Source organism: Notamacropus eugenii, chromosome 6, assembly GCF_028372415.1.
Source record: "Notamacropus eugenii isolate mMacEug1 chromosome 6, mMacEug1.pri_v2, whole genome shotgun sequence".
NCBI lineage: Eukaryota > Metazoa > Chordata > Mammalia > Diprotodontia > Macropodidae > Notamacropus > Notamacropus eugenii.
Window position 1 is genome coordinate 115,537,522 of NC_092877.1, and position 72,089 is coordinate 115,609,610.

At 34.7% G+C, this 72,089-nt stretch overlaps 1 pseudogene; it reads right to left on the minus strand.

Annotated features, from left to right (window-relative positions):
- Positions 1–22,391: 22,391 nt before the first annotated feature.
- LOC140512108 (eukaryotic translation initiation factor 1 pseudogene) lies at positions 22,392–51,826 on the minus strand (annotated as a pseudogene).
- Positions 51,827–72,089: the final 20,263 nt, after the last annotated feature.

The window sequence follows — 72,089 nt, forward strand, 5'->3', positions numbered from 1 at the left end:
TATATCTTGTTTGTTCCTAAATTCTTACCTTGAAATATATCTAACAAGTAAATCAGTCCATGTGTTCCAACGTTATTTATGTTATCACCCTTAAGGCCTAAATCATATACCACTTTTGATGTATACCTTTTGTATATGATGTGAGATGTAGGTTTATACTCATTTTCTACCACACTCCTTTCCAATTTTCAGAAAAGATTTTGTCAAATAATGTGTTTTTGTCCCAAAATCTTTGAACTTTGGGATTATCAAACATTAGATTACTGTGGTCATTTATTACTATATATTGTGTACCTAATCTATTCTTCTGATCTGCCACTCTATATCTTAGCCAGTACCAGATTCTTTTAAAAGCTGCCATTTTATAATGTAGTTTAAGATCTGGTTCAGCTAGGGCACCTTCTTTCACATTTCTTTTCCATTGATTTCACTGATATTCTTTTTTTTTTATTTTCTTTTTTTTCTTTTTTTAATTTATTTATTTAACTTGTAGCATTCATTTTCACAAAATTTTGGTTCCACATTTTCTCCCCATTTGTCCCCTCCTCCCACCCCAAAACACCAAGCATTCTAATTGCCGCTATCACCAATCTGCCCTCTCTTCTATCAACCCTCCCTTCCCTTGTCCCCATCTTCGCTTTTGTCCTGTAGGGCCGGATAACTTTCTATACCCCATTGCCTATATTTCTTATTTCCTAGTAGCAAGAACAGTACTCAACAGCTGTGCCTAAAACTTTGAGTTCCAACTTCTCTTCATCACTCCCTCCCCATCCATTCCCTTTGGAAGGCAAGCAATTCAATATAGGCTATATCTGTGTAGTTTTGCAAATGACTTCCATAATAGTCGTGCTGCATAAGACTAACTATATTTCCCTCCATCCTATCCTGCCCCCCATTGCTTCTATTCTCTCTTTGGATCCTCTCCCTCCTCAAGAGTGTTGACTTCAAATTGCTCCCTCCTCCCATTGCCCTCCCTTCCATCTCCCCCCCCCCCACACACAAACAGTGCTTATCCCCTTGTCCCCCACTTTCCTGTATTGTCAGATAGGTTTTCATACCCAAATTAGTGTGCATTTTTTTCCTTCCTTTAGTGGAATGTGATGAGTGTAAGCTTCATGTTTTTTCTCTTACCTCCCCCCTTTTTCCCTCCACTGAAAAGTCTTTTACTTGCCTCTTTTATGAGATAATTTGTCCATTCCATTTCTCCCTTTCTCCTCCCAATATATTTCTTTCTCACCCCTTAATTTCATTTTTTTGAGATATGATCCCATCCTATTCAATTCACTCTTTGCTCTTTGTCTCTGTATGTGCATGTGCATGTGAGTGTGCGTGTGCATGTGCACGCGCCCGTGTGTGTGTGTGTGTGTGTGTGTGTATGTGTGTGTGTGTAATCCCACCCAGTACCCAGATACCGAAAAGTTTCAAGAGTTACAAATATTGTCTTTCCATGTAGGAATGTCAACAGTTCAACTTTAGTAAGTCCCTTATGACTTCTCTTTGCTATTTACCATTTCATGCTTCTCTTCATTTTTGTGTTTGAAAGTCAAATTTTCTTTTCAGCTCTGGTCTTTTCATCAAGAATGCATGAAAATCCCCAATTACATTGAAAGACCATTTTTTCCCCTGAAGTATTATACTCAGTTTTGCTGGGTAGGTGATTCTTGGTTTTAGTCCTAGTTCCTTTGACTTCTGGAATGATACTCCATGCCCTTCGATCTCTTAATGTAGAAGCTGATAGATCTTGTGTTATCCTGATTGTATTTCCACAATACTTGAATTGTTTCTTTCTACCTGATTGCAATATTTTCTCCTTGGCCAGGGAACTCTGGAATTTAGCAATAATGTTCCTAGAAGTTTCTCTTTTTGGATCTCTTTCAGGTGGTGATCAGTGGATTCCTTGAATACTTATTTTGCTCTCTGGTTCTAGAATCTCAGGGCAATTTTCCTTGATAATTTCATGAAAGATGATGTGTAGGCTCTTTTTGTGATCATGGCTTTCAGGTAGGCCCATAATTTTTAAATTGTCTCTCCTGGATCTATTTTCCAGGTCAGTTGTTTTTCCAATGAGATATTTCTCATTATCTTCCATTTTTTCATTCTTTTGGTTTTGTTTGGTGATTTCTTGGTTTCTCATAGTCATTAGCCTCCATCTGTTCCATTCTAATTTTGAAAGAATTGTTTTCTTCAGTGAGCTTTTGAATCTCCTTTTCCATTTGGCTAATTCTGCTTTTTAAAGCATTCTTCTCCTCATTGGCTTTTTGAACTTTTTTTTGCCAATTGAGTTAGCCTATTTTTCAAGGTGTTATTTTCTTCAGCATTTTTGGTGTCTCCTTTAGCAAGGTGTTGACCTGCTTTTCATGCTTTTTTTGCATCTGTCTCATTTCTCTTCCCAGTTTTTCCTCCACCTCTCTAACTTGATTTTCAAAATCCTTTTTGAGCTCTTCCATGGCCTGAGCCCCTTTGAACATTTATTCTGGATGTTTGGGATACAGAAGCCTTGACTTCTGTGTCTTTCCCTGATGGTAAGCCTTATTCTTCCTCATCCAAAAGGAAGGGAGGAGATATCTGTTCACCAAGAAAGTAACCTTCTATGGTCTTATTTTTTTTCCCCTTTTCTGGGCATTTTCCCAGCCAGTGACTTGACTTCTGAGTGTCCTCTCCACACCCACCTGGCCTCCAGATCACTCAGCCAGCACTTGGGGTCTGAGATTCAAATGCTGCTTCCCAGCTTCAGGGCTTTTGGCAGGGGCGGGGCTGCTATTCAGTATGAGATTAAGTTCAAGTGCTCAGGTGGGGGCAGGGCTGCCTCACGGGGCTCAGTTTCCTCAGTGGATTTATGTGGAGACCTTCAACAATGGATCTGGGCTCCTGCATGCTTGGGGAGTCGCTGTCTGCTGCTGACTCCACTGCTGCCTCATGACGGGGCCCGAGCCATGGAAACACCCTGCTCCCCTCCCAGCGAGCCAAAAAGACTCTCACTCACCCTCGGCACCTGTGGGTGGAGCAATCTGTGCGGCTGCTGGATATTTTGTCCCTGAAGCCAGGTCGGATCTGCTCCTCTCATTGCCACACGACCAAGGCAGGGCTGGGCTCCACTCTAGGTCTGGTGTGCTACGGAACTTTGGTGTCTGTTTTCAGGGCTCTCTGGAACAGAAATCTCCTCTACCCTGTTGTTGTGTGGCTTCTGCTGCTCCAAAATTTGTTGGGGAGTTCTTCTTTACTGATATTTTATGGGCTGTGGGTTTGGAGTGAGAATATGTGTATCTTTCTACTCCACCATCTTGGTTCCTCCCCCGTTCACTGATGTTCTTGACCTTTTGTTCACACACACACATGCACACACACACACACATTTGTAAAACTAACAATGTCTAGCAGCAAAAAGAATAAAGGGAAAATACTTTTAAAATAACTGTATAAAATATAAAATATTTGGGAGTTAACCTGCCAAGACCAACGTAGCGACTATATATACCTAATTTCCAAACGTTTCTCACACAAATAAAGACAGATCTAAATAATAAGAAAATAATAGCAATTCCTCATGGGTAGGTTGAGCCAATATAATAAAAATGACAGTTCTATCTAAATTAATCTACTTCTTTATTGCAATATCAAACTACCAGTAATTATTTTATAGAGCTGGGAAAAAATGACAAAATATGCCTAGAAAAAAAAGGTAAAAAATATCAAGGGAATCACTGGAAAACAAACATGAAGGAAGGTGACATAGCTGTATCAGACCTCAAAATATAAACTAGTAATCATCAAAACAACCTAGTACTGGCTAAGAGATAGAGCGGTAGGTCAGTGGAATAGATAAGTTACACAATACATAGATAGATACATATACACACAAATAAATAAACACATACATATATGCATATATATATACATACATACAAATGTATATTTTTGTTGGCTTTATGTCTTGCAACTTTGCTGAAGTTGTTAATTATTTCAACTAGATTTTTTTTTGTTGATTCTCTAAAACACAAAGTTACTCCCAAGTGCTGCTTGGGAGTGACTTTGTGTTTTAGCATTAAGATTCTAAATCTTTTTTGATGTCTGGGGGAGAGCTTATTACTTATAAGTGGGATTCTAGTAGAATGCTTCTTTTATTTTCAAATTGGCATTCATATATAAAAGCTAGAAAAATTTCAGTGAATGAAGAGAGAGAACAAAGATGCAAGAGTAAGAGACTGCAAGAAATACTTAATAGAATGAAAAAAATTCATATAGAGGAGTAAGATATTGTGAAACTAGATATTTAGCATGCTGCCATATAGTGAAGAACATTAGATGTCAAGTAGGAATCTGAACTTGGTTTAAGAGAAAAAAAAAAAAAAAGAAGAGATGGTGGTTAAGAATTAGGATGGGGAACAGGAGGCCTTTCCTGTTTATTTTTCTTCTGGTGTTAATTCTGAGCTTCTCTGCGTGTATTTTGTTAATGACTACTTATTTACATGCTGACTGTCCCACTAGAATGAGAACTTCTTAAGGATCAAAATGCTTTTGTTTATTATTGTTGCCATCATCATCATCATCATCATCATCATCATCATCATCATCATCATCATCATTCCTTCTCTTGAATACTCAGAATTTAGCACAGTATGTGGACCATAGCAATTAGTTGGTAAATACTTTCTGATTGATTTATTGATACAAAAAATTAGGAGAAGAGAAGGGAGGAGAAGACCATAGGGGGAATAAGAAGGAATATGGAAGCTAAGGAGATGGAAGAAGAGCAGAGAGGAAATAGAAAAAGAAAGTGTGAAAGAAAAGAAAATAAACATCTGAATCACAAAATATGCTTTCTGTTTGTAATGTTTGCCAAAACTGAAACGGGTGAACAAAACATTTTTCTACTACAAAATAACTATTGAGCCTGACTTCCATTTACACGCCTGTATGTATTTGTTGTGAAAGAAAAAATACAATACTCTTTTGTTGGCTTTTTTGTAGGCAGCAATGTATGTTGGAAATTTTGTAGAAGAGATTTTTATTCTTGTGTGGGTTAAAGTAAATGGTCTCTGGAGACCTTTTCAATTCTGATTTTTTTTTATTCTTTGAAACACAGACACCTCGCATGTCACTTTTAGCTGTTTAATTTAGTTCCTTATAAAGGAGCTGATAGCAAACTGAAGATGATGAATATATTTATGAGAGAATCTAGTTAACCTTATTTTGTGTGCAACAAAATAGACAGCACCCTAATCTCAACTAATCCTTACCTAGACTTGGAATCCACCATTTTTCTCTAAAGGAATAGTGAAAGAGTAATGTTATTTAGTCATACCTGACCCTTCATGACTCCATTTGAGCTTTCTTGGCAAAGACAGATTTCCTTCTCTAACTCATTTGACAGATGAGGAAACTGAAGCAAACAGGGGTAAATGACTTGCCCATGGTCAAATAGCTAACAAATGTCTGAGATCAAGAAGTTGAGTCTTCTTGACTCCAGTCCTGGAATTCTTACCCACTGTGCCACCTAGTTCCCCATCAAATAGGTGGATTGATAAGATCAATTAAGTATTTGGATCTTATTCATTTCAGCTGGTGAGCAGTGGATTAAGCTTTTGAATTGTTTTTAAGGGCATCATGCATGAGAAACTTTGTGTAACTCAGAGTACTGGGCAATGATTTTGAAAGATCTTGGTACAAATGTGACCCCTTAATTTAACTAGCATTATAAACTCAACCAAGTCACTTGGTCTCTCTATCTCAGTTTCTTCTTTAAAAAGGAAATACTTAAAGGATATACATCATAAGATTTTTGTGAGGATGAGAAGATACAGGTAGAGCAATATACAAACTTTTTACCTATTACCATTGTTTATTCATATAAAGAAAGATACATTATGAAGCACTACACAGATTCAAGATTAAGACTTTCTCCACAATATCTCATCAAGTTATACTCTGAGATAATCTAGTTAGAATGTTGTCTAATAATTTTCCAAATAATAATTATTAATAGAATGTAAAATTTTTTTAAAAAGTTGCAAAGTGTTATTGGGCAGAATGGGACCAATTCATAGTTTTAAACTGTTTTGACTGAAATTTAAATTTAAATCTTTTGAAATAAAGCAGGAAATATTTAATTGAAATGTATTAATAAACAGAATTAAAATGAATGAAATCTTTATTGATAAATTGATTCAGAGAGGCACAGCATTCTCTGGCAGTAGTATGAGTTGAGGTTTATAAATACCCAAAGAGCTACGAATTAACAACATAAATGATGATCTTAAATGATAATTGGTGACAGGGAGAATTTTTAATAACATTTCAACCTAATTTTAGGAAGATTGCTGCTATAGTCAAAAATTTTTCAAAGTATGTGAAAGCTTTTGGATTTTTTTTTTTTGCTTTATATTATAATAGGCTAGCAAGAAGACACCACGATTGTAATGTAAGTGTCCCTTACATTAAATCTTATGTATGTATACTTGGGAAATTATATGTATAGTAGAGTGACATATTAATTAGGTTTGGTGATGAATTTGTTAGATTTGGTGTGTTCAAAAATATTTTTCTTGTACTATCTTTTATACAAAGAGGTTCAGAACTAGAGGAAAAAATCATCTTAATCAGAAAGTTATATTTAGCAAATTGTAAGATGCTAAAAATTACTGATAAATCTCACTCAGTCATCTTCCTTATTAATGTTTCACACATGACCTTGTATTTTAAATTAGCGTAGTCCTGGGCTGCTGTTAGTCTCTTCTTAGGAAGGAGATGGCAACCGTTTTGGGAATATCTTCTGGGCTATTTCAGTCTCCTCCTTTTGATAGTACATTTATGTTTTTCAAACCCATCTAAAAAGCAGAGGTAGGCCTAATGTCTTGACATTCATCTGTTTGTCATTATTGAAAATCAACAGCTATACACATAAGTCACTTTGAAACCATTGTAGTTGTACAAAACATCTTCCTATATTATTTAGCCTTTTAAAAATAATTTGGTACTGAATTGGAACTTTGCTCTGATTATATTCTCCATTACATTCCTTAGTTCCGCCAAACTTCTTATCTTAGTTGCCTATATCATCTTTTACATTATTCATATTTTTCCTAAGAAAATTTAAGCTCTTTTGAGATACTTCATTTTCTCCATTAAACATTTCCAAATCCTACTCCCGTGTAGAAGGAAGGTGTGATCATTCCAACACTATGTTACTCTACAGGTAGCCTTCTTACTCTGTAGATGCCTTTAACCAGTGACCTCTTGTAACTGGTGATTTTCTGGCTAAACCAGTTCACTCCTGCCTTTACAGTTTCCAGATTTCATTTTCTCAAAAGTAGCATTCTTCTCTCTTATCCCCTAACCTATGCTCTTTAAAAGCAAGAATCCCTGCATAGACAGGACTATCTGCTAAAGGTTCTTAAAGCTTTTCTTTTACTTTTCATCTTTTTAAAATTTATTTATTTAGTTTTAGATTATGACATTCATTTCCACAAAATTGTGAGTTCCAATTTTTCTCCCCATCTCTTCCCTCCCCCCACCCCATAATACCTTGTATTCTGAGTTCCCCTTCCCTCCATGTGCCCTCCCTTCTATCAGTCCCCACCCTTCCTTTATCCTCATCTTCTCTCTTTTCTTTTAAGGCAAGATAGATTTCTATATCCCATTATCTGTATTTCTTATTTCCCAGTTATATGCAATAAGAATTCTCAACATTTGTTTCTAATACTTTGAATTATAAATTCTCTCCCTCCCTCCATCCCCACCCATCCCTTCTGAGAAGGCAAGCAATTCAGTACGGATTATATACGCGCTGTTTTGCAAAAGACTTCCATAATACTTATGTTGTGTAAGACCAACTGTATTTCCCTCCATCCTACTCAGTCCCCCCTTTTTTCTATTCTTTCATTTGACCATGCCCCTTCACAAAAATGTTTACTTCTAGTTCCTCCCTTCTCCCATTTACCCTTCCTTCTATCATCCCACTTGGCCCCTTCTCCCCTACTTTTCTGTAGTGTAAGATAGATTTTCATACCAAATTTAGTGAGCATGTTATTCTTTCCTTAAGCCTTATGTGAAGAGATTAAGCTTTACTTTTCGCTTCTCACTTCCTCCTTTTTCTCTTGCATTGAAGAAGATTTTTCTTATCTCTTTTATGAGTGATAATTTGCCCTATTCCATTTCTCCCTCTCTCCTCTCAATATATTCCTCTCTCACCCCTTAATTTTAATTTTCATAAATATCATCCCTTTTGCTTCAACTCAACTTGTGCTCTCTGTCTATATGTGTGCATGTGTGTGTGTGTGTGTGTGTGTGTGTGTGTGTGTGTGTGTGTATAATCCCTCCATCTACCCAAATAATGAGAAAAGTCTCAAGAGTTACAAATATTAGCTTTCCATGTAGGAATGTAAACAGTTCAGCTTTAGGAAGTCCTTTAAGATTTCTCTTTTCTGTTTACCTTTTCATGACTTTCTTGATTCTTGTGTTTGAAAGTCAAATTTTCTCTTCAGTTCTAGTCTTTTCATCAAGAATGCCTCACAGTCCTCTATCTCATTGAATGACCATTTTTTCCCTTGAAACATTATTCTCGGGGGGGTTTACAAGATGGCGGAGTGAAAGCAACGACTCACCTAAGCTCCTGGAAAAACTCCTCTGGATATCTCCGGAGGGAGAGTCTGAGCAGACTTTGGAGGTGTAGAATCCAGTGGGTGACGGACTTTGATGGATTCGGAGCCCAGGCTGGACCAGAGGGTCCATGGGAGGGATCTGTTCTGCAGGGGTAAGACGTCAGCGCACAGCGCAACGCGGTCGGCGCGGGGGGCGGAGGGGACTAGAGGAGCCCGAGAGTGGCGGGCAAAACCAGCGGAGCAGGAGATAAGCCAGGCCGAGCCGGTGAGAGCCGCTGAGTGCCAGACATCAGCGTAGCAGCCCTTGAAATCTTCAGCCTGAAGACGGACTTCGGTGGGTCACTACTTGAACTTCCAGGAACTGGGATGGCAGAGTGATCAGTAAGTGCTCTCTCCTCCCCGCTGATGACCGTGAGAGAACCATAAAATTCTTCCCCAGATTAATCCTGAATCAGCAGGAAAAGCAGAAGGGGGCGGGTGGTCTCATAACACCAGAGGCTGGAAAAGTGGCAAAGGGGGATTCTTCCTACGGTAGCGGAGACGGCTGGAGGGACAGACGACCCAGGGCAGAGAAAATTCGCACTGAGACCCAGGCAAGCCTCAGAGCCGGGAGACGAGCCCCCGGAGGGGCGGGAACACGTGTTAGCTTCTAGGCGTGCCCCCGCCCTCCAGGGGAAAAGGGAAGACAATAGGGAAGATGGGATCACCATCCCCTGACCTTGCCTTTGCCTCAAGTCAGCTGAGGAGATATCCTGAGGACAGACCACCCCTCCTACATACCTAACAAGCTAACCCCAGGGTTGATCGGGGAAACAAAAAACAAAAGCCTGCTTTTAAACTAGACACACATCAGCTCAACTTAAAGATCTGTACCTTCTGACTGAAAGAACCAGAAGCTACAACACTCAGCCAACATCATGAATCGGAAAAAGCAGACGAAAAGTGAAAAAACCATAGAATCTTTCTATGGGGATAAGGACCAAAACACAAGCACCAAAGAGGTTAGAGCTGAGACTGTACTTCCATCTGAAACCTCAGATGGGACTATGAATTTCTCTCAAGCACAACTAGATTATCTGGAACATCTGAAGAAGGATATAAAAGAAAAGCTGGCCAATGATTTTAAAACTATAAAAAAAGAATTCACTGATGAGAACATCACCCTGAAAAAGAAAATTGAACAAATGGAAAAGGAAGTTCAAAAATTAACTGGAGAGAATAATTCCCTAAAAGGAAGAGCTAATCAAATGGAAAAGGAAACCCAAAACCTAATTGGGAAAGTTGATCAGATGGAAAAGGAAACCCAAAACCTAACTGGGAAAATTGGTCGAATGGAAAAAGAAGTGCAAAAATTAAATGGAGAAAATAGCTCCTTAAAGGGAAAAATTGGTCAGATGGAAAAGGAGATGGAAAAGCTAACTGAAGAAAACACTACGATGAAGATTAGAATTGGGCAAGTAGAAACTAATGACTCAATGAGGCAACAAGAATCAGTCAAACAAAATCTAAAGCATGAAAAGATAGAAGAAAATGTAAAATATTTAATTGGAAAAACAACTGACCTGGAAAATAGATCCAGGAGAGAAAATTTAAGAATTATTGGACTCCCAGAAACCCATGATGAAGAAAAGAGTCTGGACAATATCTTCCAGGAAATCATCAAGGAAAACTGTCCAGAAGTACTAGACTCAGAGGGCAAAACAGTCATCGAAAGAATCCACCGTTCCCCTCCCGAAAGGGATCCCAAACTCAAAACTCCAAGAAATATCGTTGCCAAATTCCAGAGCTATCAATTGAAGGAGAAAATACTACAAGCAGCCAGAAAGAAACAATTCAAATATCAAGGACACACAGTCAGGATCACACAGGACCTTGCTGCTTCTACATTAAAAGATCGAAAGAATTGGAACCCAATATTCCATAAGGCAAAGGAGTTGGGACTCCAACCAAGAATCAACTACCCAGCAAAGTTCAGCATAACATTTCAGGCAAGGACAAAGTCATTCAACGAAATAAGGGATATCCAGAGCTTCCTGACCAAAACACCAGAACTCAATAGACAATTTGATCTTCAAATGCAGGTCTCCAGAGAATCATAAAAAGGTAAACAGAGGGGAAAAAACAAAAACAAAAACTTGCTACTCAATTAGAGCAAACTGTTTACCTCCCTATAAGGGAAGATGATACCTGTTAATCTTGAGAACTGTGCAGCTATTATGATAAAAGGGATATATGTAGAGGGAACAGGCATAAAGTAAATGATGTCATATCAAAAATATGATTTAAGTATGAGAAGGGAATGTAATAGGAGGTGTGGAAAGGGGGAAGTAGAAAATGGCAAATTATATCACAGGAAGAAGTACAAAACTATAGTAGAGGGAAGGAGGGGAGGGAGATGAGCATTGTCTGAGAGGTACTCTCATCTGATTTGTTCAAAGGAGGGAACAATAATCTTAAGTAGATAAGCCTAACTAGCTCTATAGGTAGTAGGAGGGGAAGGGGGAAGAAAGGGGAGGGTGGCTAAAAGGGAGGAAAGAAGCAATAAGAGTAAAGGGGACTAAAAGGGAGGGAGGTCAAAAGAAGGAGGGGAAGGCTGCAGGAGGAGGGGGAGAAAAGTGAATACTATTGAGGAGGGGAAGGGAGACGGGAGAGCTAAAAACACAAATGGTGGGAAAGAGGTTGGAGGGAAATACACAGATTGTAATCATAACTGTGAATGTGAATGGAATGAACTCTCCCATAAAACGGAGACGGATAGCAGAATGGATTAAAAGCCATAATCCAACAATATGCTGCTTACAAGAAACACATTTGAAATGGGGGGATACACATAGGATAAAGGTCAAAGGATGGAGCAGAATATATTGTGCTTCCGCTCATGTAAGAAAGGCAGGAGTAGCAATCCTAATCTCAGACAAAGCAAAAGCAGAAATAGATCTAATCAAAAGGGATAGGGATGGAAACTATATCCTGCTAAAAGGCACCATAGACAATGAAGCAATATCATTACTAAACATGTATGCTCCAAGTGGTTTAGCATCCAGATTCTTAGAAGAGAGGTTGGGGGAGTTGAAGGAAGAAATACACAGCAAAACTATACTAGTGGGGGACCTCAATCTCCCCCTCTCTGAACTCGATAAATCCAACCTCAAAATAAACAAGAAAGAGGTTAAGGAGGTAAATAAAACTCTGGATAAGGTAGATATGATAGATCTTTGGAGAAAATTAAATGGGAATAGAAAGGAATATACTTTTTTCTCAGCGGTACATGGAACATTTACAAAAATTGACCATGTACTAGGACATAAACCTCACAATCCAGTGCAGAAAGGTAGAGATAATCATTGCATCCTTTTCAGATCATAATGCATTAAAAATTACATGTAATAAAAGGCCATGGAAAGAGAAACCTAAAATCAATTGGAAACTAAATAATCTAATTCTAAAGAAGGGTTGGGTTAAAGAAGAAATCATAGAAACAATCAACAATTTCATTCGAGAGAATGACAATAGTGAGACAACATACCAAAATATATGGGATACTGCAAAAGCAGTTATTAGGGGAAGTTTTATATCTCTGAATGCTTACATAAATAAAATAGAGAAAGAGGAGATCAATGACTTGGGCTTGCAGTTGAAAAAACTAGAAAAAGAACAAATTGAAAATCCCCAAGTAAATACCAAATTAGAAATACTGAAAACCAAAGGAGAGATTAATAAAATTGAAATTAAGAAAACTATTGAATTGATAAATAAAACCAATAGTTGGTTTTATGAAAAAACTAATAAAATTGATAAACCTTTGGTCAATCTGGTTAAAAAAAAGAAAGAAGAAAACCAAATTACTAATATTAAAAATGAAAGGGGTGAACTCACCTCCAATGAGGAGGAAATTAAAACAATAATTAGAAACTACTTTGCCCAACTTTATGCCCACAAATTCGATAATCTAAATGAGATGGATGAATATTTTAAAAAATACAAATTGCACAGATTAACAGAAGAGGAAGGTGAACACTTAAACAACCCCATCTCAGAAAAAGAAATTGAACAAGGCATCAATGAACTCCCTAGGAAAAAATCTCCAGGGCCAGATGGATTCACAAGTGAATTCTATCAAACATTTAAAGAACAGTTAATTCCAATACTACATACACTATTTTTGAAAATTGGGGAAGAAGGTGTCATCCCAAATTCTTTCTATGATACAAATATGGTTTTGATACCCAAACCAGGAAGAGAAAAAACAGAGAAAGAAAATTATAGACCAATTTCCCTAATGAATATAGATGCAAAAATTTTAAATAAGATTCCAGCAAAACGAATACAGCATCTTATCACGAGATTAATACATTATGATCAGGTAGGATTCATACCAGGACTACAGGGCTGGTTCAATATTAGGAAAACTATTAGCATTATCGATCACATCAACAACAAAGCTAAGAAAAACCACATGATTATCTCAATAGATGCAGAAAAAGCTTTTGACAAAATACAACAACATCCATTCCTACTAAAAACATTGGAGAATGTAGGAATAAAGGGAACTTTCCATAAAATAATAAGCAGTATCTATCTAAAACCTTCAGCAAGCATTATATGCAATGGGGATAAGCTAGATGCATTCCCAATAAGATCAGGGGTGAAACAAGGTTTTCCTTTATCACCACTATTATTTAATATGGTACTAGAAATGTTAGCTGTAGCAATTAGACAAGATAAAGAAATCCAAGGAATTAAAATAGCCAAAGAAGAAACTAAGTTATCACTCTTTGCAGATGATAGGATGATTTACCTAGAGAATCCCAGAGATTCAAGTAAAAAATTACTTGAATTAATAAACAACTTTGGTAAAGTTGCAGGGTACAAAATAAACCCACACAAATCTTCTGCATTCCTATATATTAGCAACAAAGTCCAACAGCAAGAGATAGAAAGAGAAATCCCATTGAAAGTTAGGGTAGACAGTATAAAATACTTAGGAGTCTACCTGCCAAAAAAAACCCAGGGATTATATGAACACAATTACAAGACACTTTTTGCACAAATAAAGTCAGATTTAAGTAAGTGGAAAAACATTAGTTGCTCATGGATAGGCCGTGCTAATATAATAAAAATGACAATTCTACCCAAATTAATATACTTATTTAGTGCCATACCAATTAAACTATCAGACAATTACTTTCTAGAGCTGGACAAAATAATATCAAAATTCATTTGGAAAAACAAAAGGTCCAGAATATCAAAGGTACTAATGAAAAGAAATGCTTGGGAAGGTGGCCTAGCGCTACCAGACCTCAAATTGTACTATAAAGCAGCAATTATCAAAACCACTTGGTATTGGCTAAGAAACAGAGAGGTAGACAAGTGGAATAGACTTGGCACTCAAGATGCAGTAGGCAAGGAATATAACAACCTTCTGTTTGATAAACCCAAGGACCCCAGCTTCTGGGATAAGAACCAATTGTTTGACAAAAATTGCTGGGAAAACTGGATAATAGTGTGGTGGAAATTAGGCATAGACCCATACCTGACACCGTACACAAGAATAAAGTCCAAATGGATACATGATTTAGGTATAAAGATTGATACCATGAATAAACTGTAGAAGCAAGGAATAGTGTATTTATCAGATCTATGGAGAAGGGAAGAATTCTTTACTAAAGGAGAGATAGAATGCATTATGAAATGCAAAATGGATAACTTTGATTACATTAAACTGAGAAGTTTTTGCACAACCAAACCCAATGCAACCAAAATCCGGAGGGATGTAGTAAATTGGGAAAGAATTTTTACAGCTAAGCTCGGGGATAAAGGCCTCATTTCTAGAATATATAGAGAACTGATCCAAATGTATAATCATAAAAGTCATTCCCCAATTGATAAATGGTCAAAGGATATGAACAGGCAATTTTCAGAGGAAGAGGTTAAGGCTGTCTATAATCATATGAAAAAATGCTCTAAATCACTATTGGTTAGAGAGATGCAAATCAAAACACCTCTGAGGTACCACATCACACCTATAAGATTGGCAAACATGACAGAACAAGAAAATGATAAATACTGGAGAGGATGTGGGAAATTTGGAACACTAATTCATTGTTGGTGGAGCTGCGAGCGCATCCAACCATTCTGGAGAGCAATTTGGAACTATGCCCAGAGGGCTACAAAAATGTGCATACCCTTTGACCCAGCAATATCGCTACTAGGACTATATCCCCAAGAGATCATAAAAATGGGAAAGGGTCCCACATGTACAAAAATATTTATAGCAGCACTCTATGTAGTTGCCAAAAACTGGAAGTCAAGGGGATGTCCATCAATTGGGGAATGGCTGAATAAATTATGGTATATGAATGTAATGGAGTACTATTGTGCCATAAGAAATGATGAACAAGAAGACTTCAGAGAGGCCTGGAAGGATTTCTATGACCTGATGCTGAGTGAAAGGAGCAGAACCAGGAGAACTTTATGCACAGCAACAACCACAGTGTGTGAGAGTTTTTTCTGGTAGACTTAGATTTTTGTAATAACACAAGAACTTCTTACCAAAAAAAAAAAAAAATCCCAATGGAGGATCTCAAGGCAAAATGCCTTCCACACTCAGAGAGAGAAATATGGAAGTCACTCACATATTGTAGCAGATCATGTTTGTGTATGTGTATGTGTTTGTGTATCATGTTCTGATTTGTTATACGATTTCTTTCATTTATCTTAGTCTGACTACATAGCATGAGTATAGTGAAAATATACTCAATAGGAAAGTATATGTAGAATCTATACAGAATTGTATGCAGTCGTGGGTAGGGAGGGGGGGATTGGGGGTAGGTGGGAGGGATAAAATCACAACTGTATGGCAGTGAATGTTAAACATAACAAAATAAAAAAAAAATGCCTGCCACACTCAGAGAGAGAAATATGGAAGTAACTCACATATTGTAGCAGATCATGTCTGTGTATGTGTATGTGTTTGTGTATCATGTTCTGATTTGTTATACGATTTCTTTCATTTATCTTAGTCTGACTACATAGCATGAGTATAGTGAAAATATACTCAATAGGAAAGTATATGTAGAATCTATACAGAATTGTATGCAGTCGTGGGTAGGGAGGGGGGGATTGGGGGTAGGTGGGAGGGATAAAATCACAACTGTATGGCAGTGAATGTTAAACATAACAAAATAAAAAAAAAAATGCCTGCCACACTCAGAGAGAGAAATATGGAAGTAACTCACATATTGTAGCAGATCATGTCTGTGTATGTGTATGTGTTTGTGTATCATGTTCTGATTTGTTATACGATTTCTTTCATTTATCTTAGTCTGACTACATAGCATGACTATAGTGAAAATATACTCAATAGGAAAGTATATGTAGAATCTATAGAGAATTGTATGCAGTCGTGGGGAGAGAGGGGGGTAGTGGGGGGTAGGTGGGGGGGATAAAATCACAGTTGTATGGCAGTGATTGTTAAACATTACAAAATAAAAAAAAAAAAAGAAACATTATTCTCAGTTTTGCTGGGTAGGTGATTCTTGGTTTTAATACCAGTTACTTTGACTTCTTGAATATCCTATTTCAAGCCCTTTAATTCCTTAACATAGATGCTGCCAGATCCTGTGTTATTCTGATTACACTTCCACAATACTTGAATTGTTTTTTTCTAGCTGCTTGAAATATTTTCTCCTTGACCTGGGAACTTTGGAATTTGGCCACAGTATTTCTAGGAGTTTCTCTTTTTGGGTCTCTTTCAGGAGGTGATGTGTGGATTCTTTCAATATTTATTTTGCCCTCTGGTTCTAGAATATCATGGCAGTTTTCCTTGATATATGTCTAGAATCATTTTTTGATCATAGCTTTCAGGTAGTCCCACAATTTTTAGATTGTCTCCCCTGGATCTATTTTCCAGATCAGTTGTTTTTCCAATGAGATATTTCACATTACCTTCTATTTTTTCATTCTTTTGGTTTTATTTTGTAATTTCTTGGTTTATCATATATAGTCATTAGTTTTCCTCAGTTCCACTATCACTTTAAAAAGAAAACTATTTTCTTCAGTGAGCTTTTGAACCACCTTTTCCATTTGACTGATTCTACTTTTTAAAGCCTTCTTCTCCTCATTGACTTTTAAGACCTCTTTTTTCAATTGAGTTATCCTACTTTTAAAGGTGTTATTCAGCATTTTTTAAAGTCTCCTTTAGCAAAATGTTGATTCGTTTTTCAAGCTGTTCCATGGCCTGGGGCCATTGCATATTCATTTTGGAGGTACTGGTTGCAGAACCCTTGACTTGCTTTGACAGTATCCATTGTTCTTCCTCACCAGAAAGTATGGAAGGAAATACTTGTTGACCCAGAAAGTAACCTTTTATGGTCTTATTTTTTCCCCTTTTTTGTGGCATTTTCCCAGACAGTTTCTTGACTTCTGAATCCTTTGTCAAGAGGAGGGTCCTAGTGCTCCTCTTCACCCCAGGGCTGTGCTCATGGCTGAAGATCAGATCAACTGCTCATTTTCCCCAGGTGCTTTAGGCAGAGTGTTTCACCACTGCTGCTGCCACCTGCAGCCTGTGCTGGGGGCAGGGGAAACCTGCTCCCCTCTACCCAGGTGGGAAAGCCCTCCCACTGATCTTTGAAGCTTTCTTTAGTGTTTGTGGTTTGAGGGATCTGAGACCCTCCTTGATGGGGATTCTGCCCCAGAGGCTTGTTCCAGTACTATTCTTCCTGGTGGCTCCCAGCCAGGGCTGGGCTCTGCTCCTCTAAGGGTTCATTGGGATAGACCTTTCCTATAAGCCTTCCAGGTTACCTTTGGCTGGAAATCTCTTTCATTCTGTTGTTCTGTGGCTTCTTTTGCTCTAGAATTTCTTGAGAATCATTTTTTTACAGGTATTTTATGGGCTGTGGTGGAAGAGCTAGTGTATTTCCATCATTCTACTCCACTATCTTGGCTCCACCCCCTTAAATCTGCTTTTCTAAAATGAAAATAACTTTTGAGGGGTCAACAATCACTTTAATCAAGTACATATATCATTCACTTAGTTCAGAGGGAAAAGTCAGCACCCTGAAGTTCAGAGAAAATACAAACAGAAAATAAAGATCAACAGACAGGGCTTCCAACTGTCTAATCATAAACAATGCATACATCACAAATGAACAAATATATCCAATGTCTGACCATACATACATAGTTACCAGAGAAAGTTTTCAAAGTCAGTGATCTCCGTAGTGCCTACATAGAGTCTCATCTGGTCACACAGATACTTCCAAGGAGTAAAACCCAAAACAAAACCTCACTTCAGGGTACATATGCAGTTTTCATAGCCAAAGGACATCATGATCCTTGAGAATCAGTGCCTGTTTAGAAATTAACAAAATGTGTAGGCCTACCTACAAAACAAATCTCCTCCAATCAAACTACCTTCAATGGGTAGGCCCATTAAGGGATAGGGAAGATTTTCAACTATCATTAACATTATATACTCTATCTCTTTTTTTTTTTCATTCACAGTTTTCTGTCTCATTTTTGTGTTATCTTTCCTCCATTAAAATGTAAGCATCGTGAGGATAGGGGCTGTCATTTTTACTCTTATTTGTAACCCTAAACCTTCTCACAGTATCTGGTCCATCATAACTGCTGCTTTAAATATCTGTATATATTTTTTCCAGACCAAATTTATTTTTGTGTGTCCTTGTTTTTGTATTGACTCTCCCTTCACCTCATCATTCTTCATCTGTCTTCAATTTATGTTTTATCTTATTACTTCTTTCATTTTGCCAATGATGTTTTATGTTACCCTTTTGGAATCAAATCTCTTACTTCTTTTATTAATTTCTTCAAAGAAATCTGATGACAAATTCTTCCTATTTTGTTCAAACTTCTTATATCTTTTGATTTTAATTTATATTCAAGATGTCATAATGAATCTTTTTCTCTCTTTCAGTAATGTATCTCTTTGAGATCATTGACCAGTAATTTCACCCTTTGATCTCATAACTTTTCTCTTATTGAGAAGAAATCAGCATATATCTGGATCAGATTTAAAATTAAGACTTTTTTCATAACTATTTTCCTCCAAATCCTTTTTTTTACCTAGAAGAAAAAGCAGTTCAAAATATTACTAGGCTTAATAAAAAATTCAGGGGATAAGAAAAGCAATCCTGATTGTGGTTGGGCACAATCTAATATGCCAGAAGGAATAACCAATTATAGAATAAGGTGTGTAAGGCAGCTAACAGATACAGAAACTCTGTCCACAACAATGTTTAATTAGAACAGAGCTAGCAGGTAAACATAATACTTTGCTCCACTAAGAGAAAGAAGTTATGTGATATATCCATTGTCCTTCGTAATTAATATTTTCATTTGGACAAAAATAGTTACATTCACTACATTTTGATCTTCAAACTGTATCTCAATTGTTTAAACAAGGGAAAAGCATCATATTTTGTAAAGTAGGCAGACTTAACATTATCAGTGCTCTGTCTTGACAGTTTCCAAACATGGAAGTAAAGCATTCTAGGAGGTAGAAATGACTCAAAAGTGAGTCTTGCTGGTTACATGCATTTCAGTAATGACAAAACAAGATATTGAATGATCTATTGTGCTTAAATAAAGAAAAAGAAAATGCAAACAGAAATTGTATAAATAAAAAAAAGGTAAATTGAAGGGAAATTAGCACAAAGACTACTGTATAAAAATAAGTTTTGCAACATTAAAAAAAAAACCAACCTAGGCAACGTCAATTGGCAAGCAATAGTTTTAAAACAACAAGTAACTAGATATTCTTTGTGCATCTGTGAAGTAATTTTAGTAAGAGGTTTAATGACATTTTGAAAAGAATAGTAAATCAGACAGCCTTAGTCAAAATATTTGAAGACTAATTAGCAACTAAATGAGAAGGGGTGAAAAAGCCTGGACTTTTCAACCAAAGAGATCTTTTACAAAACCATCAACTGAAAATCTGTGTTTTAGTTTTGTGCTTGATTGAGTTCAATAGATTATAATTCCCAGAAATTTTGATTATATATGGCTAAAATTATCAGCATTTAAAAAGTGTAAACCCCTCTGTTAATTCCAAGAGAAGCTTCACTTACAAAAACAGCAGAATAAATAGAATAAAAACCACAATATTTGCAAAATTGGGTCCATGGGAGTCATTTATTACATTTGTTATTTCAACTAAACTACATTTCTGCCTTGAAAGTATTTCATGAGTCTCCAGTGGATGAAGAACATTTGTAATTCTTTTTAGCATCAGAATATTCTAGAATAATGGGCTTTTAGTGGAGTGCTGCCATTGTGAGCTAAGTTTTAATAGATATTATGAAGTGACTTTTGTGGCAATGGAAAGATGCTTGGGATGCATATTATATTAGAATGTTCTGATACTTAACTGCAATATTACAATTGCCAGCCAAGAAAGAATCCTTGTAGGGTACTGTATCGACAGCAGAGGAGTGATTTCTGTCATTTAATTCCAAATCTATTGCACTGCTATTAAGCTGTGACATTGTACATGAGTGACATTTCCAAGAATAGCATGATTAAGTTTTTTAAATGGCTCATCTCAAAAGCCTTGAATAAATTTTCGTTGCTGGAGTGAAATAAGTGATAAAGCCCAAGCAAAATCCATTAGCCATACACTCCTAGGAACAGCTGTGAACACAAGGAAAATGTGGCATTTGGGATAACCCATTGAATGGAAGAAAGATACTGTGTTCTTCATTTATGGATATCTGTGTATGTCAAGTATGTGTGTGTATGTATGTGAAAGGAAGAGAAATAGAAAATAAAGTAAACTAGACTTTATTAAGCTCTATTTTGTATGCACTAGGCTGAGTCTTAGGAATTTAAAGAAGGCAGAAACATGACTACAGCCCTGAAGTAACTAATGGCAAAGGCAGCATGCAAATAGTTGTGCACATACAAATAAGCTGGCTATTTACACCAGTATTGTTCTCTTGTTAAAACCATGTTGAAATAAGAAACATTTCAGGAAATAGACAAATATTCTGCTGTTTTTGTAAGTGAAGATTGCATGGTTCTTACATTTTTAAATGGTGATAATTTTAGCCATATATGATCAAAATACAATATTTTTTGAGAATATTTTAAAAAGAGATATCTTCAACAGCATATGTGACTGAAAATTACATGGGAGCTGGTCATTTAGAGAGAATGTGCTGTAATACTGAGAGCTTTTGTGTTACATTCATATTCCTGTGGTCCCTATGGTGGTGGGGGTGGGGGTGGTCTTGAGATTATAAATGTGAAAGGAGACAGGGGAACAAAACTAACCAATTTTGGTGGTTATATCACTACAAGAACTTCTATAGAAAACTTATGGAAACAAATGAAAAAGTATAATATAGAAAAAAGAAATGGAGGAGATGTCAATTGTACCACTGTATGAACATCCTCTCACATGAGATCATAAATTAATCTAGTCTCTAAGTAACTCCTACCTCAGATAGCCTTTAATTAATATTGATAGCGAGCATCCATATAGTACTTCTCAATTTGCAGGATAATTTATATACATTATCTCATTTGAGACTCAGAATACCATTGTAAGATAAGAGTTATAGTTACTATTGTTTCATTTTTATTGATGAGGAAACTGAGGATCAGAGAGATTAAGTAATTTAGCATTTGTCACACTGATAACAAGTGAGAAAGAGTAGATTTTTAAACTAGATCTCTCTGCTTTTTAAACCTAGTACAAAATGTACTACTTCATTCTATATCTCGGTGTTATTGAATTATTGTGCACAAAGTTGCTGTATGTATGTCTGTGTAATTTGTTGCAAACTCAGTTCTTTATCTATTAAGAATAAAATTAAAATAAATGCAAGTTGATTGTTATTCAATAAACAAAATAATTTTGTATTTAAAACAGTTTTTCCTCCCCAATTCCTGTTTCAGAAATATAATAACACAAAGGAAGTTTCCAGTAGAATGTCCACCCACACAGAAAAGTGCATTAAAAAATTCCTTCATTATCATTATTTTGTTCTTGAGTGATGTGTAGAAGATTATACAATATTGATTCAGTTTTTTCATTTATTCATCCAACAAGTATCTCTGCTAGACTATACAGATTATTTAAAAGAAAAAAATTGCCATAACTCTTGCTGCATTAAACTTAGAGTCTTGTTAGGAGATAAAATATATGCACTGGAAATAGTTTAGCTACCATACAAGTTTATATATAGCTAAGTATCAAAATGTGAGCATAACCTGGACTGGAACTGTGATGAGGACTCACAGAGAATTCAATTATTCTGGACTTTATGTGTCTCAAAGAAGTCCTTGGTAGTTTAGGTTTAATACTGGAACAATATGAGATGCTCATAGGACTTTCAATGGTTACTACAATGAGATTTACTGAGGAGAAAAATATTAAACAAGGATAAGCAATGATCAGTTCAACGTGATTCAGTTGAGCAATGGTCTCTTGTCTAAGTTTATGTTCATGTGCTCTGCCAAGTATCAGAGAGAATAGAGGGAGTGCCTTATGGTTGTTTTATATTCAGGTGATAAAGAGACGTTGTCAACACTCTTTTCCTCCAGTTTCTTGGGCCAATGAAGTCTGGAGGATAACCTCAGTAACTTTTTTTTTTATGACTCTTTTTAGTTTATTACATTGATGAGTTACACTAGTCCAAGTAAAATGGTAGATCTTAAATAGTTACATCATACAAGCTGTGAGGTTTTACACTTGGACAACAGACAGAAGGGATATTTTCTGTTCATTGCAAGGAAATACTCATTTCAGCTTCAGTGGGCCACAAGCACTTAAAACCCATGAATTTTCAGCTGGTCATCCTTAACCAGTCAAGTCTCTAATAGGAACTGGCATGTGTTCTTTTGCTAGTCACTCTGTAGCTGAATCACTTCTCCACATTGTGGATTCTCAATTACAGTACCATTTCAGATGAATTTCTTCTTGAATGCCTTCAACAGTTTCTTTTTATTTTGATCATCAGCGATCCCTGAACAGTAGTGAAGATGTTCTTGCCATTTCTCCGTTGAAATCTTATATGGATATATTCCTCAGTCCCAGAAGGAAGCAAATCATCAAGGGGTTAAAAGAGTGGAGGTTCTGGATAGTGAATACACAATCTGATTATTTTTCCTCTGTGGAAATGACCTGCAGAAGATGGTGGCAGGAGAAGGAAGGGACTGGTATGGATTGTTGGGAACGAATGTGTAGAGGAAGAGGTTTCAGTGGTGGCTCAGCAACATCTGCCTCAGTAACTTTTAAGGAAAAATGAGATAAAGCTCTAACAACTTCCATTAGGGCAAGCATTACAAACATATTACCCTAGGTCCTAAAGCTTGGTATTAAATTAGATGGCTGGATAAAAATATGTTCAGGAAGGAAGGACATCCCACGTGGACTGACAAGTGTAAGAAAAGATTGGGATTTTAAAAGAAGCACAGGATAGTATATTCAGTTCAGAACAGTGATGACCAAAAATAAAATAATAAAAGTAACATTTATAAAAAATGATTGAGTTAGGGGCAAGTACAAGTTATATTATCATGCCCAAAATAACTTCCTATTTTAATCAGTTTTTTTAAAATTAGTAGCTAAATTAAGACATTTCTCCCTGTTGAAGGAGTATATGCATTAAATTTTTGCACTCTGAGTTTAAATATACTGGGTCAAAATCCCACTAGCATCAACATTATTATTAATCTGATTCACTGAACATTGAATAGACTATGTAGCCAGCGAAAAATTTGTATTGAGGAGCAATGGGAGAGGAAGTGGGATAAATAATGGTGGAGAGGTGAAGAGCAGAAAAGAGATGTAGAAAAAAAGAAAGCTGTGAATTTTAAGAACACAAGTTTGAAATTTACTTTGTAAGGAAAAATAAGCAACTTTACTGTTTTGTTTTGAAGAGAGAAATTACATGGTGATGGGGGTGAAGTGGTATGATGAAATCACATAAATTTGAGATACTTTCTGAAGTCTGTGAGAAATGCAGCAACAATTTAGGTAAACATTACTGCAAAGAGTATCACACTACAAATTTAATTTCTTGAGAAGAAAAATTGTGACCTTATTCAACCTAAAGAATTTTTTTTCATTTTAAAAATGGAGAAACTGAGATCGAATTGTTACATGGTTTCCCAAAGACCACATAACTGATAATTACTCTTGATATTGAGCTACAAGGGGATTCCTAGAAATTAAACCTCTTCTTTAATTCAGAGGTTTCTTTAATCCTTTCCTCTGTTCCTTCCCCTCTCTGAAGAAACACACTCCCTTCTCCCTTCCTTTCACCTTTCCAATGTCTTTCCTACTTCTCTCCAGAATATATCGGTCTTAAAGAGTTTTAAGACTTTTATGAGAAACCACAAACATTAGATGAAAAATTAAATAGCATTATTAAGCACTCTGTGAACACTCAGAAAAAGATTAATTTGGGAAGAAGATTGCTAGCCTGAGTTTCTGTCCATCAAAAAGAAAATAAATTGAGATACTCTTATGAAAGCTGTTATGAAAAAGTAATAGGACTACACATAAATAAGTTACAAGACAGGAACGTTATTTTTGTTTTTAATAGTGCTTATTTTTCCCAATTACATGTCAAGAAAATATTTAACCTTCACTTTTAGAAGATTTTGAGTTCCAAATTTTAATTCCTCCCTGTCTCCCATCTGTTCTTACAAAAATGGTAGACAATTTGATATAAACTATACATATCCTATCATGTAAAACATATTTCAATATTAGTCATAGCAGTGAAAGAGCAAACAGATATAAAGGCAAAACATGAAAAAAGCATAAAGAAATTAAAATATACTTTAATCTGCATTCAGAGTCCATCAGTTTTGTTGTTGAGTTGCTGTTATTGTTGTTGCTTTTAATCTGGATGTGGATAGTATTTTCTTTCTTGACTCCTGTGTAATTGTGTTGGATCATAGTGTTGCTGAGAAGAGTTGAAGCATTCATAGCTGATCATCAAACAATGTTGCTCATACTATGTACAATGTTTTCCATGTTCTCATGATTTTGCTTTGTATCAGTACTTACAAATATTTCATTTTTTTCTGAAAAATACCTGTCCATATTTTTTTATTACATAATAGTGTTCCATTAACATGCATATGCCACAATTTGTTCAGCCAATCCTCAACTAATGGGCATCCCCTCCATTTCCAATATTTTACTTCCATTAAAATGGCTGCAATAAATATTTTCACACATAGGGTGGAGACAAGATGGTAGAGTAGAAAGATGGACCTTTAGAAGCTCCCCAACATACTCCGTAAAACACCTGTGACAATGACTGTAAACAAATTCTAGAGCAGCAGAAAGCATGAAATGACAGAGGAAAAGAGAATTCCAGGCCAAGACAGCCTGAAAGGGTAAGAGGAAAGATATATCACATGGGGCAAAGAGAAGAGCACAGCCAAGAATGTAATTCCTTGGTTTCTCATAAAGTCATTAGCCTCCATCTGTACCATTCTAATTTTGAAAGAACTATTTTCTTCAGTGAGCTTTTGAACCTCTTTTTCCATTTGGCTAATTCCTCTTTTGAAAGCATTCTTCTCCTCATTGGCTTTTTGACCCTCTTTTGCCAATTGAGTTAGCCTATTTTTCAAGGTGTTATTTTCTTCAGCATTTTTTTGGGTCTCCTTTAGCAAGGTGTTGACCTGCTTTTCATGCTTTTCTTTCATCTCTCTCATTTCTCTTCCCAGTTTTTCCTCTACCTCTCTAACTTGATTTTCAAAATCCTTTTTGAGCTCTTCCATGGCGTGAGCCCATTGAATATTTAATCTGGATGTTTGGGATACAGAAGCCTTGACTTCTGTGTCTTTCCCTGATGGTAAGTCTTGTTCTTCCTCATCCAAAAGGAAGGGAGGAGATATCTGTTCCCCAAGAAAGTAACCTTCTATGGTCTCATTTTTTTTCCCCTTTTCTGGGCATTTTCCCTGCCAGTAACTTGACTTCTGAGTGTCCTCTCCACCCCCACCTTGTCTCCAGATCCACCCAGCCAGCACTTGGGGCCTGAGATTCAAATGCTGCTTCCCAGCCTCAGGGCTTTGGGGGGGGGGGGGCTGCTATTCAGTGTGAGATTAAGTTCAGGTGCTCAGGTGGGGGCAGGGCTGCCACACTGGACCTCAGTTCCCTGAGGGTGTTTATGCAGAGACCTTCAACAATGGCTCCAAGCTCCTGCCTGCTTTGGGGAGCCCCTGTCTGCTGCTGCCTCTACTGCTGCCTCACGAGGGGGCCCGAGCCATGGAGACACCCCGCTCCCTTCCCAGAGAGCCAAAAAAACTCTCTCACTCACCCCTGGTGCCTGTTGGTGGAAGGACCTGTTCTGTGGCTGGAGATTCTGTCCCTGGAGCCTGGTGGGATCTACTCCTCTCAGTGCCACATGGCCAAGGCAGGGCTGGGCTCCACTCTGGGTCTGGTGCACAATGGACCTTTGGTGTCTGTTTTTCAGGGCTCTCTGGAATAGAAATCTCCCCCACTCCGTTGCTCTGTGGCTTCCCTGCTCCATAATTTGTTGGGAGCTCCTCTTTACAGATATTTTATGGGCTGTGGGTTCGGAGCTATCATATGTGTATCTTTCTACTCCACCATCTTGACTCCCCCCCTGGAAATAGTTCTTTAAAAATTAGAATGGAGCAGATGGAAGCTAATAACTTTATGAGAAACCAAGATACTACAAAACAGGAAAAGTAAATAATGAAAAAAAATAGAAGATAATGTGAAATATCTCTTTGGAAAAATAACTGATCTGGAAAATAGATCCATGAGAGACAATTTAAAAATTGTGGGACTACATGAAATCCATGATCAAAAAAAGAGTCTAGACATCATCTTTCATGAAACTATGATGTTGGTTTTCTCTATCCTTTTCCAGTTCATTTTACAGATGAAGCAAATGGGATTAAATGACTTGTCCAGAATCATACATTTGATAAATTTCTGAGACCAAGTTTGAACTCAGGAAGTTGAGTCTTCCTAACCTCAGATCTGCTATTCCATCCACTGTGCCACCAAGCTGCCTCACCTTCTTCCTAGTATTTTTCCCTTTAAATTTCTTAAATAATGTGAGAATGGAAAAAGACACAACCTATACTAAACTCTCTTTGTGTAGCATTTTCTCTATGGGAGATTAGGTATTTCTTTTCAAAGGAATAGAAATTCCACAGGAAGTTTTTAAGGCAAATGGTTATCATTCATTGAGTTAGATAAAGACAATACTCGTGTAGATTTTATTTTATTAATAATTATAATAATAGGCCTACATTTAATAATTCTTACATAAATGTTCTCATAAAAGTGTATCACTTTTATTCCACTAATTTCTTCTTTGTTCATCATTCTTCTTCAATTAAAGGCTATTAATATGAGATCCTATTAAATGAATGTCACTCTTGTCAATTAAATTGGATGGAATTAGTAATAGAATCTCTAGGATTTTGTTTGAAAACAGATGGAACAACAATTGAAACCTATTAAACATAATGCAGAAGTAGAATATGTTAGCCACTCACCTATATGGGAAAGAATTACACAACATGGCCTTAAAAAATCAATAACTTTTAAAATTGTTGCTTGTCTCATAAAAATAATGTGTACAGTCATAAACAAATTAAACTGGCAAATTTCATATAATATCTGCCCTGGGGACACATTAGATGAAAACTTTTTAAGTTTTTGCTCCAGGTCCTACATTATGAAAAGTGATAGTAGAATTCCATACTCAATCATTATTATATAAGCTGAGTGAAACTAAGGGTGAGTAGACTGTCATGTATATTTCAAAATTCTTGGAGCTCTCATATTTCGGAAGCATGCAAGTTTTGCATTTTGGGTGGATATTTCATAATCTCTTTGAGACAAACTCTCACAAATAAAATATTCTACAGAACCTTATTAAAACCCTTACCTGCCCCTACAATACTTTTAAAGTTGGAAATCAAAAAAATAAATTTTAAGCCAATTGCCTTTAAGTAAAGCTATACATTCAATCAATTAGAGTTAAATGCGTGATTGATTGATGAAGACTCTACCAGATCTGATACCAGATAGAAGACTCTACCAGATCTTATAATATGTCTCTTTCTGAATTCCAAGAGTTTCTAGTTGAAATCACCTGTGTATAAGTAAAATAAACCTATGATTTCACCAGGAAGAAAAAAAAATTCTTTATATCACTTAGAACAATGGAGAAACTCTAAGATGTCCTGTTTCATTCTTCACTCATATATTTACTTTAAAGTTATTTGTAGAAAAAAGTGAATTGCACTTTTCAGTTTTTTAAAACAAAAACTACAATTTCACCATCATTCCCTTTTGAAAAAAAATTAGACAAATTTCCTATGACATCTCTATTTTTCACAAAATTGATATTTATTTCAAGATTTGACTGAGGTGCTACATTTTACAGAATCTCTTGTCCATTACTTTTGTATTTCTATATTGTATGCCACAGTAGAAAAGAAGCTTTTGGAGGAGAAATGTTTATTCAATTTTGTATTTGCTTTCCCAGTGCCTCATTCCCAGTGGCTGCCACATTGCCTTACAAACAGTAGGCAATTAATAAATGTATGTTGCATTATATTGAACTTAATTAAAACTGAAATGGTTTGAAGTGAAAAATCCAGAAACCTCTATAGCATAAATTTAATTATTGACTTAGATGAATTTTAAGTAGGGGAATTCGTTATCCTTGATATGATCTGATCTCCATTATTATGGTTCTTATGTAATAGGATTTCAGGTATACTGTCTTACTCTTATAAGAAACTTCAATATGAAAAAAAAAACAATTGACAGATTTTTGGCTTTATTGAAGCTTCTCTATCGAAGATTTTACAATTTTCTTTAGATCAGTGAAAGTTAAAAAGTAACTTCTCAATATCTGTCTCTCTTACAATGTATCAACTAGGTTAGTACTAACTCTTAAGAATATTGTTATTCAAGATTTAGTGTCTTTGTGGCTGAAATGAAGAATTCTGATAATATGTTATGCTTTAGACATCAAGTTTATGCTACTTACTGCCATCCTTAGAGCCTCTATGTCCAGTGTCATATTTTTTTCTCTGAAAGTTGATTAGAAGATAAATCCATTTACTTTATTGATCAATCCACAGTGTAACCAATGGCACACAACTGATTAGATTTAAAATCAGAGTCTATAATCATTATACAAATCAAAATGCTATATGATCTTTAGTTGATCCAATCAATTTTGTTCTAAGTTATCAAATTTTAGTATATGACAACTATGAGATTATTTTTACCATCCTGAGGTTTTCAGAAAATGTTTCCATCACACTAGAAATTGGAAAGAGGTAATTTAGCAAAGGTACATTGCCATCATCTATGCAGTGATGACATGAACACAGTTAGAATACATGAAGCACAGCTACATAGTTTGTTACACAGGATAGTCCAATCCCAAGATTGTCATGGCAAGTCTGCATAGCCCAGGGCAACTCTGAATATGGGGAAAATTTGAGTTGATCATTGTATCTGGACAAATTGAAAGAGAATAACGCTTTTGTCAGATGACTGCCTGTTGAACCTGAGCTACTTAATAGTGCCTAAATCTGTGTTCTCCACCATTGATGCTACTTAATCTCTGATCTTGATAGAGCATGAGAGTGTCCCTGAAAGACTCTATAAACAGTATGTCTATCTGTTGCACAAGAAAATGGATGAGCATGTGGTAAGGCTTCATCTTCCTACCTCTGATATACACCTGATAGAGCTGATAGATGAGCAGGTCAAGTACCTGGGGCTCAACAGTTGTGGGCTCTTCAAACCTAACTCATATGGATATTAAATTCCTGATACTGCAGCCAAAAGACCTTTTACAGAACAGAAAACTAATTCCTTTTTCCTTTACTCAACAAAACAAAACCCAGTAAGCTGCTTCCCTCGTTAGAGGCACTCACAATGCTCATTCTTAGATCATATGTTAGATCATTTAGTTATTGAAAATAGAATCCTATGTTTGGGGAGCTGAAAATTTTTCATTTTGTATTGAGCATATAGAGATTAGGATGAAATACAACTGTAAACCTAAGGACATGCCAGATTTTGAAGGATATTAGATGCCAAGTAAAAGGGGGAGAAGGGGAGAGGAATTTTGGTTTTATAAAGGAAGTGAAAATAGACTTCTGTAATGAATACTTTGGAATAGATTTACAATAGGGGCACTATCATTGGCAGATATAATAAGTAGAAGATGCATGGAAGAGATATGGAGGAGATAAGGTCTACTGGACTTTGTACTTGTTTTTTATGAGAAGTTAATTAAAGAGTCAAAGATTCTAAGGTTTTTAACATGTTAAACTGGGGATGGAGGGAGGGAAGACACTGGTAGAAACAAAATCTGGCTCTCTAAAAGGCTTTGATAAAATGTGATCTTCTATTTCTTATGGCAGTAGATGTAATATCAGACTTTTATCAATTAATTTCAAATAGAATGGTTACATGGAACTTGATAGAACAAGATATGGTTATTTTGTAATCTCAGATTCAGAATGGCATGATGGATATAGTTCTCTGTTTAGAGTCAAGGAAACCCGGTTTGAAATCGTATCTCTTTAATTTACTGAATGTGTGTCTCTGGGCAAGCCATTTACACTTAGAATGGCTGTCAGAAACAAGTTTCAGCTTGTATTAGTTGCAGAAGTTCACCATAAAATGTTCTTATCCTCAGGAAATTACAAGTCAATTCTGTAATCATTTATTTTATAAGATCATGTAACTGTAGCTCAGGGCAGGAAATTATTTGGAATTGAAGTTTGGATATTGAATAAATGTCAATGTGGGTTGACTTTACAACTCTGCCTATGTATGATCCCAGTGGCAGCACGCTGGTTTCTTCTCCCTTTGGCTTCATCTGTGCCAGTCTTTGTATCTCATAGGCTGAAGATGACTTTGCAAAGTCAGTATTCATAAATAATAGAAACATTGCTTGAACTAGATTTTCATCAAGAGACTTAGCAAGTGACAAGAAAAGATTCCTGAGGAATTAAATCTTGACCGCATTTCAACACTGATTTTGATGATCATTATTCATTCTTGAAAATATCATATTGTAAATGTGTTAATATACCATTTCCCACTGTGCATACCATAGGTTGTTTCTTCCAGTGCAAGATGGGATTAGTAATATATAAGATTACATTCACATTAAAATATTAAACTGAGAAGTTACTCTTGTGTGACTTTAGCTTTAATCATGTTGGCTAGCTTCATGTGAGGCAATTAACCAGGTAATTGTGAAACTATACTGAACATTTTAGAATAGAATTATATTAATATGAAATTAATTCTTAAATTCCTTGAAGTTAATGGTAATATGCAATTTGGGAAAAGACAAAATAGGTAAACAATCTAATTTAATTTTATTTTATAAATTTAAAATAGTTTCCATGCTTGACTACATATCTCTTTGGTTCTGAAGTAATTGAGACATCTATGTATCTATCTATCATCTAAAATATAGATATAGATATATATTTCCATGGATAGAGAGATATGCATAACTATTTCTCTAGAGATGTCTGTCTATGTATCTATCTTTCAAAATAACTTTACACATTCATCCTCAGCCTATGAGATATTTTGTGTATGTGGGTGGAGGGGGATGGAGGGGACAGTGCACTCATTTTATAAAGGAATAACTTCCTATAATGATTTTCAAGATCATAGATATAGACTTTACAAACCATCTCATACAACCATTTGATTTTAAAGAACCAAGAATAGTAGAGGACTTGTTGAAGATTACACAGTTAATAAATATTAAAAATGGAATTTGAAACCACTTATGTTGACTGCAGAGTCATTATTTTACTGCTTTTCCTATTATTACTCCTCAAGTGTACCCCAGTTCCTAAAATCTTATGGATTATATACTTCAATTAATAATAATGTAATTTATACACACATACATACATAGATAACACAAACACATACATACATCTGTGTATGAGTGTACAGAATTCAGGTTAATTCAACAATTGATCTTTAGTATATAGAAGAAGTGAAGGACATAAGGATAAATTTTGTTTAAATCAGCTTCTATTTTCATTATGTTTATATTCTACAAGAGTACAGTTACAATATAAAAATAAGTGAATACATGATAATTTGAAAAGATATTAAATGTGGTTTCATGCAGAAAAGAAAAATAAAAGATTTGTATACAAAAGGTCTAGATTCATATATTTCCCTTTCCTAAAAGTTTTGTGAACTAGTCACTTCACTTACTGAATATGAGCCTATTTTTTTCAGCTCTAAAATTATTGGATCATAGTATTACTAAATTCTCTTACAACTGTAAATCTATTATGATATATCATCTAAATCCTGTGCTTCTTATCCTGTCTTTATTAGACACAAAACTATATATATTTTTCATATTAGTTAGGGATAGATATGTCCTCACTTGTGTAGAACATGAAATACATGCTAATGCTTTACAAATACTATATATGGTGAACAATAAGTTGAATTGCTAAATTGAATGGAATTATAGATCACTGAGGAAAATATATGAAGTTAAATGAGCATAGTCTAAAACTACAGAACTGATTTAGAAAATGATTCCACTTTTTTCAAAATCAAGTAATGAAGAACTAGGGAATAATAACAAAACTAAAGAAAGAACCTCATTTCTCTCATTTTGTGGTACACATCAGTCATTCGTCTATATGACAGGATTCAGTCATAACGTAGAAGTAGGTCACCCTATGAAGAGGCCTTTTATTCAAGACCCAAACTCTGTGTTCTATTTGAGGAAAGCTAGTTATTGCCACCATTGTACACATGACAATTCAACTAGGTCTTGACCTACTTCAGATAAGATTACTTGACAAAAGACTCAGGAGTAGCTACTCCATTCAACGTAATATAAATACCTTACACAATTCTATTCCATCCACCAATCAAGAAACATTTAATAAATACATACTATGTGCAAATCCTTGTGATAAGTGCTAAAGTTACCACAGAGACAAAGGACAGTCCATGACCTCAAGCAATTTACAATCTAATGGGGGAGACAACATATAAACAAATATTTACAAAGTAAATAAAATAATATTTACTATATATATATATATATATATATATACATATATATATATATATATATATATGTTATTTCTTTATCCAATATATATAGGATAAAGAAATAATACTAGGGGTAAGATTTGAAGTAAGAGGAGTTGGGGAAGGCTTCCTATGGAAGGTAGTATTTTAGTTGAGACTTAAAGGAATCCAAGGAGGTCAGCTGTCAAAGCTAGTGAGGAAGAGCATTCCAGGAATGGGAGACAGCTAGAGAAAATGCCAGAACTAAGAGATGGAATGCATTTTTTTAAGGAATAGTCAGAGGGGCTCTGCTCCTAAATTTAAAAGCACATATTTGGAAATACGGTGTAAGAAGACAGGAAAGGTAGACAGGGGATAAGGAAGGGGTTTGAATCTTAAGCAGAACATCTGTATTTGTACCTGAGGGAAATTGGAATTCACTAGTATTTACTGAGTATTGAAGTGACAGGTGCAGATTTGCATTTTAGTAATATCAGTATAGTAGCTGGATGGAGAATCCATGGATTGGGGAAAGAAATGAGGAAGACAGACCCATCAGCAGGCTGTTACAATAATCAAGGCCTATGGTGATGAAGACCTACCCTAAAGAAGCAGAAGTGCTGGAAAAGAGAAGAAGACATATTCAAAAGAAGATCCAGGAAAGAACATTTGTTGTTAAGAGTGCATGATCTACATGATATCCAGCAAAGGAGACAGAGAAGGAATAGTCGGATAGGTAGCAGGAAAACCAGTTTACGATTTCCTGAATACTTACAGGAAAGAGTCTCAAGGATGATATAGTGATCAATAATGTCAAATGCTGAAGAAAGATAATTTAGAATGAGGGTTGGGAAAAGACCATTGGATTTGCCACCCTGGGTGATCATGAGTAATTTTGGAGAGATGAATTTAAGTGAGAAGATAAGATCAGAAGCCAGATTGTGAGGGATTAATAAGAAAGTGAGAGTAAAGTAGAAGCACCTGTTATAGACAGTCTACTTGAGCAGTTTAGTTACAAAAATCAGAATAAATATAGCATGATAATTAGTAGGGATGGAAGAGATATGTGAGAATATTTTTTCATGATAGTATAAACATATGTTTGTATGCAGTACGGAAGTAGCCAGCAGAGAGTGAGAGACTGAAAATTAGTGCAAGAGTAGGAGGGGTAGATGGGGCAATCTGTTGAGGAGATGGGATGAAATGTGATTGTTTGAAGTAGAGTCCTTAGCCTAGATAAAGGAGTAAGGCCATTTCATCATGTAAAATATAGGTGAAGGAGAAAGTAATGGAAGCCATCTGAGAGACAGGAAATGAGGAAGAAGTGGAAAGAAAGGGTACGCAGAAAAAATTTCAATATTTTTTGTAAAATATGATTCAAGGTTTTCATCTGAGAAAGTGGGTAGAGGAAGATCAATGGGCAGATTGAGAAGGGATGAAAAGATTTGATAGAACCACTAAAAAGAGCGGGATATTAAGTTGATAAGGGACATATAGTAGGATTATCTAGAAGCAGTTAAAGCCCAATTGAGGTTATGTAGCATATATTTATAGTGGACCAAATCAAAATGGGTATATGATTTTTTTCATTTCTGTTCAACAGCATGTGTACAGGCACAAAGTGGACAAATTCTGGGAGTTATCCAAGGTGGATGTCTGGCTGGATATAGTAAATGATATCATAAGAGTTAAGGATTCAAGAGAAGAAGACAGAATACAATTGAATTGTTTCCCCAAGGAGTCAAGACAGGGAGAAGAGGAGAGAGTGGCTAGTACAAGATAGATGCCTTGGGAGATAATTAAGGTGTCCAGGTATTGAAGTTTACAGTGCAGATAAAGAGTATAGCTACGTATAGTAAGGAGGAGGGAGAATTAAAATGACAAAAGATTATGGTGAGATAAGCAAATTTCAAATCCATGAAGATAAAAATTGTACATTTATGTGCGATGGTAAGATCAAAGGTATGATCATCTTTGTGGCTAAGGTAGGTGGAAAAGTAGTTCATAGGGTATGAGTAGGTTGAGGAAATGGATGATTAGTATGTGAAGAAGAAATAATATATATGTTCAAATCCCCTAGTATGAGGGTAGGAGTTGGGCAGGAGAAAAAAAATAGTAATGTAAGCCCACATATTTGATCATTATTATATTGATCTTAACATTTATTTTGAAAGAAAAAAAAGATAAAAAAAGGTGTCTGTATATGCTCTTTACCACCAACAATGCAGCAAATAGTTGTTTATATATGTATATATGTGTGTGTGTGTGTGTGTGTACACACACACACATATATATATATATATATATAATTTATTTATTTTTCAATTCTAAGCATTCACTTCCACAAGAATTTGAATTCCAAATTTTCTCCCCATCTCTCCCCATCCTCCACCCCAGGACAGCATGTACCCCATACACTCCTTTCTCCAGGATCTCCTTCCTTTTATTCCCACCCCTTTCTTCCATCTCATTCCTCTCTATTTTCCTGTGGGTCAAAATAGATTTCTATCCTGCATTGCCTGTATATCTTATTTTCCAGTTGCATGCTAAAACAATTTTTAACATTTATTATTGAAGCTTTGAGTTCTATATTTTCTCTATTCCTCCCTCCCCACCAACTCTCCCTGAGACAACAAGCAATTCAATATAAGTCATACATGTGTGACAATGCAAGACATTTCCATAATAGTTACGTTGTGAAGGACTAATCACATTTCCCTCTGTTCTATCCTGCCCTCCATTTATTCCATTCTCTCCCTTGACCTGTCTTCTCACAGTAATATTTCTTTCTGATTACCCTTTCCCCTAATTTGTTGCCCATTCTATTGTCTTCTCTCTCATATCCACTTCCCCATTGTCTTCCTGCAGAGTGAAATATTTTTCCATATACCATTTCATATCATGGTTGAGGTAGGGTGGAGGAGTAGTTCATAGAGTATGAGTAGGTTGAGAAAATGAATGGTTAGTATGTGAAGAAGAATCAATATGTATGTTGAAATGTACGAGGGCAGGAGTTGAATAAGAGAAAAAAATAATAATGTAAGCCCATATATTTGGTTACTATTATATTGACCTTAAAAATTATTTTGAAAGAAAAACAATTGAGTGTGTGTTATTCCCTCCTTAAGCAAAATCTCATGAGAGTAAGGATCATTTATTTTCTTTCATCTCCCCACTCTTATCATTCATTGTAAAAGTTCTTTCTTGCCTCTTTTTATGTGAGATAATTTGCTACATTCTACCTCTCTCATTTGCTTGCTTCTAGTACATTCCACTCAACAGTAAATTTTATTTTTTCGGTATTCTCCCTTCATATTTAGCTCACCTTGTACTCTCTGTGCATATATATATACCCATGTACACATACAAACCTACATATCTGTATGTATATATAATATCCATCCATACACACATATGTATATGAATATATGTATATATGTGAGTATATTCTCTCTAAATATCCTAATACTGAAAAAGGTCTCATGAGTTACAAATAACATCTTTCTATTTGTAATGTATATAGTTCAAATTCAATGAGTTCCTTAAGTCTTCTCTTTGCTGTTTATCTTTTCATGTTCCTCTTGGTTCTTATATTTGAAAGCCATGTTTTCTATTCAGTTCTGGTCTTTGCAACAAAAATGCTTGGAAATCCTCTATTTCATGGAAATTTCATTTTTTCCCTGAAGTATTATACTCAGTTTTGCTGGGAAGGTGATTCTTGGTTTTAATCCTATCTCCCTTGATCTCTGGAATATGATACTCCTAGACTTTGATCACTTAATGTAGAAGATGCTAATTCTTGCCTTATTCTGATTGTATTTCCACATTACTTGAATTGTTTCTTTCTGATTACTGGTAATATTTTCTCCTTGATGTGAGAGCTCTGGAATTTGGCTGCAATATTCCTAGGAGTTTTCCTCTTGGTATGTATTTCAGGAAGTGATTGGTGATATCTTTCCACTTGTATTTTACCCTGTGACTCTAGAATATCAGGGCAATTTTCCGTGATAGTTTCTGGGAAGATGATGTCTAGGCTCTTTTTTGATCATGGTTTCATGGAGGCCAATAATTTTTAAATGATCTGTCCTGGATCTATTTTCCAGTCCAGTTGTTTTTCCAATGAGATATTTCACATTGTTTTCTATTTTTTTCATTCTTTTGGATTTGTTTTATAATTTCTTGGTTTCCTACAGTCATTAGCTTCCATATGTTCCATTCTAGTTTTTATGGAACCATTTTCTTGAGTGAGCTTTTGAACCTCCTTTTACATTTGACCAATTTTGCTCTTTAAAGCATTCTTGTCCGCATTGAATTTTTGGAACTCTTTTGCCATTTAGGTTAGTCTATTTTTAAAGGTGTTACTTTCTTCAGCATTTTTTTTTTTTGGTTCTTCTTTAGCAAGATATTGACTCACTTTTCATGATTTTCTTGCATTGTTCTCATTTCTCTTTCTTATTTTTCCTCCACATGTCTTGCTTGATTAATCCTTTTTGAGCTTTTCCATGACCTGAGACCACTGCATGTTTTTTTGGAGGATTTGCATGCAGAAGCCTTTACTTTATGGTCTTTCTCTGTTGCTATGTTTTGCTCTTCCTAATCTGAAAGGATGGGAGAGAATAAGTTTGCACCAAGAAAATGACCTTCTATAATCTTATTTTTTTCCTGTTGGGGCATTTTCCCAGTCAGTTACTTGACTTTTAAGTCTTTTGTCAAGTTGAGGGTATACTACGTTAGGGTTCAGAGCTTTTGTTTAGTTGTTGTCTGAAGCATCTCGAGGGACCTGTAAGTTCTCAGTTCCTCCAAGGTGATTCAATCTAGGCAGAAGAGTTCACTCTTCTCCTGTCCTGTGCTGCGGTCTGTGAACAACCAAAAGCACTCTTTTTTGCCCTGAAACTGTGAGTAGGATTCCCTCTCTCTAGTCACCATCAGCTCTGCAAAGCCAGTGCTCCTCCTCACTCCAGGACTGCCATTCAGGACTGAGAACCAGATCAGCCACTTGGTTCCCTCAGGGACTTTAGGCTGAGGTCTCCAAAAGTGGAAATTCCTGCTGCAGTGGCTGTTGCAGCCCTGAGGCCAGGGCTTGCACTGGACTAGACCTTGTTCCCCTTTCACCCATGTGAAAGAGGGTTTTTCCTGACCTTTGAAGCTGCCTTTGGTGTTTGTGGGTTGGGAAATCTGGGAACCATAGCAGCTGCCTGGGATTTGTTGCCCTGAAGCCTGCTCCAGTCTTCTCTGTGCTGTGTGGCCCATGTTGGGATGTGCTCTTCTCTGAACCTTGGTGATAGACCTTTCTTGTTGGCCTTCCAGGCTAAGTCTTTGGCTGGAAATGTATTTCATTCTATACTTTCATGGCTTCTGCTGCTCTAGAAATTGCTTTTTACAGGTATTTTATGGGCTATGCAACTGGGAAATAAGCAATACATGTAACTGGATATAGAAATCTATCTTGCACTACAAGAAAGGAGAGAAGATGGGGATAAAGGAAGGGAGGGTTATGATAGAAAGGAAGGCAGATTGGGGGAAGGATAATCAGAATGCACGGTGTTTTGGGGTGGATAGAGGGGAGAGACAGGGAGAAAATTTGGGACTCAAAATTTCGTGGAAATGAAAGTTGAAAACTAAAAACAAAAAAACATTAAAAAAAGGAATTATCAAATAAAACTGCCTTAATATTCTAGAACCAGAGGATATAATAGAAATGGAAAGAATCCACCAATCATCCACTGAAAGAGATCCCCACAGGAAAACTCCTAGGAAAATTCTAAATTCTAAAGTTCCCAGATCAAGGAGAAAATATTGCAAGCAGCCAGAAAGGAACCAATTGATCCACACTGAAATATTTAAGAGACTCCAACTCATTCCAAAGAAAATTTTTTTTCCAATATTGTCTCAGTTACTTTCTGCTAACTTTAGTTTCCAGCATTTGAAGGAAATAGATTTTATGCTCCTAAAGAATCAGAAAATAAACATTCAATTAATTTAAATGATAATATCATTTTAAAAGAGTTAAGTGCATCTTCCATTCCATTTTGAATTTACCTCTCAAAATGACTTCAGCAATACAACCCATAATTCCCTTAATGAATCTGAATTCTAATTTGCTGATTATTGAGTGATGAGAAACTAGGCCAAAAAAGAAAGCGAATCCTAATATTTTACACAAAAAGGAATTTTCTTTCTGAGATATAAACAAAAGTAATAAATATTTATTTAACTTCATTATGATTTCTAGGAAAAAGGGATTTATATCACTAAAGGGAAGATAACATGAGCAATGTTAGTTCATAAAGAAAATTAAACTGTAAGTTATTTTTGTTAAAATCCTGTATTTAAACAAGGATCACATGGCATTTTCTATTAAGTTATGATCCTTTGGCTCAGGTTTTCAAATGAACATTGTATCAAGGAAATATTGCATAAGAAGGAATATTAAGAAACTACCTGTAAATTTCTCTCAGAATTAGTATTTTGTATCACTGAACATATCAAGTTTACAAATGTTTTAAAATTTTATTGTGACATTATCAGTATAACAGTGCTCTAAACCATTTGTCATTTTCTTTACTCTCAAACTTACAACTATTTTCCAGTTATCATAAATATACTTTCCAAATCAGTTTTGTATTGCTTAATGCTTGGATTAATAAATTAATTCCCTGCCCCCTTAGTTCTCTAGAAATTACAACTCTTGGTGTCCATTCTGAAGATTCTAACATGACATAATTTACATGAAAATTGCACTCCTTTGGATTTTGAGAGATTGTGATTTCTCTTCTCAAAATGCAATATTCAAATTAAAATTCAATTCTGAGTAGACACGCTTTACTTTTCATCCTCATTCATATAAGCTGAGGGATTTATTTTTACTGTCTAAGTAGAAAAGTGCTAGTACAGATAACAAAAATTGGAAAAAATATTTAAATTTTATTGCCTACTGTTATTATTTAGCACCTTTGACATAAGTAAAAAAAAATTGTTGAAATACATTAAGCATTAGGACATATAGATATTTTACCAATGGTCTAGAAGAAATGAAATCATCATACATACACACATACCACATTCCTTTTAATTTAAACTGTTAATGAATATTACTGAAAAATCAAATTTCCTCATCTTTACAAGGAAAACTAAGACAATTTAAGACTTGTTTGCAAAAATGTATGAATATCGAATTAATCGTTATTATGTTTTTCAACAACTGAAAAATCACTCATATAAATTAAAATTCAATGATACATTATAGTCTATTTTCATTACTATGATTTTTCTAATTTTTTAAATCATAATTCTTCTAACGTTTCCAAATTTAAAAAAATAGCTCTCAAATTATTTTAGTTTTTGGCTGGTTTGCATAAGAGGATTTTAAAAATAAGTAATATTCATTACTGGTATAATTTGAAAAAGGGATGTGGTGTATGTAGGGGGTGAGATAATGATTTAGTGTCTCATAGATAAATAACCCAATATACCCTTGTGCTTAGTGAAATTCACTATTTTTTTAGTATGCATATCACAAAGGGAAATCCTATTATAATAACATCCCCTAGTAAAACATTTTCAAACACATTTAATAATATCTTTAAAAATAAAGGTACTTCCCCTGGGCTTTGTTTTCTTCCTTCATCAGACCTAAGCAATGCCTAATTTTCTGTGTACAAGGAAGTGCAGTCATTTCAGATTTCAACATGAAGTATATAGTGACTTCATCAGCTATTACAAAAGATAGTATATGTATATATACATTGCCATGTTGGATTCACATGCAAATCCTGATCAAAATCTCTTTCAGGTTTCTATAGTTTCAGTGAAGTATTATTTTACTAGTCAGCATAAAGTGAGAAAAAAATAGAATTATTTGAAAAAAACACCCACATTTCCAATGAAAAAGAAGCTGTGTAGGTGGAATGTATTTTCATTATATTTTCAAGCAGAGATTGAGTTCTAAATGTTGTTTTAATCCAAAAGCAAGATCTCTTAATAAAACATGAAGAATCTTTAGGCAGACATTGAAATGATAATGATGGTGATGACGATGATGATGATGATGATGATGATGATGATGATGATGATGATGATAGTGATAATTTCAACAAATGCACAATCACATCCATCACCTGATAAGTATGAGAATTGGATGTAAATGCTAATATTATCTACTGAAAAATGAAACTTATCTTCCTTTCTTGCCATATAATTATTTGCTTCTATAAATCAAGACAATATCTATTGGAAAAGGGTGGGGGGAAGATGATGCCATTTTACTTGATATGAGAAACTAAGCTTTTTCATGTCATGTTAGATTGTGCTGCCTGCTTTTTACAAGCACTGGTATATTTCTCAAATTCTTTTAAACTGCCATGGTTGTTGTCTTTCAATACTTGTCCTATTTCATATATAGATCTTTTTGGGTTTTTAGCTAAACACGGGCAGATGAGTAGGTATTTTATCTCTGGATATGTATATACACACTTGGATTGTTTCAGCTAAATTAAGCTGACTCATTCCTTTGAAGAATCCACCTCCTTATCTGATTTAGCTTTCTACTTACATATAGAAATCTAACTTGACCTTAAATGACATTGGCTGCAAAGGTTTCATGCTGTCATATTGGTAGAAGATTATACTTCTTTGCAGTTTTCTATCCCATTGTCTTATATCAGCCTCAAACAATTAAATTGTCCACTTCCTCTAAACATGCCACCCGGAAGCTTTCTTTTTCTAATTATGTAGTTACAAGCAGTATGTAGTTTCACTATTGTTAGGTTTTTAACAAGTCAGCAATTTAGTTGAGAAAACTTTTGAGTGCTGGTATGATGTTCAGGTGGGAGCCTGATTTGCTATTTTTTTTAATAGTATTAATCTTGATTACCATGTGAGCCATAAAAGAAACAACACCCAGACTTTAAGTTTAGTGCAGTATATATACTCCTCCTCCCTCAGAACTTTATTAATAAAATATTCCCCAAATTGCCCATCCACTGATCACAGTTACCTTACCCTCCTAAGGCATCTTAAGCAATGAATGTTAGGACTGCCAAAAGCTACTTTGGGACAATAAGTTTTTCTTGGCCAGTTGAAGAATTAGGTTTAGATTTTAAAATTTCTCAATTTAATATGTTCAATGAGATGATTGCCAATTTGCAGATTGTGTGAAAGAAAGTACAGTGGGAAAAAAAAAGATGATAATGGGGAAAAACACATAAACCTAGTTGTTATAATTTTTATGATTAATTAGATAACTCTTCACCATTCCAATCATAATTTACTCCAAACATAATCTGAGAGGGGCACTTCCAAAACCAAGACAAAGTTTGGCATATGAATCTATAATACTAACTTAATAGTCAAAGAGTAACCTCTCTAACTAATCGTATTTATTCTGGTTTAGAGACCTTGTGGTTATAATACTTTGTTGAGAGAAGAAGGTTACAAATGTATATGCAAATCTCTTTTTCTTGAATGCTGGCTTCAATTAAATGTGACAGGCACATATCTTCACTGAATTTTTAATCACCACATGGAGAACTGCAGTGCACTTGTGCATCTGTTAGTTTCAGACACCCCCAATCACTAGTCTCGCTAATAGAATTTGCTTTTATCAGTGTCTGCATCAATAAAAGGGCAAGTGCAGTTTATGTCTAAGCTGGGGAATAAGTGAGCTTTATATCCTCTCTGTAGTCAGATTGCACAGCTTTTCAAAATGTCTATTTTAGTATTAAACTTTTGAAGTCAGACAAGTGAGGATACATTTGGCATGCATATTATGGCCTCCTGGAAACCCAGGAAAATCAACTGTTTCAAATGTAAATACCAAACACCTGGTGTAGTGTTTGGGCTGCAGTTTATTAGAAAACCAAATGGCATATAAATATAAATGTTCTTTAATACTTTGGTTGGGAAGTGAGAATACACACACACACACACACACACACACACACACACACACACACACACATCACCACCACCACCACCACCACCACCACCACCACCACCACCACTACCACTATCACCATCAACAACTTGCCTATACTATAGCTGCATATAGTGTATTAATTCTATCACATTATATTAGTAATTAGTGTATATTGTTATATATTTGTTATATAATATACTAAGTAATGCATCAATTAATATTATAAAACTAATATACTACTGCCTTAACTAGCATATGCACACAAAGGCTTAAACATATATGTGCATATAATTTTCTAAGACTATACAAATCATAAAGGAAAGACTAAAATCTAAATCATCTAGAACTTCTCATCTTTAAACCATAACTATATAGTGTAAAAGTCACTACCATCCTTAACTGAATAGTCTGTATTTGCACATGTTGTAGGAACTAGAATTTTTTTTTAAATGTGTCAAGCTAAATTAAATTCTAGAATATCAATTTCAGAAAAAAATAGAATCTAAGATTTCAAGGGGAAAAAGTCCTAAAGTATTTCTTTTACACCTCCTATTTACAAGGCACTGAAGTACTTAATAATGATCCTTAGCACCATTGCAGGACTCCTCCATGAAGGATTATAACCAAACTTAATTTCATTTTGATAGGGACAAAAATAAAACAAAAACTTCAAATGTGTGTATTGATTTTAGATTAGCCTAAGGAAGAATGCTATATCATATTGAGGCTTGCAACTCATTAGAAAGGGTTAGAAAGATTGTGGACTGGTCCTTTGTGGATATCTTTTAAAAACAGATAGACTTTCAGTTGCCTTTGGAGGAATAAATTTAAGTCTATTTACAAAAGGAAGGTGCAAACCCACAATTTAGGATGTAAAGGGAGTCACCATGATTGGCATTTATCAGCTTCTAGTCAAGTGCTATGGCATAAGTCCTAGAAACTACCAAATAATTAGAAGAGCCAGAAGAGTTGAATAGCAAAGGGTCATTGCAAAGGGTAATCTAAAAGGATGGGGTTTTTTGGGGGGATGGTGGCTAAATTTTAATTCAAAGGCTTTAGTATCTGTGAAGTAAGAGGAAGAGATTGAAATAAACACATCATAATAACTTTAAGTACTAAACCATAAAGTTTAGTGAGTACTAAACCATAAGGCATGTGTCCATCCTCAAACTGTGTATTGGTATATTCCTGCCACAATAACTCTCTTACGACAAAACTCTACCGTTTTGCTCTGAGGCAGTGTCTGAAGTTCCCACTGGGTTACTAGGTGGCACAGTAACTGGAGTGCCAGGCTTAGTCAGGAAGATCGGAGTTTAAATACAGTCTTCAGACACTAACTGCATGACCCTGGGCAAGTCATTTAAAAACCTTTTTTTTTTTTTTTTGCCTCAGTTCTTCATTTATAAAAAGAGCTGAAGAAGAAAATGGCAAACCATTCCAGTATCCTTGCCAAAAAATTAGGAAATGGGATCCTGAAGAGTCTGACATAATTGAAAAGTGATTAAAAATTAAAAAGGAGGTTCCCAACAAGGAGGAGAAGCAAGGAAAATCTGCAATAAATCCAATAAACACATCAGGAATTTACTGCTTAAGGAAGAATATAAGAAAGTAATCAAAGGAAACATATACTGAACCCTGAAAGATTGTAAAATATAATACTAGTAAAATTATTTCTGTTATAACAATTAAATTGATAAAGGTATACAACATAATACCACTACTTCTAATAAATATAATAATGAAAAAAATAATAACTAACATCTGAATAGCACCTAATTTGTGTAAGGAACTACATCAAGCACTTCACAAATATTAGATCATTTGAATCTCCAATCAACTCCAAGAGGTAGATGTTTTTATTAACCTCATTATATAGATGAGGAAATAGGAATAAACAGTGGTTAGGTGACTTGGCCCAGGTCACACCACTAAAAAGTGTCTAAGGCTGTATTTAAACTGTCTTCCTCTATCCAGAACAAGTAATTAATTCCATGTATTACCTAGCTGTTTTTATGCAAGTGTATACCCTCTACCAATAAAGACTCCAGATTTTCTGCACAGTTGAGGATAGCTGACCATATCACTGAGTTGCAATAACTAATGAACATGTGATTAGTCTCTTTGAGCATAGCTAAATCAGTCTTTGAACAGAAACAGCAGAGACAGTATTTCACTAGTGTGATACAAGATTGTATTTCTCCACCTGGTGAAACTTGTTGAAGTGTAAGCTCTGCCTGGATTACCTCCATGTTTTAATTAAATATTAAAGGAAAGCTTCAGTGGAGGCATGAAAAGGTAATTGTTTTTAAAGCATAAGATACATAAGAACTTGCATAAATCGAATCTCTACTTCCCTACACAATGAAACTTGTTAAATTTACTCCATTTAAAGAAGTCTAGCTTAATTTTTTATGTCTTCATATAATATTAGTAGAATCTTGAATCAAACATGTCAACCTTTAGAAAAGTAGGCCATTTATACCTGTTGTGAACTTTCTGTAATTATGCTGCCTCTTGTCTCACAGTTTAAAATAATAATATAAAAAGATGACCATGATCAACCAATTATGAAAATTACGTATATATGAAAAGGTTCTGTTGTGATATAATGAAATGTTTATTGTAAGATTGACATTTGATAACAAGTACAATTATTATTTTATTTCATAATACTTAGGAATGCAATAATCACTTAAGTTACTACAATTAGTATTGTTTTTGCCCAAACACATCAATTATTTCTAAAGATTTTGATGGAAATACAAGGAAAATGAGAATTGGGTAGATCAGATAGCAACTCTCAGGCTGCTTGGAAGATGACTTTACACAATGCCTGGCACATAGTGAATATTTAATAACTGCTTGTCAATTTGACAGGATGCATAACAAAGGGCTATCTAAGGTTCTAGAAAATAAGAGAATACTTCCATATTTAAAAGACATATATGGGAAGTTACTGTTCATAATAGTCTACACTGAAATGAACTGGGGCTTTGGCTACCTTAAATAAATATTGGTAGAAAAAAAAGCATTGTAGGGGGCAGAGCCAAGATAGTAGAGATAAACCAGAAACTTGTATGAGCATTCCCCAATTTTTCACAGAAATAATGCTAAACAATGTTAAAACAAGACTCTAAAAGAATTCTGGAGCAAAAATAAAGTAAAACAATTTTTTTTAACCCAAGATAACTTAGAAGGACTTCAGGAAAAGTCTTATTTGAGTAAAAGGGGAATGAAGCCCATATTGGATGATGTCTGGACAAGCCAGTAGGAGACTTTTAGCCACAAGACAAGTCAACAGCTGAAGCCCCAAGATTCTAGCTCAGTAGGCCAGTGGCATAGCATATCAGCTGTGGGGCTTCCAGCCCCAGCACAGCAGGCAAACTGCCAGCCTTAGAACTCCAGGGCACAAGAGGCAGAACTGGTACAGACTGACCTAGTGCAATGGGTAAACATCCAACCCCAAATGCCCTGGGGTGGAAAGGTATTGACCAGCCCCCTGACCCCAGTATAAGGAACTTGGAACAGTGCCCCCTGCACCATTACAGCAGAGCTCAACTTTTAAAAATGAGTAAAACAAATAAACAAACAAAAAAAGAGCCCTGACCAAAGAAAGATACTATGTCAACAGGGAAGATCCAAACACAAAGTCAAAAGAGGATGACAATGTCAACATCCCTACATGCCATGGGCATTCAATGAAGACTCAAAAGGGAATATGACTTGATCTCAACCCAAAAAATCATCTTGGAAGAGTTCGGAAAAGATTGTAAAAATGAAGTAAGAGAGGTAAAAGAAAAACTGGAAAAAGAAATAAGACTTAGGTAAGAGAATTATGAAAATAAGAGTAAAAAACTTGGAAAAGGAAGGACAAAAATTTGCTGAAAAAAACAACTCCTTAAAAAAAATTGACCAAACTGGAAAAAAATAAATTCACTGAAGAAAGCAATTCCTTTAAAAGTAGAAATGGTCAAATGGAAAAGGAGGTACAAAAATTTACTGAAGAAAATAATTACTTTAAAAATTACAATAGGGCAAATGACTGCTAATGACTTTGTGAGACATCAAGAATGAAATGAAATCAAAAGTATGAAAAAAAGAAAAAAAAGGTAATACACCTAATTGGAATAACTACTCACATGGAAAATATACCTATGAGAGATAATTTAAGAATTATTGGTCTACCTAAATGTGACAGTCGAAAAAGAGCATGACCAGTGTTTTTGTTTTTTTGTTTTTTTTTTAAAGAAAACATCAAGGAAAATTTCCATGATATCCTAGGACCAGAGGGTGAGATAATCAACTAAAGTATCCACGGATCTCTTCCTGAGAGAGATTCCCCAAAGAAAATTCCAAAGAACAATGTAGTCAAATTCAAGAACTATCACGTCAAGCACAAAATTCTGCAATGCAGCCAGAAACAATTCAAACATAAAGGAACTACAATCGGGATTACACAGGATTTAGTAGCTTCTACATGAAAGGATCAGAGGGCTTGGAATGTATTATTTCAGAATACAACCGAGAATTACTTACCTGGTGGAATTAAACATAATCCTTCAATGGGGAAAAAACAAGGAAATTCATGGAAATAGGGGACTTTCAAAATTTCCTGATGAAAAGACCAGAGCTGAATAGAAAATCTGATCTTCAAACACAAGACTCAAAAATCAAAAGTTAAACAGAAAAAAAAATGCAGTATTCCACAAGATTAAACTGTGTATATCCCTACATGGGAAAATGATAGTTGTAACTGTTGATAATTGTATCTCTTTTGGGTAGTTAGAAGTATACTTAGATAAAGGGTGTGGGTATAAGATGAATTTAATGTGATGTTAAAAATAACTAAAGGATGAGAAATGATTATATTAGGAAAAAGTGAATGGGGCAAGCAGAATGGTGTAAATTATATTACACTAAGAGGCATGAAAGATCCATTATAGTATATATTAAGAAGAGAGGAAATTGGCATTAGTTGAACATTATTCTCATTGGGTTTGGCTCAAAGATGGATTAATATACATATTCAGTTGTGTAGAGAAATCTATATTACCCTATAAGGAAGTAGGAGAGGAATGGAGAAACAAAAGGGAACAGGGTGACTGACAGAAGGGAGTGCAGAAGTAGGAGGGGAAAAAGGTAAACAAAAGGGAGGGTGATGAAGAGAAAGGAGGGGAGATTAAGGGAGGTAGTGGTCAGAATGAAAACACTGATGAGAAGACACATAGTAAAAGGAAAGGAAAAATTTTTAGAAAGGGGAAAATAGGATGGAGGGAAATAAACAATTAGAAATCATAACTATGGATGTGACTGGTATGAACTCTCCCATAAAACAGAAGAGAATAGCAGAGTGGATTAAAAAGTAGACTCCTAAAATATGTTCTTTACACTTATAGAATGAAGTCAAATGATTGGAGCAAATATATATCATGCTTTAGCTGAGTGGAAAAAGTTGGAGTAGCAATCCTGATATGAAAAAAAGAAAAAAAGAGATCTAATTTAAGGAGACAGGGAAGGAAATCAGATCTTGCTAAAATGTGATCTGGATACAGTGCCTAGATATTCGACAGGATATCAGATATCAGAAAACAAAATAATGTTAATAGTAAACATACAATCACAGAGTTGTACAGCATCCAAATTTGTAGAGGATTAGTTAAATGAGTTACTGGAAGAAATAGATAACAAAATTATAATAGTGGTGGACCTCAAACACACCAACTAACAACTAGATATATCTACATACAAAATACACTAGAAAGAAGTTAAGGAAGTAAATAGAATTTTAGAAAATTTAGATTGAGACACATCAGAAAAAATTTAATAGGGACTGAAATGAATAAAATTTTTCTCAGTGACACATGGCACCTACAAGAAAACTAACTACACTTTTGGGAATAAAAATCTTCACAATCAAATGCAAAAATACATTACTATTAAATGAACCATTTTCAAATCATGATGCGCTAAAAATGGTATGTAAAAAAAAGACCATGGAAAAATAGCATAAAAATTAATTAGAAACAAAACTAAAACTAAGGCATATTTCAAATAACACATCATGGGAACAAACAACATTTTATCAAAAAGAATAACAATAATGTGACAATATGACAAAATTTATGGGTGCAGCCAAAGCACTCCTTCGGGGGAATTTTATATTTCTAAATGAAGAAAACAGAGAAAGAATAGATCAGCGAATTGGATATGCAATTAAAAAATGAGAAAAAAAAACAAATTGAATGTCTCCAATTAAATACTGAATTAGAAATTTTAAAAATGAAATGACAGATTAATAAAATTGAAAGTAAGACAATTATTGAAATAATAAACCAAACTAAGAACTGACTTCATGAACAATCCAATAAAATAGATAAGTCATTGGTTAATTTTGTTTTAAAAAAATCAAATTACAGTATCAAAAATGAAAAAGGTTGAATTCACAACTAATGAAGAGAAAATTAAAGCAATAATTAGGAGTTATTTTGGCCAAGTATATGCCAATTAATTTGACAATCTAAGTGAAATGAATGGAAATTTACAAAACATAAAAAATGTTAAGATTAACAGAAGAGGAAATAAAATATTTAAGTAACCACATTTTAGAAAAAGTTTTAAAAGTCATCCATGAACTCTCTAAGAAAAAAATCTTCAGGACCAAATGGATTCAGAAGTTAACCCTATGAAACATTTTTTAAAAGCAGCAATTAATTCCAACACTATATAATCTTTTTCGAAAAATAGATGTAGTCCTACCAAATTCCTTTTGTGACGCAAATATATTCCTGAAACTTTAACCAGAAAGAATCTAAACAGAGAAAGAAAATTATTGACCAAATTCCCTAATGAATATTATTGCCAAAATTTTAAATAAAACATTAACAAACAAATTATAGCAACTTATAATGAGGATAATGAAATATGACCAAGTGGGATTTATTCCAGGGAAAGGAGTGGTTTCAGTATTTAAAAAAATCATTTGCATAATTTAATGTATCAATAATAAAGCCAACACAAATCATGTGATTATCTCAATAGATACATAAATGGCCTTTGACAAAATATAGCACCTCAAAACATTAGGGTGCATAGCAATAAGTTCAGTTTTCCTTTAAATGATAAATAGTATCTACCTCATATAGTAGGCAAGTATTGTATGTGAAAGGGTTAAGCTAGCAGCCTCCACAATAAGAATAGCAGTGAAACTATGATAGCCATTATCACCACTGTTATTCAATATTGTAGTAGAAATGTTAATTTTAGCAAGAAGAGAAGAAAAGTAAATTTAAGGAAATAGAAAAGGCAAAGAGGAAACCAAACAATCACTTTATGCAGATGATATGCTTAGAGAGTTCTAGAGAATCAACCAAAAAATTGCTTGTAACAATTAAGAACGTCAGCAAAATTTCAAGATATAAAATAAACCCACAGAAATCATTAGTGTTTCTACATATTAATAGCAAAGCTCAGAAAGAAGAGAGAGAAAGGGAAATTCTATTTAAAATAACTGCAGACAGCATAACATATTTGGAAGTCTCTTTGCCCATACAAAGCCAGGAACTTATGAATCCAATTATAATACACTTTTCACACAAATAAAGTCAGATCTAAACATTTAGGAAAATGTCAATTGCTCATGGGTAGGTTAATATGATAAAAATGAAAGTTCTACCTAAATGCATTTACTTATTCAGTGGTATCACTGAAGTACCAAACTACACATCAAACTACCAAAGTATACTTAATAGACCCAGGAAAAATACTAATATTCATAAGGAAGAAAAAAAGATCAAGAATATCAAGAATTAATGGAAAAAATGAAAAGGAAAGTGGCCTAATCATCCCAGATCAAAAGCTGTATAATAAACAGTAATCATTGAAACTAGTTAGTGTTGGCTAAGAAATAGAGTGGTGGATCTGTAGTATAGGTTAGGTACACAATACACAGTAGTCAATAATTATACACATCTACAGTTTGTTAAAATAAAAAACTCCAGTTTTTAGGATAATAACTCACCATTTGATAAAAACTGTTTTGGGAAAACTTGAAAGTAGTATGACAGAAACTAGACATAGACCAACATCCCACACTATATACCAAGACCAGGTCAAAATGGATGAAGAGTTTAGACATAAATTATGACAGCATAGACAATGGGAGAGCAAAGAATAATTTACCTGTTAGATTTATGGATGTGTGATCAAACAAAAGAAAGAAAACGCTATGAAATGCAAAATTGACAAGATTGATTACATTAAATTTCAAGTTTTTACACAAGAAAAACCAACACAATGAAGATTAGAGGAAAAATAGAAAGCCAGGAAAAAATTTTTACAGTAAGTGTTTCTGCTAAAGGCATCATTTCTGATAGATAGATAGATAGATAGATAGATAGATAGATAGATAGATAGATAGATAGATAGATAGATAGATAGATAGATAGACAGACAGACAGACAGACAGACAGACAGATAGATAGATAGATAGATAGATAGATAGATAGATAGATAGATAGATAGATAGATAGATAGATAGATAGATAGAGATACATAACTGACAAACTTATCAGAATACAAGTCATTCCCTAACTGATATATTGCCAAAGGATATGAACAAGCAGTTTTCACATGAAAAGATTAAAACTATGAAGATGATGCTCTCTGATTAGAAAAATGGAAATTAAAACAACTCTGATGTAACCTCTCACATATGACAGAAAAGGATAATGATAAACACTAGAAAAGATGTGGGAAAATTGGGGCACTAATGCACTGCTGGTGGAATTTTGAATTGATGCAACCATTTGGAGACCAGTTTGGAACTATGCCCAAATTCTCTGCATACCCTTTGATCCAGCAATACTACTTATATACTAGATCTGCATCCCAAAGAGATCATACAAAAGGGGAAAGGACTCACATGTACAAAAACATTTGTAACCCACCTTTGTGTGGTGGCAAAGAATTGGAAACTAAGAGAATGTCTTTGAGAAGTAACTGAAATAGTTGTGGTATTTGGATGTAATGAAATACTATAATGCTAAAAGAAATGATGAGCAGGTAGATCTCAGAAAACAAAAAAAACTGGAAAGACTCCCATGAACTGATGCTGAGTGAAGTGAAAAAAAACTAAAACATTCTACGCAATAGCAACTATGTATGATGATCATCTCCAACTGACTTACCTCTTCTCAGCAATGCAATGTTCCAAGACAATTCCAAGAGATTCATGATGCAATATATGATTCACATCAAGAGAAAAAAAAGCTAGGTAAAAATAGCAAAGCATACTATTTTCTCTTTGTGTGCATGTATCTTTTTCCTTTTGTTTTGTTCTTCTTTTCACAACATATTTAATGTGGAAATAAGTTACAAGATTGTCCATATGTAACCTATATCAAATTGCTGATATAAGGGACAAAATTTTTGAAACTTAAAATCTTATAAAAATGAATGTTTAAAACTATCTTTGCTGATACCGGCAAAAATTAAAATATTTACCCCTCCAAAAAAATTGTAAATAAATGCTACTCAAATTAGGAGAATGGAGAGAAAGGAACAGAATAGGTTATCAGTTTTACTCCTTATTCTTTTATAGTCTATGGAGAGGTTGGTTGGTTGTTGTCCTTTCTTTTCAAAGAGGAGCAAAATGACGTCATGATGATAAAGTGAAGTTTTGGTGGGTCTGACTGCAGCTAATCAGATCACTAGGAACTTAGAATCCTCTATCACAGACTGGGCACAGATAATCTTTGTGAATATTTGATGTGGTTACTCCAAATCCAATGTTTCCTTTGTGCCATCTCAGTTCTGCTTTGCTCATAGAATACAGCAGTTTTTCTGATGTGAGCACATGCTGAGCAGTCCTGTGCCAGTGTCTCCCACGTCACATAGTCAAATCCATAGTTCTTGAGAGAGAACTTGAGAGTGCCCTTGTATCGCTTCTTCTGATCAATATGTGTGATCACCTTCCCTATGTGAATTCTCCATAAAATAGTCTCTCTGGCAACCCTACATTTTATATTTTATGTGTGTGTGTTCCTCCTTTGTTGCCGAAGACCATGCCATCAGAGAAATGACATGACTTGCACTTGACTTTGTTTTGAGGGAGGGTGAGCTGTGCAGGTCACCAGCCTCATTTCTCCTCCAGAGCCATCTGAATCCAGTGACCAGATATTCATCAGGATGATGGGAGATGACCCAGGATGAGGCAATTGGGGTTAAGTGACTTGGCCAAGGTCACCCAGCTAGTGAGGGTCAAGTGTCTGAGGTGAGATTTGAACTCAGATCCTCTTGACTCCTGCACTGGTGTTCTATCCACTGCACCACCTAGCTGTCCTTTTGGATTTCAATGACATTGGCAGCCCTTTGGAGTTGCACTCTCTGAAGCGTAGTTTGAATGCTTGAGTCCAGCTCAAGCAAGGACTTCAGTGTCTGGTACCTTATCCTGCCAGGTGATCCTCAGAATCTTCCTAAGACAGTTGAAATGGAAGCAATTCTGTTTCCTAGCATGGTGCTGGTAGACTGTCCATGTTTCACAAGCTTATAAAAATGAGATCAGCACAATGGCTCTGTAGACCTTCAGTTTGGTAGTTAGTCTAATACCTCTTCTCCCCCAAACTTTTCTTCAGAACTTCCCAAACACTGAGCTTACTCTGTCAATGCATTCATCAACCTCATTGTCAATGTGGACATCCCTGGAAAGGACAGTACCAAGGTAAGTGAACTTATCCACAGCATGCAAAACTTCTCTGTTTGTTGTAACTGATGGTACCATGTATGGATGGTGTGGTGGTGGCTGATGGAGCACCTGTGTTTTCTTGGTGTTAATTATTAGGCCAAAACTAGCAGAGGAAACAGAAAATTGATTCATATTTTGTTGCATCTTAGCTTCAGAGGTTACATTGAGTGCACAATCATCGGAAAACAGAAAATCATGCACCAACACTCTCTCGATTTTAGAGAGAAGAATGGGAAGTTCAAAGAGAAGAGGGAAAATTATGAAAAATATAATCTTAAACAATAAAAGGCAGATGAAAGACTACATGGAAGGAGACAATGATCAAATCATAGTAAATAAAGCAAATCATGGCAATCTGAAGTTGGCTTAAAAAAGAGAAATAATGAGGAAAAACTTCAATGCGAAAATTTCAGTCTCAATAACTATACATTTCATAAGAATTCAATTAAACTTCACAATAATATGAAGGTGAATGGAAAATGTAAAAGGACACAAACCCAACAAATTCCACATCCCAGAATTAGGCAAAAATAGATATGTGTAAAAAAGAAACAGGGGGAGCAGATTAATTTTCCCATTTTATTATTCTTTTTATTATAAAATTAATTGAACTAATTAAACATTTCCATTAAATTGGCAAATAGAAAAGGAGAGTTATACATTAAATTGTGAGTTTCTATGGTGTATAGTATGTTTTGTAAGCTAATAAAAATTAACATGCAGTGTTCAAAATCGTCTTCCTTTCAGCCACCCCTAATCTTCCAAAAACATAAAAAGTAAAAAAAATGCTTGTAACAAATTTGTGCCTTCAAGCAACAACAATAACACATTTCCCCTCATTAGTTATGCCTAAATATGTACGGCTTATTTTGCTTCATGCATCTGTAACACCTCTGTCAATAGATGTTCTTTCCCATTGGGCCTTTAGAGTTATGTTTGACGATCATATGGATAACAATTCATATTTAAAATTGATTATTTATCTATTTTAAACATTCTTTCCTTTTTAAATTTTGAATTTCAGATTTACTTTCTACTTTGACCTACTCCTCCACCCACTGAGAAGAAAATATCAATTTTACATGTGAAATTCTGCAAAACATTTCCATTTTAGCCTTATTTCAAAATAAAAAAGCAAGAAAAAGAAAGTGAGAAAATCATATTTCAATTAGCAATCAGGATTCATTGGTTGTCTTCTGGAGGTGGATAGTATTTTTCATCATAAGTCCTTTGGAATGGTCTTAGATCATTGTACTGACCAGAGTGCCTAAGGTTTTTCACAGTTGATTATCATTACAACATTGCTATGCCTGTGTACAATAATCTCCTTGTTCTTTCCATTTCAATTTGCTTCAGTTGATATAGGTCTTACCATTTATTTTTTTCCTGAAATAACTCTCTTCATCATTTCCCACAGCATGAGTACTCCATCTATTATCACATTCTGCAACTTGTCCAGCAATTCCCCAACTGATGAGTATCCTATTGATTTTCAATTTTTTGCCTCTACAAAAACAATTGTTATGAATATTTTTGTTTGAATATACCTCATTTTAATTTTTCATTGATCTCTTTGGAATATAGATAGTAGTAGTGCTGCTAGGTCAAAGAGTACACAGCTGTTTGTTTGTTTGCTTGTTTTTTAACTCTTTGGAGCCACTTACAAATTGTTCTGCATAATATGTGGACCATTCCACTAACCCTCCAACCCCTTAGAAGTCTACATATTTTCCCTCACCATTCCTGCATTTTTTGTCTATAGTAGATATGAGGTGATACTTCAGAGGTTTTTTTAAAATTTTTATTTCTCTAATCAATAGTGACTTAAAGCATTTTTATGACTATACATAGTTTTAATTTCTTCTGAAAACTGCCTGTTTATATCTTTGGACCATTTATCAGTTGGGGAATGACTCTTCTTTTTAATAATTTAAGTTCCATACTGAATATATACATAAAACTATATATGTGTTTATGTATGTATATGTGTTTATGTATATATGTATGTGTATATGTGTGTGTACATATACATACATATATATCTATGTATATATATATATATATATACATCTATATATCTATATGTATCCATATATCTATCTGTATATAAAATGAAGCTTTAATCAGAGAAGCTTGCTGCAAGTTTTTTTTATATCGCTTCATTTTCCATGACACAGCAAATTAATTTTTTATATTACTACATTGTTTATCATATCGTTTAGCAGAATGTAATTTCCTTGAAAATCACTTTTAATTAGGTATATTTTTACTTTTTTGTCAGAGGTCATGATTGCTTACCCTTGTATTTTTTAAAGTTTATTGAAGCATTTTAGATTCTGCTCCAACCCTTCATTTTAACTCTGTGTATTTCTTTCCATTTTCAATATGTCTCTTCTAAAGAACATATTGTTGAATTCTGATGTTTAATCCATTTTCAATCCTTTCCATCTTGTGAGTGAACTCATCCTACTTAGATTCAGCGTTGTGTTCACTAACTATACTATTCTTTCCTTCCCATTTTCTTCTCTTTCTTCTTCTATTTTTTTATCCTGTCTCACCTTAAAAGCTTGACTCTGAGCTCAGCACAGTTCTCATTTCACCAGCCTCCCCAGTGGCATATCAGTGCTTATCAACAGTATAATTCATGAGATTATTACAGAGCTATGTACTTGCTTATTTCTACTTAACAGCTGTTAAAGGAAAAAAAGTATACAAAAAGCTCATAGATTAACTCATCACTGAACCAAAATATACTGAGAAATGTTAAAATAATGTTTTGTTTAGTTTTGTCTTGTTTTGCAACACAAAGTCCTTACACACTAGGGGGAAAATATTATGGGACTAGATAATAATGGAAAAATGTGAAAAGAAAGTCAGTTTTACAATGTTCATCAGTTATACAAGAGTAAAGCTGACCAAATTGTTGTAGCTTTAGAAATTACTTTCCACAAACACAAAACCTATATTATGTATTCAAGGACAGCATTCCAATCACCTCAAGTTCAAAAAATTTGTTGCAATGATAGGTAATTTCATTAATGTTTTATCATCATCACCACCATCACCACTACCAGGACAATTACCACCCATATTAGACCATGTTCCTTTACAATAAGGGCAGGTTCTTAACAGATATTTGGTTTCTCTACGTATATTCCCATGTCCTACTGCTTACAAAAATCCCTATGTCTCTTCCATTTTTACAAACAAACAAAAAAACTCTCATTTGTTCATTCTACTGGCTGCCATCCAATATCTCTCTTCCTTTATGACTTAATCTCCTTAAAGAGGCCCATTATAATGAATACTTCAATTTCCTCTCCTTTCATTCTCTTCTTGACTGTGAAATATAGCTTCAGCTCTCATCACTCAAGTTGAACTACTCTCTCCAAAATTTCCAAGGGTCTGTTAATGACAAATTCAATGGCCTTTTTTTGACCCTCATCCTTTTCTATAGAATATTGACACTTGCATATTCCAAATAATTGTGTTTTTTTTTTACTATTCTTTCACCTCAATTTTATATTCTTTTATCTTTATAGTTGACAAATATTTCCAGCAAAATTTCAAGTAATGGTGATGATAATGTGATGATAAGGGTGATAGTGGTTGTAACTGCTTTGTCTCTGACTGTATTGAAAAGGCATATAGCTTGTTTCCATTATAAATAATAATAACTCTACCTTAATGCAAACACTTTTAATATCTCTATATTTTAGTGCACGTTTTATAATAAGAAATAAGTTTTTACATTTTGCTAAAACCCTTTTCCCTCCACATCCATTATGTAATTACGTATTATAAATTATTTTGTTACTGTGACCTACACAATAGGTTCTATAGGACATGTACATAATGGGTCATATTACTGACATAAATAATAAGCAGAAGTATAGTTTTCATTATTTTGAGTCAACTTTATGTTGTTGGTATAAATCTAACCTGATCATAACACATGCTGCTTTTTGATTATATGTGGCCGGCCTCTTTTCTAATATCATATTTAAATTTTTGAGATTGCTATTCATTACGAAAATTTTCTTTCTCTGCTTCATTTCCCCCTGATATATTAAGACCATATTTGAATATGTAGCAATTTGGCAGAATTTGTTCTTTTCATGTTTGTGTAATCAACTTATATAATAATATATTTATTCATTGACAGTTTGAATTTACTTGAAAATATGTATTTTTATATTAAATATTTTTCTGAGATGTTACTTAAATTCTATATCTAATTTTATTAATTAAATTATTAATTAATTTGTTAACTAATATCTTTGTAAAATATTATCTATTTCATTTAAATGGTCTTTTTATTTGGTATATTCTCGAGCAAAATAATATCTAACAATTTCCTTTACTTCTCACTTTGATGTCAATTCTCCTTTATTATTTGTAGTACTGCTAATATAATCTCCCTTTTACAAAAATGCAATAGTTTAATTTATTATAAAATGCTTTTTCTACTTTTAAAGCAGGTGCTCATTTCGACATTTTGAACTCATCTTAAAACTTCAGAAATTTTTTTTGCTTTTAGAATTTTTCTATACTTTATTTTTTCTAATTTATCTTTTTAGATGCATTCTCAATTAATTGGTCTATTTCTGCTTACATTGATGAAACCAATACTTAGAGATAAATACTCTCTAAAGATTAATATGGCATTCTCAAAATTTTTATATCCTGTTTCACTATTACTTCATTCTTTGTTTAAATTATCTATTATTTCTATAATTTAATATTTGGTCTACCAGTTCCTTAAAGATGGGTTGTTTTGTCTAAATCAATTCTTATTTCTCTCATCATTGGCCTTAATTGAGTATATTTGTTATTCTAATGTTATTAGCAAAGATATGTTAATATTTTCTACCTTTATTTGCATTTATTTGTGAAATTTGTGTCCTCATACATGGTCAATTTTTATAAATGTTTTATATAAAGCATAGAAATATGTGTAAATGTATGTGCATATACTATTAAAAATCTTCATATTATTCAAGATTAAAAACCACTTTAAAAGCATCTGTTGAATATGTGGGGGAAGATGAGAGGAAGAGAGGAAGAAACAGAAAGAGAGAGAGAGAGAGAGAGAGAGAGAGAGAGAGAGAGAGAGAGAGAGAGAGAGAGAGAGAGAGAGACATCAAAGGGAAGAAAAAGGAAGATGGAAAAACAGAAATAAAGAAACAGAGAAACTGAAGAAAGTAAAGGAGAGGGAGGGGAAAATATGAAAAGATGAGTGAAATGAAAAAGAAATAAGCTGCAATTGATTATCTTGATTTCCATTTCTACAGTGAATAAAATGTGAAATTCCTGTAAGAAGCATATATGATAAACTGTGAAATAGACTTCAAAGTCTTGTAGGTTTTCTAATCTAAGGTGTCACATAAAAAGATGCCTTTTATTAAACAGCCTTGTTGCAAGTGATTTCTAAGACGGTATTTGCTTCCAAATGTGGGTAGCTCATTTTTTTCCCATTTGACACAGGGAAAGATAAAGATGAGTGAATGTCTTTCTCAGATAAAGTTTTAAAAGTTTATTTTCAAGTCAGAAAATGATTGTGCTAAGGTATACATGTACCTGTCTATATATATATATATATATATATATATATATATATATATATATATATATATATATATATATATATATATATATATATATGAGTTTCTGTGTGTGTATACACACATATAATAAATGTATGTGTGTTTAAAAATACACACATATATTCATATGCATGTGTATGTTTATCTAACTAAATAGATACACACATATACATATGGATGAATTTAAACTAAGTCAATAAGCATTTTATTAAATGTTTACTATGTTCCAGATACTGTGGTAAGCATTAAGGGTTAAAAGTTAAAAATATTCACGGTTCTCAGGAACTCATAACCTTATGGGTCAGACCACATCTCTGTAGTTATGGAAAACAACATATGCACATATACACACATACATATATGTATACATATACATATGCATGTATATGTATATATATTAATTGAAGATAATAATAGAGAAAAGTCATTATCCTTAAGATGATTTATAAAACATTTATTTTAGAAATTAGGATTTTTGATGAGACTTGAACTACATTGAAGTGTATTTGGAGGTAAGAAAGGTGTGAGAAGAGTAGAAAAAGTAGGGGGATACTGAGATAAGGACACTAACTAGAGGGATGTTGCAGTAGACCAGATGTGAAATGATGCCATCAGGATGGCAGAAGTATAAAGAGATAAAACAGGGTTTATACAATAGATACTACAAAGCAAGAATTATTACACTAAGCAACATAATTAATATGGAGGGTAAATGACAGAGAGTGAAAAGTCAAGAGTAACTCTCTGGGATTGTGAGTCTCTGATTAGATAGTACTAGTGCCTTTGACAATTATAGGCATGTTACAAATTAGGGAGATTTTGTGGGAAATCAAAGTCAGTTTTGGACATACTGAACATTAGTTGTCTATGAGACATCCAATTTGATATATTCAATAGGCACCTGAAGAGACATTAGGGTTAGATAAATGTGTTTGAAAACCTTCAGACTATAGATGCATTTGAATCCATGGGAGCTGAAGAGAGAATCAATTATAACTGTATAGAGGAAAAAGAGAAGGGATAGGGCAGAGACCTGAGGGACATCCACTTTGAATTGGGAAGAATGGGATGATTTAGAACAAGATGAAAACTAAGAAGAAGAGAAGAACAGTGGTTACAAAGGTAGGGACAGGACTAGGAGGGACAGTAACACAAAAATGAAGAACGAAGTGAGTACCAGGGAAAAAGATGACTGATTATGTCAAAAATTGTTGAGATCAAAAGGATGAAGACTGTGAAAAGATCATTAGATCTAAAGAGACCATTGATAACTTTGAAGACAGCTTCCACTTGAATAATGAGATCTGAAGCTAGACTTTGTGATCAAGAAGAGAGAGGAAAGGAAACTCAAGTACTCAAATGTCTTCTTTAGGGAGATTAAGCAGTAAAGAGAACAGACATGTTGGATGACAGCTAGCAGAAGAATCAAATGAGGAGATTTTTTTTTTTATTTTTGAGAGTGGAAGAGACATGATGGTGTTTTATAGGCAGTAGAAGACAGGAATATAGATGGAAAAAAAAAATATTTGTTGAGCAACCTACACGTGCTGTAAAGAAACTTCGTCCAGAGTAAGTGATAATTGTATTGGTATTGGTGATGGAGATAAAACATTAATTAAGTTAGCTATCATTGCAAAAATATTGATTTTTGGAATAGATATAATTAGAATGACCTCTTTTTGGCACATATATTATAAGCAATGAATTTGTATAAAGTACTTTATGAAGCTGCAATAATTTGGTGATATTTCATCTTTTGTAGCTGATGAAAATAGCAAAAGATGCATTATTTTCACATTTTTCATTATTAACTAGTCCCAGTATGCTTTTTCTTTTTTTTTCTTTTTTTTAATTTTATTTTTATTTTTTAATGTTTAACAATCACTGCCATACAATTGAGATTTTATCCCCCCCACCTACCCCCCACTACCCCCCTGCCTCCCCACGACTGCATACAATTCTGTATAGATTCTACATATACTTTCCTATTGAGTATATTTTCACTACAGTCATGCTATGTAGTCAGACTGAAATAAATGAAAGAAATCGTATAACAAATCAGAACATGATACACCAACACATACACATACACAAACATGATGTGCTACATTTTGTGAGTGACTTCCATATTTCTTTCTCTGAGTGTGGAAGGCATTTTGCCTTGAGAACCACCTTTGGGATTTTTTTTTTTTATAAGAAGTTTTTGCGTTATTACAAAAATCCAAGTCTACCAGAAAAAACTCTCACACACTGTGGTCGTTGTTGTGCACAAAGTTCTCCTGGTTCTGCTCCTTTCACTCAGCATCAGGTCATAGAAGTCCTTCCAGGCCTCTCTGAAGTTTTCTTGTTCATCATTTCTTATGGCACAATAGTACTCCATTACATTCATATACCATAATTTATTCAGCCATTCCCCAATTGATGGACATCCCCTTGGCTTCCAGTTTTTGGCAACTACACAGTGTGCTGCTGTAAATATTTTTGTACATGTGGGACCCTTTCCCATTTTTATGATCTCTTGGGGATATAGTCCTAGTAGCGATATTGCTGGGTCAAAGGGTATGCACATTTTTGTAGCCCTTTGGGCATAGTTCCAAATTGCTCTCCAGAATGGTTGGATGCGCTCACAGCTCCACCAACAATGAATTAGTGTTCCTACTCTCCCACATCCTCTCCAGCATTTATCATTTTCTTGTTCTGTCATGTTTGACAATCTTATAGGTGTGATGTGGTACCTCAGAGTTGTTTTGATTTGCATCTCTCTAATCAATAGTGATTTAGAGCATTTTTTCATATGATTATAGATAGCTTTAATTTCTTCCTCTGAAAATTGCCTGTTCATATCCTTTGACCATTTATCAGTTGGGGAATGACTTGTATGATTATACATTTGGGTCAGTTCTCTATATATTCTAGAAATGAGGCCTTTATCCCCGAGCTTAGCTGTAAAAATTCTTTCCCAATTTACTACATCCCTCCGGATTTTGGTTGCATTGGGTTTGGTTGTGCAAAAACTTCTCAGTTTAATGTAATCAAAGTTATCCATTTTGCATTTCATAATGCTTTCTATCTCTCCTTTAGTAAAGAATTATTCCCTTCTCCATAGATCTGATAAATACACTATTCCTTGCTTTTCCAGTTTATTCATGGTATCAATCTTTATACCTAAATCATGTACCCATTTGGACTTTATTCTTGTGTACGGTGTCAGGTATGGGTCTATGCCTAATTTCCGCCACACTGTTATCCAGTTTTCCCAGCAATTTTTGTCAAACAATGAGTTTTTATCCCAGAAGCTGGGGTCCTTGGGTTTATCAAACAGAAGGTTGCTATATTCCTTGCCTACTGCATCTTGAGTGCCAAGTCTATTCCACTTGTCTACCTCTCTGTTTCTTAGCCAATACCAAGTGGTTTTGATAATTGCTGCTTTATAGTATAGTTTAAGGTCTGGTAGCGCTAGGCCACCTTCCCAAGCATTTCTTTTCATTAGTCCCTTTGATATTCTGGACCTTTTGTTTTTCCAAATGAATTTTGATATTATTTTATCCAGCTCTAGAAAGTAATTGTCTGATAGTTTAATTGGTATGGCACTAAATAAGTATATTAATTTGGGTAGAATTGTCATTTTTATTATATTAGCACGGCCTACCCATGAGCAACTAATGTTTTTCCACTTACTTAAATCTGACTTTATTTGTGCAAAAAGTGTCTTGTAAATGTGTTCATATAGTCCCTGGGTTTGTTTTGGCAGGTAGACTCCTAAGTATTTTATACTGTCTACCCTAACTTTAAATGGGATTTCTCTTTCTATCTCTTGCTGTTGAACTTTGTTGCTAATATATAGGAATGCAGAGGATTTGTGTGGGTTTATTTTGTACCCTGCAACTTTGCCAAAGTTGTTTATTAATTCAAGTAATTTTTTACTTGAATCTCTGGGATTCTCTAGGTAAATCATCATATCATCTGCAAAGAGTGATAACTTAGTTTCTTCTTTGGCTATTCTAATTCCTTGAATATCTTTATCTTGTCTAATTGCTGCAGCTAACATTTCTAGTACCATATTGAATAATAGTGGTGATAATGGACAACCTTGTTTCACCCCTGATCTTATTGGGAATGCATCTAGCTTATCCCCATTGCATATAATGCTTGCTGAAGGTTTTAGATAGATACTGCTTATTATTTTATGGAAAGTTCCCTTTATTCCTACGTTCTCCAATGTTTTTAGTAGGAATGGATGTTGTATTTTGTCAAAAGCTTTTTCTGCATCTATTGAGATAATCATGTGGTTTTTGTTAGCTTTGTTGTTGATGTGATCGATAATGCTAATAGTTTTCCTAATATTGAACCAGCCCTGTAGTCCTGGTATGAATCCTACCTGATCATAATGTATTAATCTCGTGATAAGATGCTGTATTCGTTTTGCTAAAATCTTATTTAAAATTTTTGCATCTATATTCATTAGGGAAATTGGTCTATAATTTTCGTTCTCTATTTTGTCTCTTCCTGGTTTCAGTATCAAAACCATATTTGTATCACAGAAAGAATTTGGGAAGACTCCTTCTTCCCCAATTTTCAAAAATAGTGTATGTAGTATTGGAATTAACTGTTCTTTAAATGTTTGATAGAATTCACTTGTGAATCCATATGGCCCTGGAGATTTTTTCCTAGGGAGTTCATTGATGGCTTGTTCAATTTCTTTTTCTGAGATGGGGTTGTTTAAGTATTCAACTTCCTCTTCTGTTAATCTGGGCAATTTGTATTTTTTAAAATATTCATCCATCTAGTTTAGATTATGCAATTTGTGGGCATAAAGTTGGGCAAAGTAGTTTCTAATTATTGTTTTAATTTCCTCCTCATTGGAGGTGAGTTCACCCCTTTCATTTTTAATATTGGTAATTTGATTTTCTTCTTTCTTTTTTTTTAATCAGATTGACCAAAGGTTTATCAATTTTATTAGTTTTTTCATAAAACCAACTATTGGTTTTATTTATTAATTCAATAGTTTTCTTAATTTCAATTTTATTAATCTCTCCTTTGGTTTTCAGTATTTCTCATTTGGAATTTACTTGGGGATTTTCAATTTGTTCTTTTTCTAGCTTTTTCAACTGCAAGCCTAAGTCATTGATCTCCTCTTTCTCTATTTTATTTATGTAAGCATTCAAAGATATAAAACTTCCCCTAATAACTGCTTTTGCAGTGTCCCATAAGTTTTGGTATGTTGTCTCACTATTGTCATTCTCTTGAATGAAATTGTTGATTGTTTCTATGATTTCTTCTTTATCCCAACCCTTCTTTAGAATTAGATTATTTAGTTTCCAATTGATTTTTGGTTTCTCTTTCCATGGCCTTTTATTACATGTAATTTTTAATGCATTATGATCTGAAAAGGATGCATTGATTGTCTTTACCTTTCTGCACTGAATTGTGAGATTTTTATGTCCTAGTACATGGTCAATTTTTGTAAATGTTCCATGTACCGCTGAGAAAAAGGTATATTCCTTTCTATTCCCATTTAATTTTCTCCAAAGATCTATCATATCTACCTATCCAGAGTTTTATTTACCTCCTTAACCTCTTTCTTGTTTATTTTGAGGTTGGATTTATCGAGTTCAGAGAGGGGGAGGTTGAGGTCCCCCACTAGTATAGTTTTGCTATCTATTTCTTCCTTCAACTCCCCCAACCTCTCCTCTAAGAAACTGGATGCTATACCACTTGGAGCATACATGTTTAGTAATGATGTTGCTTCATTGTCTATGGTGCCTTTTAGCAGGATATAGTTTCCATCCTTATCCCTTTTGATTAGATCTATTTCTGCTTTCGCTTTGTCTGAGATTAGGATTGCTACTCCTGCCTTTCTTACATGAGCTGAAGCACAATATATTCTGCTCCATCCTTTGACCTTTATCCTATGTGTATCCCCCCATTTCAAATGTGTTTCCTGTAAGCAGCATATTGTTGGATTATGGCTTTTAATCCATTCTGCTATCCGTCTCCGTTTTATGGGAGAGTTCATTCCATTCACATTCACAGTTATGATTACAATCTGTGTATTTCCCTCCAACCTCTTTCCCACCATTTGTGCTTTTAGCTCTCCCGTCTTCCTTCCCCTCCTCGATAGTATTCACTTTTCTCCCCCTCTTCCTGCAGCCTTCCCCTCCTTCTTTTAGCCCCCCTCCCTTTTACTCCCCTTTACTCTTATTGCTTCTTTCCTCCCTTTTAGCCTCCCTCCCCTTTCTTCCCCCTTCCCCTCCTACTACCTATAGAGCTAGTTAGGATTATCTGCTTAAGATTATTGTTCCCTCCTTTGAACAAATCAGATGAGAGTACCTCTCAAACAATGCTCATCTCCCTCCCCTCCTTCCTTCTACTATAGTTTTGTACTTCTTCCTGTGATATAATTTGCTATTTTCTGCTTCCCCCTTTTCACACCTCCTATTGCAATCCCTTCTCATACTTAAATCATATTTTTGACATGACATCATTTACTTTATGCCCGTTCCCTCTACATATATCACTTTTATCATATAGCTGCACAGTTCTCAAGATTAACAGGTATCATCTTCCCTTACAGGGAGGTAAACAGTTTGCCCTAATTGAGTAGCAAGTTTTTATTTTTGTTTTTTCCCCTCTGTTTACCTTTTTATGATTTTCTGGAGACCTGCATTTGAAGATCAAATTGTCTATTGAGTTCTGGTGTTTTGGTCAGGAAGCTCTGGAAATCCCTTATTTCGTTGAATGACTTTCTCCTTGCCTGAAATGTTATGCTGAACTTTGCTGGGTAGTTGATCCTTGGTTGAAGTCCCAACTCCTTTGCCTTATGGAATATTGGGTTCCAATTCTTTCGATCTTTTAATGTAGAAGCTGTAAGGTCCTGTGTGATCCTGACTGTGTGTCCTTGATATTTGAATTGTTTCTTTCTGGCTGCTTGTATTATTTTCTCCTTCACTTGATAGCTCTGGAATTTGGCAACTATATTTCTTGGGGTTTTGAGTTTGGGATCCCTTTCGGGAGGGGAACGGTGGATTCTTTCAATGACTATTTTGCCCTCTGAGTCTAGTACTTCTGGGCAGTTTTCCTTGATTATTTCCTGGAAGATATTGTCCAGACTCTTTTCTTCATCATGGGTTTCTGGCAGGCCAATAATTCTTAAATTTTCTCTCCTGGATCTATTTTCCAGGTCAGTTGTTTTTCCAATTAAATATTTTACATTTTCTTCTATCTTTTCATTCTTTAGATTTTGTTTGACTGATTCTTGTTGCCTCATTGAGTCATTAGTTTCTACTTGCCCAATTCTAATCTTCATCGTATTGTTTTCTTCAGTTAACTTTTGCATCTCCTTTTCCATCTGACTAGTTTTTCCCTTTAAGGAGCTATTTTCTCCATTTAATTTTTGTACTTCTTTTTCCATTCGACCAATTTTCCCAGTTAGGTTTTGTGTTTCCTTTTCCATCTAATCAATTTTCCCAATTAGGTTTTGGGTTTCCTTTTCCGTTTGATTAACTCTTCCTTTTAGGGAATTATTCTCTCCAGTTAATTTTTGAACTTCCTTTTCCATTTGTTCAATTTTCCTTTTCAGAGTGATGTTCTCATCAGTGAATTCTCTTTTTATAATTTTAAAATCTTTGGCCAGTTTTTCTTTTATATCCTCCTTCAGATATTCCAGGTAATCTAGTTGTGCTTCTGAGAAATTCATAGTCCCATCTGAGGTTTCAGATGGAAGTACATTCTCAGCTCTGACCTCTTTGGTGTTTGTGTTTTGGTCCTTATCCCCATAGAAAGATTCTATGGTTTTTTCACTTTTCGTCTGCTTTTTCCGATTCATGATGTTGGCTGAGTGTTGTAGCTTCTGGTTCTTTCAGTCAGAAGATACAGATCTTTTAAGTTGAGCTGATGTGTGTCTAGGCTAAAAGCAGGTTTTTGTTGTTGTTGTTGTTGTTTCCCAGATCAACCCTGGGGTTAGCTTGTTAGGTGTGTGGGAGGGATGGTCTGGTCTCAGGAGATCTCCTCAGCTGACCTGAGGCAAAGGCAAGGTCAGGGGATGGTGATCCCAGATTCCCTATTGTCTTCCCTTTTCTCCTGGAGGGCTGAGGCACACCTAGATGCTAATGCATGTTCCCGCCCCTCCTGGGGCTTGTCTCCAGCCTCTGAGGCTTGCCTGGGTCTCAGTGCGAATTTTCTCTGCCCTGGGTCGTCTGTCCTTCCAGATCGCCTCCGCCACAGTAGGAAGAATCCCCCTTTACTATTTTTCTAGCCTCTGGTGTTATGAGACTATTTGCCCCCTTCTGCTGTTCCCGCTGATCCAGGATTTATCTGGGGAAGAATTTTATGGTTCTTTCACAGTCATCAGGGGGGAGGAGAGAGCATTTACTGATCACTCTGCCATCCTAGCTCCCGGAAGTTCCAGTAGGTGACTTACCGAAGTTTAGTCTTCAGGCTGAAGGTTTCAAGGGCTGCTGCGCTGATATCTGGCGCTCAGCGGCTCTCACCGGCTCTGTTTGGCTTGTCTCCTGCTCTGCTGGTTTCGCCCGCCCCTCTCGGGCTTCTCAGGTCCCTTCCGCCCTGCTGCGCTGACCGCGCTGCGCTGTGTGCTGGGGGCTTACCCCAGTGGAACAGATCCTTCCTGTGGACCTTCCAGTCCAACCTGGGCTCCGAATCTGTCAAAGTCTGTCACCCACTGGATTCTACACCTCCAAAGTGTGGTCAGATTCTCCTTTCAGTGATATCCAGAGGAGTTTGTCCAGGAGCTTAGGTGAGTCGTTGCTTTCACTCCGCCATCTTGGCTCCGCCCCCCTGCTTTTTCTTAAAAAAAAAAAAAAAAAGGCTATGAGGAATCTGTGTTATTTTTTAAAAAGCATCCAAATACCATTTTATCTTTACTCAGTACAATTTAGTTCAGTGAAGAGTCAATCTGTGAACTTTTGTGTATTGTTTTTTTTTTTTTTGTTGTTGTTGTTGCCTTTAACATGTTACATAAGCAGATGCCTCTGTAGTAGTCTCAGGAATTATGCCATTGGTATATATTGGTATGCCACTGGATAGGTAGGTGGCACAGTGAATAGCAATCTGAGCCTGAAATCAGGAAGACTCATCTTCCTGAGTTCAAATTTAGTCTCACAGATTTACTTCTCTATCACCCTGAGCAAGTCACTTAACCCTCTTACCTCAGTTACTAATCTGTGAAATAAGATGGAGGCAGAACCAAGATGGCATGATATGATTATATACTTAGGGAATCCCAGAGATTCAAGTAAAAAACTACTTGAAATAATCAACAACTTTGATAAAATTGCAGAGTACAAAATAAAGCCTCACAAATCTTCTGCATTTCTATACATTAGTAACAAAGTCCAAAAGCAAGAGATAGAAAGAGAAATCTCATTTAAAACTAGAGTAGACAATATAAAATATTTGGGAGTATACCTGACAAAACAAACCCAGGGGCCATGTGAACATAATTACAAGACACTTTTTGCACAAAAAAAGTCAGATCTAAGTAACTGGAAAAACATCAGTTGCTTGTGGGTAGGCCAAGCCAATATAATAAAATGACAATTCTGCCTAAACAAATTTACTTATTCAGTGCTATACCAATCAAACTATCTGATAATTATTTTCTAGAGCTCTAAAAATAATATCAAAATTCATCTGGAAGAACAAAAGGTCCAGAATATCAAGAGGACTAATGAAAAGAAATACTAGGGAAGGTGACCTAGCTTACCAGATCTCAAATAGTATTATATAGTAGCAATTATTAAAACCACTTGTTACTGGCCATGAAACAGAAGGGTCGGCAAGTGGAATAGCCTAGTTACTCAAGACCCAGTAGGCAATGAAAATAGCAATATATTGTTTGATAAACCCAAGGACTATAGCTTCTGAGATAAGAACTCACTGACAAAAATTTCTGGGCAAACTGGATAACTGGCATAGACCAATGCCTGACACCATACAAAAGAACAAAGTCCAAATGGGTACACAATATAGCTATAAAGATTGATACTATGGACAAATTGATGGAGGAAGGAATAGTGTCCAAAAATATGCATGCCCTTTGACCTAGCAATATCACTTGTAGGACTATATCCCCAAGAGATCAAAAAATGGGAAAGGGTCCCACATGTATAAAAATATTTATAGTAACCCTCTTTGTAGTGGCCAAAAACTGGAAATCAAGTCAATGCCCATCAATTGGGGAATGGCTGAACAAATTATGGTATATGAATGTAATGGAATACTACTGTGCTGTAAGAAATGATGAACAGGAAGACTTCAGAGAGGCCTGGAAAGATTTATATGATCTGATGCAGAGTGGAAGGAGCAGAACCAGGAGAAATTTGTGCACAGCAAAGACCACAGAGAGAGTTTTTTTCTGGTAGACTTGGAACTTCATTGCAATGCAAGGACTTAAAAAAAAAATTTCCAGTAGTCTTCTAAGGGAAAATGCCTTCCACATCCAGAGAAAGAACTATGGAATTCAATCACAGAATGTTGTAGATCATGTTTTTTGTGTATGTGTCTTACATTGTTTATTATATGATTTCTCCCTTTCATTTTAATTCTTCTATACAGCATGACTATAGGGAAAATGTACTTAATAGGAATGTATGTGTAGAACCTATATAAAATTGTATGTCATCTTGGGGAGGGAGGAGGGAAGGAAGGGTAAGGGGAGGAAATCTAAGTTATGTGGCAGTGATTGCAGAACACTGAAAATAAATAAAATCAATTAAAAAAATAAGATGATGAATGAAAAAGCAAACCACTTTATCTTTAATAAGAAAATACCAAATGGGACCATGAAAAGTCATATAAGACCAAAAAAGAATACTGAAGTAAATGTTGTATTGATAATGTTTAATTCCTATTTTGTGGGAGTCATTTTAAAAGGAATATAGTACTAAAACCGTGCTTTCAAAATGATGGAACTCTTGATATAGTATGTAAAATGGGAGCAAATTACACATTTGGCTTATTAAAATGGAAGATTATTATATTGGTTAGAGGCCATGCAGTCAGAAAGACCTGATTTAAAGCTGTGCCTCTGATACACTACTTATACCCCCAAGCAAATCTCTAAGAATCTAAATCACAGAAAATAAAAATTCAGTTCTGTTTTAATAGAAAAAGAAAAGTTTTTCAATTCTGGGTTTTTCCACAACCAATAAATAATTCAAAATTCTACTAAAATAAAACCAAATAATAAGTCATTTGAGATAAGACAAGGCAATATCCTCCCTTCCTGTCATTTTTGTTGATATTGTTATAGTTCATTAGATAATTAGTTCCTTAAGAGCAGACAGAATTTTCCCATTTCTTTGAATCCCCAGCATTTATCATAGTACCTATGGCTCAGAAGACACTTAACTGTTCCTTTGATTTGGTAGTTGGAATATATTTAGCACATAGTATTTTATCATTGGATTATTATGGATCCCATATCTATGTTTTGTGATTAGAACCATTTTAGTAAGAAAATTCTCATTATTAATTCAATTATATTATTGGAAAATAATGGTGAAATATATACAATGAACTATTTCAATTTAATTGATATAGAAAGACATAATAGAGTTCAGGAGTGAAAGTAAAAGACCTAGGTTTTAGTTATTACTTGTTCAATATTTTTCAGTTATGTCAAACCCTTTATTCAGTGTTTTCTTGGCAAAGATAATGGAGCAGATTGTCATTTCCTAATCCAGTTCATTTTACAGATGAAGTAATTGAGGCAAACAAGGTGAAGTGATTTGCCCAGGGTGACCCAGCTAGTAAGTGCCTGAGGCCAGATTGAACTCAGCAAGAGGGATCTTCTCAATTCCAGGTCCGGTGTTCTACCCACTGTGCCACCTACCCACTTGATCATGGTGCAACCCACGATAAGTTCTTCCAGTTCTTTTTGCCTTAGTTTTCCTACTTGTGAAAGGAAGATAATAATGTCTGTTTACTTCAACAGAGTTATTGTGAGAATCACACAAATTAGCGGATGATTCATCAATGATCAAACACTCCCAAAGTGATATTGTTTATACTATTATCATTAGCAAATTAATGAAAATCTCTAAAGTAAAATGCTTTATTTACTTCTAGCTTTAAAGACTTTATACTAAATCTTTGACTTATTGCTTCAATATTGACAGAATTAAATTTGCAGGAATCAATGGAATTTAGAAAAGCAGCTGTTCATAGGTGATAGAAGTGAGTGACAACTACAGGGAATAAAATATAACTCAACTGCATGAAATATGATGCATTTCAATAGTTTATTTTTTAAGAAAAACATTAACACATCTCTGTAGAAGAACATGTTATGTGATATTTCTTAATGTCCTTTTCTTGTTAATTTGGGTGAAAAAATAATAAAAAATAAGTTTTTTTATTCACTTACTGAGTTTGATGACAACTTTATAAGTAGATAAGATACTAGCAAAGTCAGAATTTATATAGCAAGTAGTGGCATATATTTATATGTAAACATACACATCCATACATATATATTCATGTGTATGTATATCTAATATATGTTTTATTTATACAATATGTATAGATGCCCACGCGTATTATGCACATATGCCTGTGTGTATTAATGTATATAGACTATATAAGTGTCAATATGTATGTGATAAAGCATGCATCCAATTTTAAACCAGCTTAAAATGGCATTGGATTTAAAATATTATTTTTTTCATTTTGTAAGCCTAAAGTATAGTGATTTACACATATACAAATCCCACAGAATTCTCCTAATCCTGTGAATCAGCCTGTCATTTTAACAGAATTTTCCTTTCATCTTTGTGTCATATATATTTTTACTTGCCAGTGAGGAATAATTTAAATTCCATCATTTAAATGGTTTTAGAATCTTTTTTTGGTATATGAGTCTCAAATTTCTGTATTGAAACTTAAATAGAATGAAACATCACCTGCTACAGAGCACTTGGCAGTCCATTCTATTGAAAAGTTATTTAAAATATTATTATCACACTACTGAAACATATGGTAATCAATGCAGTGCTAAACAGAAACATGAAGCTGAGAGTGGGATGGCACTGTCTCTGAATATCACAAAATCTGGAACAAGTTCAGAAAGTCTGATGCCACTAAAAGCTTACTTTTAAAGGATCATTTATGTCTAGTGATAAATACTAAA